This window comes from Puma concolor, chromosome E4 (assembly GCF_028749965.1).
Source record: "Puma concolor isolate L17-30 chromosome E4, mPumCon1.1.hap2, whole genome shotgun sequence".
Taxonomy (NCBI): domain Eukaryota; kingdom Metazoa; phylum Chordata; class Mammalia; order Carnivora; family Felidae; genus Puma; species Puma concolor.
Genome location: NC_141683.1, coordinates 25,850,185 through 25,919,706, shown reverse-complemented (window position 1 = coordinate 25,919,706; position 69,522 = coordinate 25,850,185). Strand labels below are relative to the sequence as shown.

The window sequence follows — 69,522 nt, the reverse complement described above, 5'->3', positions numbered from 1 at the left end:
CTTAACTAAACATGAATATTCCCATAAAGTCTTTCAAATTATGTTTAAAAAATCTTTGCTGGCTGGCCAAACTGTTCTCGCTTTTCTGCAATTTCTGTTTTCTTTCTAGCTTTTTTTGTTTGTTTGCTTGTTTGTTTTAAATTTCCAAGCCAGTCATTTTCTTGGGAGCCACACTGAAAGATTTTATGTCTAGATAATGTAATAAGATACAGTAGAGTACAGTAAACAGCACTCTATTGTACAATATTCAGTTTCTGGATTTTAGCTGAAGGAGAGAGGATTCCAGGAGACTGGCAGCTGGCAGCTCTCAGGGTTGGTGTTGTTGCCTGTAATTATGTTGCAAAAATATCATCAGGGATAGACTGGCGCCTGGGAGGCATGTTTTTAAATGTCCACTGGAAGATATGATCTATTTCAGTAGACAATTAACATGGTGCAGTAATGTGATGTGTCTCATGGGCAAAATTGAGATAACAGGCTCCATATTTCTGATCACTTCGGCAATGCTTTTGTTTCCTCTATATAGGGCACCTTGGCTAGCTGTTTCGTCTGGCCCCAAGGCAAGGTGGGAAGGCACTGGGCTGAGAGAAACCTGGGTGTGAATACATGACCTTGGGCAAGATACTTAACTTCTCTGAGACTCTACTTCTCTCTCATAATATGGTGATAATATCAATTTTGCAGAGTTATTAGAGATAATACTGGAGTTGCAAATGAGGCCATTATTTAAAGGCATACTGTATAGTATAATATACTGTATATTAAAACATTGTACAAATAATAATTCATAAGCAATTATCCTCTTATTGTTAACCCTTAATCACCTTACTAACGTATTGCTTCTTTGAAGAGTTAGTCCGAGAGCCCGGGCCTGTTATAAAACGCTGATTTTTTAAAATGTTCTCACCAAAAAAAAAAGAAGTAAATATGTGAAGTGATGAATGTATTAATTAACTCAATGGGGGGGGGGGATCCTTTCACAACATATACATATATCAAATCATCATGTTCTATAAATATTTTACAAGTTTATTTGTCAATTTTACCTCCATAAAGCTGAAACAAACAAACAAACAAACAAGGCTGATTACTGGGGTGAGTAATGCTCGGCATTTAGTATATGCTCTGTAAGATTGTCCCACGTCCTGTGGGGCAAGTGTCCCGGGTGGACAGCGGTTCCCAGCGGAGGCTTTGGAGTCAGACAGACCTAGGAGGAGCCGCACTGGGGCTCTGCTCTTCCCTATCTGCCATCTCAGAAACGTTGCTTTGTCACAAACGTGTGTGTCTGTGTGCGTCTGCTAAGGCTGTGTCACGCTCTGCCCTCCAAACTCTGGTCACATGGAACTCTCTGTAGTTCTCCAAAGCTTCAGGCTCACTTCCCTGCTTAGCATATTGCTCCCTCTGCGAGATGGCTTTCCCTTCCCACTTTCTGCTAACTCCTATTCCCCCTGACTTCCTCCAAGACTTCCCTGACCCTCGAGACTGGGTTAAGTGTCTTCCCCATCTGCCTGCTCCCGTAGCCACCCTCCATTTACCCCTATGGTCACTGTATTGACATTGCTTTGTCATTGGCCGCCCCCCCCCCCCCCGCCCTTTAAACAATGACTAGTATTTTGGGGGTTTAGTGTGCTAGGCACAGGGCTTGGTGCTTTATATGTATTACCTCGCCGAAATCTCCTAGCAATTGTGGGAAATAGGTGTTAGTACAGATGAGAAAACTGAGGCTCAGAGAGGATAAATGATTTGCTAACGTCACACAAGTGCAAGCTGAAGATCGAGGATCTGAACCAAGGCCTGTCTGGCTCCAAACACTTCGAAGGCCATTGTAAATTTCTAAGGGCTTACAGGGCGGAGCATAGTGAAAGCACGTAGTAAGTCCTCAACAAATCCTAGCTGCTATTAATTTGACGCAACCAGACCGTCAGCTCTGCAGGGAAGGAATCTTAACCCATAGACACTTGTGCCCCTTAGCATGATACCCCACCTGAGGCCGACTCAGTGCGTGGAAGGCAAGGACACTGCATGGACTTCTGGAATAAGTCCCAGGGCACTGCTGATCGTTTCGCAATAAATGACTGATGTGTGCGTTTTAGCACACAGCTCTGTATGTAAGAGATGTTTCATTTCTTGTCATACTCTGGCCTCTTGCCACTTCTGGGGTAGGAGGGGGTGGGACTACCGAGGGGAGGCTAAACAGCTGGAGCTGCTTCAGGGTGAGACACACAGGAACCGCCAACCACCTAAATAAACGTCCTCTTTATTTTACCAAATATAATTTATCAGTTACGTTGACATTTGTCAATTCAGTTATAGTAACTATAAATAATCCTCTTAAGACACAGTTCTGTAACTCTTTAAGGATACAAGAGTAAACCAATGTTGCTCCTCTCAGCCAGGCCAAAATGACATGCAGTTTGTGCAATCAGGGGAAAAGAAACGAGTCTTCCGGGAAAGTCCGCTTCATTTTCTTTCCCTTTCATCCCACAGTCCTCCCTCTGCTCACACACTGAGGGCTTGGGGCACGCCTACCTTCCTGCTTTTTCAGCAAAGGAGGATGCTCCCGAGTCTCCAGGGCGGCCTGGCTGAACTCCAGGGACGAGGAAGGGGTGAGTGACTGGGGGCAGGGGTGACCGGGGAACACAGGGGCACAGCCTCGGGGGCAGAGGACTTGGTTTTGGTGCCTGTACAAGAAGAGTCTGTGTGCAAATGTGTCTGGAGGTGGAGGGCAGGATAAAAGAGGGCCTGAGGGGAGAGCAGAAACAAGGCTGGTGTTAATGAACTCTGCCAGACCTGGCCCCAGCTAGATAACCCCCCCACGGTTCCTTCCATTTCTAAGACTCCAGAAAGTGGCCTGGGCGGAAATGGAGGGACAGAAAAGATAGTCTCTGGAGGTACAGGCTGAGTTCCTGGGATGAGACCTGGTGTTGGGAAGACACAGGGTCAGTGCCTAGCCTGCTGCTGGAGGCGGGCCCTTCCGGCTAGTGAGAGGAGGGTTTATGGGGGCGGGGGAGAGAGAGGCTAGAAGAAACCTGCATCCAAACGCTCGGCTATGCACACATGTGAGTGTGGACAGATTTCCGATCTGGTCAGAGTAATGGGCGGGGGCGGATGGGGAGGCTCCCGTGTTCCCCAGGTCTTGCACTAGGCAGAGCAGAGGAGCAGCAGCTGGTGACGTCCAGCCTACCAGGTCGGAATCCTCTTTTGGGTGGCTGGCAGGGGGAAGAAAAAGTGAGGAAGGCTGGTTTAGGGAAGTGACCTGCTGGCTGAGCAGTGGGGCTGGGGGCTTTAGCTGGGGTCAGCACTGCACGGAGGCGGGACCTAGAGGCAGCGCCTGGCCTGATGACACAGATGGAAACACCCTGTCACCCTGGAAGGGGCACACGGCCTTTGTGTCCGGGGAAGCAGGGGAGCTTAGAGCCGTTTCCCTGACCACCGGCACGGTTCCTAACACGTGGTCGGCCCTCCATCAGTGTAGCTCAGTGAATGCTTCAGACCAGGCCTGCACATGAGCTCCTCTTGGGGAGGCTGTGTATTTGTTGAATGAGTGAATGAATGAATGAATGGATGGATGATGAATGAGGGCAGAAGCCAAGAGAGAAGACCCTCCACAGCAGGACGGCATGAGTGATGTCAGGAAGGGGCAGAGTCGAAGGCGACGATGTGAAATGCCCTCGGGAGAAACAGCGACGGTGAGCCACCCTCCACATACTCATTCCCTGTCCCTAATCTTGGAACCCAACCTGGAAAGCTCTGGAAAAGGTGGTGTTGAGAGACAATTAGACACAAAGATTAAACAGAGATAAACAATGGGTCCTCTGGGCCCAGGGAGGATGTAGATCTTGGTAAACCTGTTGGTGGACATGGGTCAACAGGAAGACCAGGCCCCTACTCATTTCTTCCCGGATGTGACAATCGATTGGAAAAAGATCAAAGGGAGGGGTCGGTGGTGTTTATCAGACAGCTGGGTAAGGGGCGTGTGTACAGTCTGAATAGTCAGTCTGCCTCACTCCTTTTGGGACCTAGAGAGAACAGGGCTAGGATTACACGGGGCCAGGAGCAGCTATCTCCTTCCTAGTGCTTTGAAGTTGGTCCGTTTATAGAAGAAAATATGTGTGTGTTTTGGAGGAACGGGGGTGGGGGTGGGGGGAATGATATTTATCTCTCTGTTCAATCAAAAAGAAAAAAAAAAGAAGGAAAAGAAACCCAAAAAACCAGAACCCACTTACAAAGGGTTTCTCATTAGGGCCATGACCGAGTTTGCTAAAGCTAAACCAGATGCCCCCAGATCCCAGACAGAAACCCCTGCCCCAATCCACATCGCCTGGAGGCACCCACCAGGAAATTGCACTTGGTGATTGTCTCAAAAATCTACTTGTACTGCTCATCTCAGTCCATCTGTCCTGTCTGAATTCTTGCTATACAAACTTGGCTCAATGTATAAAAATTCCCATTGAAAATAATGAGAATTCAGTATCAAAGTGAAGTCCCTAGAAAGAGGTGGGGGTGTGGAGTGGGGCTGGGGGAAGGGGAACAAAAGAAAAAACTCAAACAGAAAGTGCAGGAGGGGTGGGGGAAAAGGTTGAGTGACCAGGCTAGTCCCCAACATCTGTGTCTCGGTCCCCAATGAGCCAGAGGACATGGAAGCTGAGTGCTAGGAGCCCAGTGCCGAGCAGGTCCCCCAGAGCTGTCAAGTACGGGATGGAGAAGTTGTCTGGGTCCAGGCCCCGGCCCCACATCCAGTGCACCATCCAGTCCGCGATGTACAGGAGAATCAGCACCTGGGGAGACAGAAGGGCCCGGCCTATAGCCATCCCCTCTCTCCAGGGGGAGCCAGAGGCCACGCGATGGAACGCACCCATTGCCTCACAAGGCTCGGCTATCCACAGTGGGACAGCTCATCTTTCCACCCCTGCATTGTTTCCAGTCCCAAACAAGAGACTTCGTAATCTAAATCCTACTTATTGCAGAGATTCAGCGCTCTTGCCTCTAATTCTGGGTCATCCTATTCTCGGGTCCCTCCAGCACCTGCCCTGTCAGCCTCTCTGGGAGCCTGGCAAGGGGCTGGGGACTGGAGCTGGCCTTCCACACAGGGGCTTCTCCGCGGAGCAGAGCAGAGCAGAATAAGGACAGCATTTGAGGCTGCTGCCAGCACACTTGTACCGTTGTCTAAATAACAGTCGATTATCCCAAGCTAGCTTCCTCCTGCCCCTTTCGGTTCTGCTGCCGTGGGCTCCTGGAAAGCAGGTCTAGCTTAACATTAGCCCTAGCAAAACAGAATTACGAGTCTGTCAGCTGGATGTAAACCAGAGCGCGTATCAATTCAAAACACATTTTGGATCATCTGCTGCTTTGATTTATCTGTGCCCTTCCTTCCCTCCCACTTCTACAGATCAAGAATGATCTAGATTAGAACTTTGCTAGGGGGCCCCAGGACCAGTAGTGTCAACAGCTGGGAGCTGGTTACAGAGGCAGAATCTCAGGTCCCCCTCTTGATCTCCTAAATCGGAATCTGCATTTTAGCCAGATTCACGTACACTTTTAAGTTGGCAAAGCGCTTGATGTAGAACACTAGAGGGGAGTGACGCAGGACCATGTCTTCTATATCCTCAGCACCATTTGGGCTCCCTAAATGCCCGCATCTGCGTGCGAATGAAGAGGTTTCTACCCGTAAATCTCCAACACAGTCATTTGGGAGGTTTTGCTTTTAACCATATTTTGCAAAAACTGGTATGTAAATTCTGCCCTGAGGGGCTCAGTTGCAGGAACCGGAGGCCCTTGGGGGATCCTGAAGCCAGAACCGATACCTAATTTTAGGCAAAGTTGGTTGTTCTCTCGAAGGCAGCCAGAGGTTACGGTTCCAGCACCCTGCACGTTCCCCCTTGCCTTGCACACAGCAGCCTTGTACGTGGCCTGCCCCTGGCCCTGGGTGAGGGCCGCCCCCCCCCTTCCCGCCCCCTAACTTTGCACCCTTCCCAGCAGCTGCAGAAGAGTCCCAAATAAAGAGTGTGGCCAGGAGGACTTCAGGACAAGCTTCAGGAAGGGCACGGCAGCAGCTGACCCCTCATTCCAGCCTCCTGAGCCAGCTCTAGGACACATGGCTGAGAGGAGGGGGCAAAGTACGCAGGAAGAACCTTTACAGCGGACTAAGTGCCCAGCTCTGGCCCTCCACAGGCCTAGAGAAGAGAGCAGAGGTGAGGGTGCCTCCAGCCGGCCCCAAATGGGGAACAGAGCCAAGGCGTATCCTTCCTGATGGAGGCCGAGGGCTAACCTCCAGCCACAGACCCTTGGCGTACCCACCCCCGCTTTCCCAGCAAGGGCACTTAACCCAACTTGCAGGGGAACGTGCTGCGTAGGTAACTGCCGCGGGGCAAGAACGGATGGTTGATTCCCAGCCCAGCCCTTGGTAAGATGTCCCAACACGCAGCCTCTTCAAGGTGTGGGGTGAGGGGCTGGAGGGATAAGAGGTTCCCAATGGCGGACTGGTTAAATGAAATCATGTCCATCTATCTATACGATAGAAGACCACAGCCATCAAAGAATCAGGGTGCTCTTCTCTTTATGTGTTGACGTGGACTGACCTCTAGGATAAACTGTCAGGTGAAAAAACAAGGTGTGGACAGTGTGGAGAGTGTGCTACATGTGTGTACAAAAAAAGGGGGGGGGAGGAAAAGAAGAAAAATCATGTTTGTATAAATACAGAAAAGGTTGAAGGATCTACAAGAAACAGATGACACGGGTGGCCAGAAGGAAGGGACTGGGTGGCAGGGAGACGGCAGAAAGGAAGAGCTCTCATTACGAACCTTTAAAATGTTTAAGCTGGGCACAGTGGCAGTATCGTAGCCAATGAGGTTTATCCGAGGCGCGATTAGTGCTAATTAAAATGTTTTGAACTACGGGGCTGTTATTACCGGTCGACAGTCAGGTCTATAGAAATTGAAACTATAATACTAGGGTGAGCGTGGCTCCAAAGCGATAGCGTAAGGTGGGGCCTGTGACGGAGGAACGGTTCTGTGGTGACGATACACAAATCTACGGCACGGAGACAGAACGGCATGGAATTAAACACACGCGTGCACATGAGTGTATATAAAACTGATGCAGTCCGTGGACCGTTCCGACCCTCACTGCCTGGTCTTGTTACTGTGCTGAGTTACGTGAGATGTTACCGCTGCGGGAAACTGGGTGAACAGTACACGGGATCTCTTGGTACGTGTTTTTTGCAACTTCCCGTGAATATATAATTATTTCAAAATAAGAGGTTGCAAAAAAATGGAATATTACTAGCAGGGAGAGAGTGTATTGTGTTCCAGGATGGCAAGGCTGGACAGGATCCTAGTGTGGTGGTGCTGACATTTTTTTTTTCAAGCCGTGAAACCCTCCGTTCGAATGACATCTCCTGAGGAAGCCCAGCACGCAAAACAGCCGAGTGGAGCTCCGTGGCCAGGCCGGTGGGGGTGGCGCCCAGGCCCACCTGCTCGGCACCCTACAACCACCACCTCGGGTCCATTCCTCTCAATTTACAAGTGGATCACTGAGGCTCAGAGACGTAAAGCAACTGGGCCAAAGTCACACAGCATGTTCGTGACTCTGCTGAAACTGCAGCCTGTTCTCTGAGCCCCTGAGTCCAGTGTTTCCTGGCCACCCAGTCCCAGAAGAAGTGGTGGCAGAGGGTGTGGCAGGCCCTCCCACGCCCCTGCCGTCCGTACCTGGAGCAGGGCAGCTGTCATGTAGAAGATGATGAAGATGAGCGTAAGAGTGGTGTGCCCGCCCTGCATACAGCTGATGGTGTAGAGGAACACCAGGTGTCCTGGAACCACAAGGAGGAAGAGGACCCGGGCCGAGCGAGAATTCACATCTGGGACCAGGGGAGAGAGGGGGTGAGGAGGTGAGAAGGAGGAGCCCTGGCCCCGGAAGGCCTTTCAGTCAGGGGACACCACACTACGCTCCAGGACAGCGGGGCTGTCTCTGCTCTCCACGCCGTGGTCCCCAGCCCCTGTGGCGTCCCAGGAAAGGACCGTCTTCCCGCCTGGGATCTGCTCTCCAGAGAGAAGGAGAAGCTGCATATCTAGGCCCTAGCTGGTTCTCAAGGGAAGCTCACTGAGTGCCGCCCCCTCCAGAGCCGGAAGGGACTGGGAGGCTGGGACTCTGCCATTACCAGGACTGAAGAAGGTGGTGCAAGGACTGGGGCAGCGGCGGGGGGCTTGCTCCGAGTTCTCCCCTGGCATCCCGTTCATGTGCAGAAAAGTGGAGATGCGGCTGGCCTGCACGGCCACCAGATTGCCCCCGACACCTGCAGAGAGACAGAAGGGGAGTGAGGAGTGGGGAGGGCAGGACACATTCACCGGTCCCACGGGGAAAAGGGACACACTGAGGAGGAAGACCAAGATGCCCCCATTTCCAGGGAGTCTTCCAGGCTCCTTCCGTCCTCCCCGCTATGGACACGTGGCAGTCCCATGTGCCCCTCGGGTGGCCGAGAGTGCGGGAAGGGGTGCAGGCCGATCTGTAGACTCAGGGAACCTGAGCCCCTGCTGTCCCACCCACACGGCCGAGGCGACAAGGCCTTGCCTTGCCTCAGCCCCTCTCCTCAGCTCTGAGCAGACCCAGGTACCCCCTGCCCCTGTGCTGGTTCCAGGAACTGATTTCAGGTCTCAGGTTTGAGCTCTGGACTCTGGAATCTGGTACCTCTCCTAGGAACCGTGCTGGTTTATTGTTGCCCCTCCCACCGCTGACCTACCCCCTGCTCTTCTCAGCCTTGCTTGGAGCTCCGAGAGGCTGACTTCTACAGACTACATCACCCAGGCTCCCCTGCTGGCTGCTTCTAATCGGGTTAGTTCAACAGGAGGCACCAGTACCCCAGTCAGAGACGAGGGGGTGGGGGGAAGGAGAGAGGGGTCATGTATGTCTTTCCTTATCCCAATCTGCTTTTAAATTTTTTTTTTTTTTTTTTTTTTTTAACGTTTATTTATTTTTTTGGGACAGAGAGAGACAGAGCATGAACGGGGGAGGGTCAGAGAGAGAGGGAGACACAGAATCAGAAACAGGCTCCAGGCTCTGAGCCATCAGCCCAGAGCCCGACGCGGGGCTCGAACTCACGGACCGCGAGATCGTGACCTGGCTGAAGTCGGACGCTTAACCGACTGCGCCACCCAGGCGCCCCCCCAATCTGCTTTTAGGTAGAGGCTTACCCCTGCTGGGGGCAGAGGTGTGTTCCCTCTGGGCTCCTATAACACTGTTTCTTCCCCTTGACCCTTGAGGACTAGGGCTTCCTGTGGTTGCTAATCTGTGTGTCCTTCCCCTGCTCCCTGCTCTGTGAGCAGCCCCTTCATTAAAGTCTTGAACTCTCTGAGCGGGATACTCTTGCCCGCCGGAATCCCGACGCAGAGCCCCCCACACCCTCCTCTCCTGCCCCCCTCCGTTCCCCCGGCGCTGATGCCAAGACCTCACCATTAATCACAGGCGTGAAGACGGCCATCCCTGCAAAGTTGGGGTCCGAGACAGTCTTGTCCAAGATGAGACCTCCCACACTACACAGACGAAGACAAAGTGACACAAAGATCACCGAAGGGTTGTGCTTCAGTTGCGGGGATGACAGGCACAGGCCCATCTGGCCTCGGGGAGGAAGAGGAGGTGCTCCCAGGCTCCCCGGTCTCCCAGGCCTTGCCCCCTTTGCCAGAACCAGGTGCTGCTTATGATATTCAGAGCTGGCAGAGCGGCCCCAGAGCTAACTGGTGGCACTGGGTCAGGCAGCCGCCTCCTGTACCTGCCCCGCAGGTTGGCTGCAGGAGCCAAGGGCGACCTGCCCGGGAGGGCTGCCTGGTTGTGCCTGCTCGGTGTTCGTTTCCCCTTGTGGAAACAGCGCGGGGCTCTTCCTCGGGAATCGCCTCTCTCAAACTCAGTCACTGTGGTTCGGGTGACACTGCTCCAACGACGGCCAGGCCCCGGGCCCAGCCAATCACGGCATCGCTTTCCCGCAGCCAGAGTGATGGGCTCAGGCAGAGCCGTGTGACTGGCTGAGAGCCGGTGAAATTCTGTCGTGGGACTTTGTGGAACTATGGAGAGGCTTCCTCCCACGGGAGTTAGTAAGAGTAAGGAAAGTATGAACCTGGAGTTACAGGCCATCACAGGGAGAAGCGGAACCGAGAGGCGGACAGTAGCGGAGCCCTGATGCTATCGCTGATGCGCCTGAGCCCAGCCGGGCCTTTTTAGTTCCCTGAGCCAGTGCGTTCTGCTTCTCAGTGCAACCCATTTCAGATGGCTTCTGTCACATGCAACAGAAGGCCATGGAGCCGATACACTCTTGAAGGCATCTCTAGAGTCGGCACCAGACCGCTCCCCTTTTCCCAGGGCTCCCCAGGGACTCTCTGGCACGGTGGGAGGAGGGTGAGGGTGCGTACGAGGGCCCGAGCCTACCTGCTGATGGCCATGGCAATGATGACGGGCTCCCAGCCAGAGTACAACACCTCCCTTGTGGCTGGGCTCCGTCGGGCGAGCACCACCCAGACAGGCAGCAGGGCCACGAAGAAGGCACACACCAGGGGGTAGATGTATTGCCAGTCATCTGAGAGAGGCAGAGATCAGAGGGAGGTGAGCACCGCAGCTCCCTGCTCAGGCCTCCCCCGGCTCGGCCTGCCAGTGTGCCGGCAGATCCACGGGAACGTCACCCTAGGTGCCTGTAAACACATGACCTCATTGATCCTCCCTGGAAGGCCAGGACAGAGGAGGGGCCAGCCTTTTCCATTCTGTCGATGAGGAACACCAAGCTGAGAGCTCCCCAGGCATGGGGCTCATTAGGGGCAGAGACCAGATTCCAGCTTCCTTTGCTTTGATCCCCAGAAATCACTAATTCCCCTCCCCTTCTTCACTCTGCAAGCAGATTCCAGACTTCAGTTCCTTTCCCTCACCCCTTCCACCTTTACGCCTCCAAGGCAAGTAGGAATCCACCGGATCAGGCAAGAATAGATTTCTCAGACCCTTTTCCCCGTGCCCCGGCTGCCTGCATGCATTGGAGAGTACTTAGTCTCCGTGCTCGGGAGTTATTACAAAACTGTGTTCCAACCAGATAGTTAAGAACTTAGAGGAAATCCTTACACGCCGGTAAACCCACTGCCATCTCTCCCAATCCCCCCTACCCTGGTCACACCCTCAGTGGCCTCAGCCTCACCCCGCTCCAGGTAGAGTCCCCAGCTGATGCCTGAGAGCAGTGCCAAGGTGATGAGGTCACCCAGGCTGGCGGCAATGGGCGTGGCCACATTGTCTGGGTTGATTCCAATCTTTCGGGAGCCAATGATGACTCCAATCATGATCATACCTGGGGAGGAAGGGGATGGGCCGGGCGGGGCGAGAAGAGATAAAGGGGTATCAACAAACAAAAGGAGAGATTGGAGGTGCCAGGCTGACATCCTGCCCTTCTCTTCCTTCCTTACCCAGTACCAGGGAGGCGATGAAGGCCGTGGCCACGCTGCTGGCACACAGTAGGAAGGCGTGCGGGATGCTGAAGTGGCCGTCAGGGATCCAGCCAAAGACAACGGCTGCGATGGATGCCAGGAAGCCCACCACCGTGGCCTGCACCTGACGAGGGAGGGGTAACTCAGACAGTGGGGGGAGGGGGTGGTGGGGGCACCAAGAGATTCCTAGCACCGGTCACTGAGCACTTAGCCAGACCTCTTCTTGGCTCTCGGCAGCCCCAGGAGGCAGGCTGGGCTGGACTGTGCAGCAGTCCTCCCAGGCTGGAATGATGTCTTTATTTATTTAGTTTCACACCAGACACTAGTACTGGGCAGTGCACCCTGCAGGCGCCCGGGACGTGTTACTGGCTGGATGACTGTCCCTCTGGGGATTGGGGTGAGGCTCAGCAGAGCCTGAGCCTTCAGTCCACAGACAAGGCCTGGGACTCCAGGGGTAAGACTCCCAGTCTGGAAGCTGTGTAGCCTCACGTGGTCGATGGCACTCCAGCACTCCTGAGTCTGATCTGTGGGGACTCACACCCAGTGGACCCCTGCGGGTCGAGAACTGACATGGGGCCCGCTGGGACCCTCCCCATCTTGGCCGTTTTCCTGGGAAACTTGGTTACCTCCTAGAGCTGCTTCAGGAGACGCCAGCTCGGCAGGATGCTGGAGTGTCGCTCCCAAGCAGGCTGGGGCTGACCTCAGTCGTTCAGATTCCTGACTAAGGGGGAAGCTTAGCCCACCCTCGCTGGTCTCTGCTTTCTTACCTGGATGAGGGCCATGTTCCCCGTGATCATCCGCCAGAGCTCCTTGGGTGTGTCCATGTGCCCAATGTTGGCCTGGGAGAGGGAGGGCGAGGGGCTGGAGCTCCAGGCTGGAAAAGGCCTGCAGCTCCGTCTGTTAGGAACCTGCCTGGATTAGGAGCCAGTGCATGTGGCCTAAGACTCTGGGACCAGGGCGTAACCCCCAGGGAAAGTGAAGCAGCATCAAGGGGGCCAGGAGAGGGAAGGAGCTAAAGAGCCTGAGCTGCTGCAGCTGGGGGCGGGGGGCCGGAAGGGGGCTCCCAAGGCAGCCCGCTCTTCTCCTTCTTGCCTCCTCTCAGGACAGCCGCTGAACAGAGGCAGAGTCCATCCCACCGGCTGCTCATCTGGGCGGCCCATTCCCGTGTGGGTCAGAATGACCCAATCCCTGGCTCTGAGGCCCGCTTGCCATCCTCGGGCAGGAAAGGTCAGCTGCCGGTACAGGACTGGGGCTGCAAGAGGGTCTGGGAAGAAGCGGGGTGGCGTGGGAGTAGGCCAGAAGTAAGGCAAGATGGGGTGGGCTTGACCGGCTGCCACTCTCTCTGCTGCCCTCTCTGCACTTGGAGCAGTGCGGGACATCCCTGCCAGCTGGCTGCCCAGCCTCCTGAGTTTTATTGCTTCCCACCTCCCACCCTGTGGCCCTGAATCTGGTTCCTTCTCTGAACCACCACGGCTGATCTCTGGGGCTGTGGGGAGGGGGAGTGATAAGCAGCCCCCTCCCCGTCTATTCACTTGATGAAGAGTAAGCGGCAATGGGGGAAAGGGAATGGGATGCGAGGGGGGCTGGGAAGGCCTGGCTCTGCTCCTGCCCAGCTGTGGAGTAGGGCTGGAGATCAGAGGAGGCCCCCATCTGTGCAGGTCGAGGGACCAGCATGACGCTTGCCTGTCAAAGCTGCACAAACAGTCACGAGGCGGGTTGCAAAGCAGGGGGTGGGGCAAGAGTCCAGGGACAGCTGGGACATCCAGAAACCAAGCCTGGGAACCACTCTGGGCGGGGAGCCCCTGCCCAGAAGCAGGACGCCCAGGCTGGGATCTCCCTACCCCTTCCCGCCCCAGCCCCGCACTCCAGGCCTGGGCACTCGAGAAAGGCCTGTAGTGATCTCTCAGTCTGGCTCTGTGCCGCCCGGAGTCCTCTGTGTGTCCCATGCCTCCCAGCCAGGACACTCACTGCAGTGGACAGCCTCGATGCCAGGGTCATTTCCAGGTTCCCCTTAAGCCCCAGCAGCGCAGGCACCAGGATGAAGACCTCTGTCACCTTCTGGAAGACTTCCCAGTGCTACAAGGTGAAAAGAGAACCCAGGAATCTCAGTGCCCCAAACGGTTGGCATCAGGTCGAGCAGATAGTCTGGGATCAGGGGCTCGAGGAGGAAATGGAATCAGCAGGGCATGAGCACACCAAGCGCCTTTTCTCCAAGAACCCTGGAACCAAACCAAGAGCATGGTGCTGCAAACAACACGGCCCCCGCTTCCTGGCACCCAGAAATGGGGAGACGTGGAGGGTCGCTTCCAGTCAGGAACTCCGGCCTGGTTCCACTTCCTCTGCCTGCTCTCTGGAGCCGGGGGGAGAGGAGGTGAGGACCCACACAGCTGTCACCCCAGGCTGGTTTACACCCCAGAACTCCTTCCCAGGCCCCCCTCAAATAGCAGTCCCCAACCTCTTCGCCTTCAGCCCAGTTTCTCTGTGGCTGCAGCCTTGGGTGGTGTTGTCTCAGCTGTCGAGAGCCAGGCTCCACAGGGCTGGGGCTGAGATTAGAGTTTGTTTGGTTTCTGTGTCCAAGGGCTTTGGGCCTCAGCCACAGCAAGTCTCCTTAAGAGGCTCTGAATCAAGACCGGGGCCCCCAAATCTCTGCGTGCTGGTTTGCAGGAGGCTTTTTATGCCTCCCCTGCATTCCCGCACCTCACATCCCTTCCCCAGTCTCTCAGCTAGGCAAGGCAGGTGTGGCCCTGTAGGAAGAGCACTGGACTAGGAGTCAGGAGACAGAGGTTCTAGTCTGGGGACTATCAGGCCTGGCTCTCCACCCAGTTTCTTCAGCCAACAGCTGTTAAGTGCCGACGGTGTGCCAGGCTAAGTGCTCTACATATGTTTTCTCATCTCTTCCTATCAACAATCCATTTCGGTGGGGGCTATTTTTGTCCCCATTTTGTGAATGAGGAAAGAGAGGTTCAGGGGGCGCAATACTTGTTCGTGCCAAGAGGGGAAAGAGAAAGAGCCAGGATTGGCTATTTGAAAGCTACTTTAATTGCAAGTGAGACTGAAGATGTGCAAAAAAGGCTGGGATTCGTCTCCCTCCCTGGTGCTGGCTGCCGCGTGGGCTCCAGTATTTGTACCCTTATTTGTTTAGGAATGGGTCACCACCTTTGGAGAGGGAGGAGGGGGTGGGCGGCCAGGCGAGCGTATGCAGGCTGATGAGGGAGTTGTGGGCAGGAAGCAGAGCGCTGTGTGTGCGAGGGCACTGGACTGAGAGCCTTGGGTCTCCTACAGAGACCACAGGGGTGGGCCTTATGCTCTCCCCCCTAGCGGCCTCCCACACGGACCAGGACAACCTGTACGGGGGCCTCAGACACATTACAAGGGCCTCAAGCTCCTGACTGTAAACTGTACAATTCAGGGGCCAACTCAGATGGTCTCTAAAGGCAATTCCAGCATTGACACTCCACAGTTAAGAACGAGGACAGCTGTAAATCAAACCCCCAGGGAGATGTATCACCTACACCCATTAGATTGGCTACTATGCAAAATCGCCAGAAAAAAACAAGTGTTGGCTGGCAAGGAAGTGGAGAGACTGGAGCCCTCGTGCGCTGTTGGTTGGGGTGTAAAATACCGTAACCACTGTGGAAAATAGTATGCAGGGTCCCCCCCAAATTAAAAATAGAACCACCCTAGGGGCACACGAGTGGCTCGGTCGGTTATGCGTCCGACTTCGGCTCAGGTCGTGATCTCACGGTTCATGGGTTCGAGCCCCATGTCCGGCTGGGTGCTGACAGCTCAGACCCTGCAGCCTGCCTCGGATTCTGTGTCTCTCTCTCTGTCCTTCTCCCACTTGTGCTCTCTCTCTCTCAAAAAAACCCCCCAAAAACAAAAAAACTTAAAAAAATGTAGAGAATAATAAAACTACCCTATAATCCTGCAATCTCCCTGCTGGGTGTATATCCGAAAGAAGTGAAAGCAGAGTCTTGAAGAGATATTTGCTCACCCATGTTCACAGCACCATTATTCACAATGGCCAAGAGGTACAAGCAGCCCTGGTGCCCACTGATGGACAGACACATGAGGTGGTATATACAGACAGGGGACCAGTGTTCACCCTTAAAAAGAGGACATTCTGGGGCTCCTGGGTGGCTGAGTCGGTTACGCATCCAGCTGTTGATTTTAGCGCATGGCATGATCTCATGGTTCGTGAGTTCGAGCCCCCCATTGGGCTCTGCACTGACAGCACGGAGCCTGCTTGGGATTCTCTCTCTGCCCCTCTCTCTGCCCTTCCTCCGCTTGTTCTCTCTCTCTCTCTCAGAATAAATGAGCAGACTTTAAAAACTAACTAAATGAATACACTAAAAAAAAAACAAAAAGGAAGAGCATTCTGACACATGCTATATAACATGGATGAACCGTAAGGACATTATACAAAAGTGAAATAAGCCCGAGTCACAAAAAGACAAATACTCTACAATTCCACTTCTATAAGGCACCCAAAGTAGTCAAATTCATAGAAATAAAAAGGAGAATACTTGGTTGTCAGGGGCTGGAAGGGGATTTAGTGTTTAATGGTTATAGACGTTCGGTTTCTCGAGATGAAAAAGTTCTAGAGATCTGTTTCACAACCATGTGAATATACTTAACACTCCTAAATTATCCATTTAAAAATGGTTGAGATGATGAACTTTGTTGTGTGTTTTTTACCACAATAATAAATAATAACAATAATAATCATAAAAGATGAGCAAGGATTATCAGAGGGGGCTGGGCCAGGGCCAGAGACTTGAGCAGGCTGGATACCTACCGGGAGGGCCTAGAAGGTAAGGATTTCTCTCTTCTTGTCAGAGTTCTTTTCGCGGGTGTGTGCGCATGTCGCTGGGGTGTATGCTCACCCGAGCTCCTGGTCTGGCCCCTCACAGGTGGAGGGCCTAGGACTCTCTTTAGGGGAGCCCCTCCCCAAGACTAAGGATGGGAGAGCAGCCCCCGCCCCCTGCCTGCCCCCTCTCCCCCAGCGCCACTGGCTGAGCTTTGAGGTGCCCCCAGGAGGAGAGAGCCAGCCCCTTGCAGACACTGGAGGACCGTGAACCCTGTCTCACTCCCGGGGTCCCCAGCGAGAAGGCAGCCCCAGCGAGCCCCGGCCACCCCGGAGGAACTTGGGGACCGTTACTCTGGGACACAGCTAGGGCACACCACTGGGGTTCCAGCTCCCTGCGGACCCGGCCTGCTCTGCTTCACCTCATCCTCTCTCCCTAAACTGGACAAACAGCTCCAGGGAGGGGAAGACTTCCCCTCCCCCCACGAGGGTGGCTGACTGGGGACACCGGAAGCTTCTCTCAGAGCACAGCCTCGTATCCCCTCCTCACTGCAAACCATCCGCCCCTCCCAGCTACCACGCCGCCTGCTCCGTGCAGAGCCTGGCTCTCCTGGTGGGCGCGGGGAACGTGCACGTGCGGGCCGAGTGAAAGACCTGGAAAGAAATATTTAAGTGTCTGCATATAATGTCGGCTACGCTGTTTGTGAGGCGTGTTGTTTGTCTTTGCGATTATTTAAGAAAAAAATGTAGGAAGCCGAGCTAAGCCCCTCTGGCTGCCATGATAAGCACTCCCAAAGCCCTCCACCTCCCAGCACACACGTTAGAAGGACCTAGAAGGTACGGGGGTTTCAGTAGTGGCAAGATGAGAGACGGAGAGGCAAGGGGAACACGCAGTCACTATAACAGCCCCTGTGCAAAAGTTTTCCCAGCCCACACACAATTCGGCCTGGAATCTCGCACTGCCTGACCCTCGGCCCAGCAAAGCCCTGAACTGGCACTTGGGTCAGGGTAGCCAATTCCCACACACATACTTGCCTCACCCACCGAGCCTGCTCAAAGAGGCAGCTCAGGCGGGGGCAGGAGGGAGCCTCTGAGACACACACACATGCACACACACTCTGTGTCTCTGGGAAGAGAGGCGGGTGATGTGGAACCAGCCTGGGAGGCAGGGCGGCCCTCAGGTTGAGCGGCTAGAATGTGGCAGGGGCAGACAGTGAGTGTCTCTCTTCCTTCCGCTGGCCTAATTCAGGCCCATCCTGTTCATCCTGGTGAGGAGTGCCTGCCCCTGAAGTCAATCAAACCTGCCAGCCAAGCCTTCACCCACGCCTTCCTGCTCTGCTGGGGACAGAAAAGGGCACGGTCCAGGAAGCACGGCCCCACTCAGTAGGGGAGGGCATCTACAGATCTCACTGCTTTTCAGAATGTAGCTCCTCTTCCCTTTCTCTGTCCTTGCCTGGGGCTGGGGGCTCACTGGTTCCTGATATCCGGGGGTGAGAAATGAGACTGCTCCCCCCACACTCCAAAATAATCCTGATCCAAAGCTATCACCCTAAATTTCATACCTCAGTGGGTCCTGCCGGGACCTCTTCCCCCTCCTTCCAACTTGCCTCTCCCGTCCCTTACCTCCTCTGGCTTCATATACTGACTTCCGTCCGCTTTCGAGCATTCTGCCCTGTGCTCTCTCCCCCTCCAGGAGGGTAGCAGCAGGGCGGAGAGTCACAGCCAGGAACAGGTGGAATCAAGACATTAAGAAGACCAAAATCCTGGGGTGCCTGGGTGGCTCAGTCAGTTAAGCGTCGGACTTTGGCTCACGTCATGATCTCGCGATTCGTGAGTTCAAGCCCCGTGTCGGGCTCTGTGCTGATAGCTCAGAGCCTGGAACCTGTTTCAGACTCTGAGTCTCCCTCTCTCTTTCTGCCCCTCCCCTGCTCATGCTCTGTCTCTCTCTCTCTCTCTCAAAGATAAATAAACATTAAAAAAAAAAAAAAAAAAAAGACTAAAATCCCTAGAGATAAGCTCTGACCAGGCTGTGGGAGGACCCTGGAAGCTGGGCTGGAGTTGAGGACTAAGTCAGAGTCACCTGCCTGAGGCTTTCCCCCTCTGCAGTCATCCCAGGTGCCCAAGCAGGCAAGCCCCAGGCCAGCCTGGGTATCCGGGGCTGTACAAAGGGCGAGAAAGAGTGGTCAACGGAGATGGGATCCGAGCATCCTGCCCGCGAGCGCCAGCGGCCCTGGGAGCAGGCCAGGCTGGCAGGAACGCTTCTTTCCCTCCACTTCCCCAAGCCCACATTCGCCATCCGCCTTCATCTCCGTGGACTCTTCCACATGAGCAGCTGGAGGAGGCGGTGTTTGGGGGAGGAGGTTGTCGCCTTTCCTTGGGATTCTCAGTACGTGAGTAGGGAGCTAAAATAAGGACCTAGGGGTCTCACCTGTCTTAACACAGCTGGGAATTCCAGGAAAGGTTGGTACACACCACCTCCTGCCACCCCATCCCTCAAAAGGCTGACGGAAAAGGGGAGTGAGATGCCCTGCAAAGGCCTAGGAGCAGACTGGGGGGTGGGGCACAGAGCACCTTCGGCAGATCCCTATCCAACCACATTCAACCAACCGCCTCCACTCCCACAATGGGCCCAACCCTGCTTTCCTTCCTAAATGTCACAGGAACTTTCAGCCTCGGTCTGGACGCTGGAGCAGATGGCAGTCCATTTTTCTTTTTTTTGACTTTTGGACAGTATACCAGTCCCTTATCTCACTGCAGAGGCTGGCCGTGCACATTGGAGGGGAGGGCAGATAAGAGGCAACAGAAAGGAGCCTCCTAGGAAGAGACTAAGTCTTCTGCAGTCGTGTGGAAAGATGGGGGGCCCTGGACCAAGGAGCCATCAGCACCGGACTTTGGTTCATTTGCTCTGAGATGCTGGGGACACTCTATAGCCAACCCCTCCAGATGGCCCCAGTCTTTTAGGCACTCCCAAATTCTGTCCCACTGAAGGCCATCTTAGCTTGTGAAGGGGGAATACAAGTGTGAATCCCTAGAAATCGTCCTGCTTTTCCTGAATCTGAGATTGTCAGTCACCCCTCTCCCCCTGCCCTTTGCTCTCCTGGATGTGGAATAAGAAACTCCCTGTGGTCCCATGTCCTGGTCTTTCTGCACCCTCCTCCTGCCCTGATATCACTGTAGCCATCTGCAAGGCCTGCTCCAACCCAGCTGTGACAGGAAGGCTGGGGGAGGGGGACAAGGACAAACCAGCCATTGTCATCTATACCAAATGGATCCTAGCGCTGGGGTGAGAGCCTAAGTGCCACACTGAGGGCAATTGCTGGCCCTCTGTGGGTACGCTGGGCAGGCTCCAAAAGTCCCTACCGCTGTCTCAGGCTCATGGGTGTGGGGTGGGGGTGGGGCAAGATGTGAGAAGCCTTTTCCATCTCTAGAGTTCTGAGTGTGTGGGAATGGGGTGGGGGTGGGGGACCGCTAAGAACCTTTGTTCTTGTTCACTTTATAACTCCAGTTGTTCAGGATTCTGATCCACTCTGTCCCTTGAGGGAAGACGTGGAGAGCAGATTCCTCCCTGAGTCTTTAACCAACTGGCAAATCACGGGCATGGTGAAGGCTGCAGGGCTTAACGGCCCAGGAGGCTCTGAGTCAGGATGACCAGGGACAAGTTCCCTAATTCCTCTCAGCCATAGGTTCCCTATCTACAAAATGGAGATGATCATGGTGCCTACCTCACGGGCCTACAGAAGGCCATTACCATTACTGTCATGATTATGCAGAAAATAAAACAGCTGGACCCTGGTTGTATACCCCTTTGTAAGCACCAAACCAGAACTCAAAAACTCTTAAGAATGAGAACCAAGGCCACAGGAAAGGGACGGAAGAGGTGCGGACATTGCTACCCCAGGCTCATTTCTCCTCCGGCTCCTGCCCCCACTCCCTGCCCCAGGAGGAGAAGCAGCCACTGGGGGAGGAATCCGAAGCCTGCCTTCCCAGCTCCAGACTGGCTTCCCAACCTCCATGAGGAACAACCCTGAGGACGACAAGTCAGGGCAGAGGGAAGGTCCTGTCCAGATGACAGGACAGGCCGAGGCGCTCTGGCATGACATTAACACCATCCTCATCAGCAACAGGAAGTGCAGGGTTCTTCTCGTAAGGGCTCAAGTCAAAGTGGTCCAGGGGGACGCTGTCGACAGAGCCACTTAGAAACCACCACCCTCAGTTCCCTGGGACACTGGCAAAGTGACACCCGTCCACCAGCAGGACTCTCTGCATCACCACATGCATTGTGTGTAGGGCTGGCCTGGCCCAGGGAGGGGATGTTGAGCTCCACGTCCTCATGGACATGGGGGATTTCACGGTTAGGGACAAACTGGTGGTGGTGGTGGTGGGGTGGGGGGGGAACGTGTGGATCCCAAGGGCAAAGGCCAGATTTTTCCCTGGTCTTTGTATTTCTCTAAGTACCTAGGACAGAGCTCAGCACTCAGCAGGAATTTGATACCTGCTAATGATTAACTTTGATAAACCCAGCACCTTGAGGCAGGGGAACTCTGTGTGCCTTACTACACTTCAAAAACTTTTACCTGGAAACAAGACTTGAATTCTCTCTTGGACCTGAAGGTTCTGGGTGCGTCCTAACCTGCTACACAGCATACCCCTGGCTCTCAGCTTCCAGGGCCTGCCAGTTGTTATTCTCACCTCTACCCAGTAGCCTCACAAGAAGCCTTTTTTGCTCAGGGCAGATTCATGAACGGCAGGTAAGAAGCAAAGAGGAGAGATGGTTCTGCCCAGGCCTGGTTACCTTTTGTCCCCATTTACATCACAGAATTGGCACTTCTAGGTCTTACCCCCCAGCCCCCTCACCTTCCCCCCCAAATCATGCATCAGATCGCATGTGCTTACCCCTGTTCTCCAAGGAGATCGTACCAAGGTTACAGGCAGATAAGCAACACAAAATGCCTTTAAGAACCTTCCCACTTAATTTGAGACCCTCTTGGCAGCTGAACAAATTCCTGCCCAGCAGGGGGAAGGAGGGGAGACTTGAAACTGAGCTTTCTACTGTGGGTATCCTTGAAACCCCAAGTGAAGGAAAAAGACAGCACAAAGAGGAGTCCCATCTAAGTGTCTCCTACTGAGCTGGGCTCAGGAGGAATGCCCAGGAGGCACGGTAGGCAACAACCTTGTTCCATCTCCCCTCGTCCAAGCCTGAGCTCTGGAACAAATTCTGCTTCTGTTAAGCAATGCTGCCCTGAACACCTCCTCAGGGCTACTGGGCTTCCTCGAGGCTTCTGTAGAAAGTAAACTAGACCAAGAAGAAACTGAGGACGTGATCCAAAGGGAAACAGTATTCTAGGAAGCAGCAGCCGCTTCTGACAGGGAGGTGGGGAGAAAACTCCAAGAGTCAGTTTCCCAGGAGGAAAAGGTGGCCCTGGGTTCATGGTCAAGAGCTGCCCTACCCAGGTCCTACCTGCACGATGTCCAGCACCATGCCAGCAGCCACAGTCCCAAAGCCGGCCAGGAGGAAGGGAAACAGCACTTGCAGCCCGATGGAAAAGGAGGTCTCCTTGAGAGGGGAGGGTGGTGCGGGGCCACGGTCTGTGCTGACATCGTCGCTTTCATTGCTCTGGCTCCCGTTCTCCAGAAGGGCGTCCTCCTCCCGAACCCCCTTGGCGTTGGCCCGGGACTCAATCACCACCACCTCCACCCCAGCCCCATCAGGCCCCAGGAACTCTGAGGTCCCAGCCAAGGGCTCTCGCCCGGGGCCATCAGAAGAGCAAGGTGAGGGAGTAGGGCCGGTCCCGTTCAGCTGGTGGGCGTCCTTCGGCTCTGGCTTAGAGGACATGACGGGAAGGGAGGAGGGGAAGGGAGAACTTCTCTCTCTCTTTTTGTTTGCTTTCTCTCTCCCTTTCTAAGTTGGGAAAGAACTTAGTCTTGGGGCGAACCCAGGCTTGGGCGCCGCGGGACCTCTTCCCGCGGCTCTCCGCTCCTACCGGGCGCTGCAAAAACTGCTCCACCGACAGGCAGCCCCATCAAGCACTGAAGCGGCGAGCTGGAAGGAAACAAGAAACTCCTCACCAGGCTCCGCGGCCAGCCGCTAGGGGTGCAGGTGCCTGACTCCGGCCGGCCAGCGCTGTGCTCGGGGGCAACTTATCTGGCCTCTTATCTTCTTTGGTTCTGAGCGGCAGGTTCCTCAGGGCAGGGGGCATCCAGAGTAGAAGAGCCCAGCCAAGTCTGGGGCGGCCTCTTAGGTGGCCCTTCTTTCATGAAAAGTAGCTTGAGTTCAAATCCTTGAGAAGGCAGCCGCGGCCGCGGCTCCCTCAGCTTCCCACAGCTCCTAGGGCTCTGTGGTCCCAGGGCAGCGTCTGCCGCCCTTCCCCTCTCCTCCAGAGATTTCCTTCCTTCCTGGGAAGACCTTGTCCCGCGTCGAATCCCTGGTCCTTAAAGTCGCGAGAATCTGTGCGGAACACCTGATGTGGGAAGGAAGAAGACGAGAAAAAGAGAATGTTACCATATGGCAAAGGAGTGCTCCTACTGGGACAGTTTTCCCACAAAGGCAGGCACTGAGTTTTCACTAAAACTACCCGTTCCCACACTGTGGCATCTGGAGGGCCAGCAGGGACTGACCCTGCCATTGTCCCAACTGGCAGCCCACCGTCCCCCAGGGGTCACCGCAGTGGTCAACAGCAGCGAGATGTGGCCAGCCTGGGAGTGGGAAGATGTGGTTCAGGAGACCTTGGCATTGTCTTCTTGGCAACCAGGGGTGGACAGGGACGTCCTGGGGGAGATCCCTTCTTGAATGCTTATTAAGAACCTGGGATTATTTAAGTGTAGTCTCCCAGTGGGGTCAGTCACAAATTTAGTCACAAGCTCCCGGCCACACAGCAGAGGCACTGTACTGCAAAAGTGATTGTTTACAGTCACGAGACAGCTGTGCAAGGCAAATAAACAGGGAGAATCTGGTCACTAAATGAAAGTCTCCAGACCCCCAAACAGCCATAGCCCCTGAGGGAGAAAAAAAAAAAAAAAAAACAACACAAAAACCAAACCTAGGAGGACTCCCTGGGCAATGGGGCAAGGCTGCCAGACCAAGGCCAAGAGCCAGAGGCCTACCCACTCCTGCCCTTGAGAGTCAGCAGTGTTACAAAAAGCTCAGACGCTGACTGGGATCCAGGCTTCTGTCTCTACTTCTCTCCTCCTGTTCTTGGCCTTGTGGGTTTGTCAGATAGGACAAGAGAGTTATCTCAGTTTGAAGGGGGAGAGCGCAAAACTATTGGTTATTATGCACACATTTCAGTTCCCTAGGTTCGTCCTGTTCCCCAGGGTTACTAAGAGTTGGATATAGTGGAATTCTTAAAAAACAAAAGACAAAAGCAGCAAAACTAAAAAGAAAAAAAAAAAAAAGTAAAACAAAGCAAAGCAAAATATAAGCAGCAGCATAAGCCAAAATGCACTTGTTCCCAAATGCATGTGTCTAGGTGTAACGGTCCCGTTTTTCCTGTTTACGACCCCCACAGACCCTGATCCCACCCTAGCCCATTTCACCGAAATAGTTCTTACAGGCAAAAAATAAATTTAAAGAGAATTTCCCTAGGTAGGATGAACAAGTACTTAAGTATTCCAAACACAATTAGTCAACTCCAGTTTGGGAACGGGTGATTCAAACTCCGGTAACTGACCCATGGGAATTGTTTTCTCTTTCTATGGACTCAAGTCACACATCCAGATTCCCTTTTCAGACCTCTTTAAACACAGTCCTGTGGTTCTTGACCCTCACTAGAAATCCAGAACGAGACCTCCGAGCAGGAGAGTCCACTGCTCCTATCCCAGCAGCGCCTGCTAGAACCTGACCCTCCCTCCTCCTCCTGTCTTCCTGGCAGGCCACCTAAACTGAAAGGGGGCTCTCAGGAAGAGAAGCCAGTCCCTCACCACACTCCTTCCAGTAAAGAGACTTCAGACGGGCCTAAGGCCCTGGGATGAAAGAAGCAAAAGTAAACCAGGATGCCCTGAGGAGGGGACAAAAAAAGACCCGTTTTAGTATCTCCAAACCCAGGGCGGGGGAGAAGTAACTGGGTGGCCTACCCCGCCTCTCCCGCATTCGGACTCAGCAAATGCGCTGCTCGCCAGGGCTCCCGCCCTCCGCCACCCACCGCCCCAGACCCAACAGGACTGACCTGCCTCTCGCTTGGGAGGAAGGGGGGTGCCTGGCGAGTGGCAGCAGGGACCCGTGGTCTCGGGGGGTGCAGGGTTCCCCCTCTTCTCATCACTCCTCCTCGGCAGTCCTCCTCGGCCCCAGGCGTGCGCGCCCCCCACCCCCCCGCACCCCCGGCCAAGGCGAGCGTCCAGCCGCGACACCCGGCTCGCTACATTTCGCCTCTGCGTTACAGCGAGGCCGCCGCTCCGCTTCCCCGAGGGGTAGGTGGCCGGGGAGGGCAGGATATACCGCCTCGGGCCCGGGCGGGGGGGACCCGGACGGGGGACCGTGGGGCTGAACTCACTCGCCCCCAATCGCTTCTTGCCCGCGGACTTGGGCCCGACTGGTTGGCTGCTAGTGGCAAACGTGATCTGGGGCAGACTGGGTGGCACCCCCCCCCATCAAAAATAGGTTCAGGATGGACAACTGCGGCAGCCAATCGGAGGCAGGGGAGGGGGCGGGCTCAGCCTCGGTCCGGCCCCTTTCCTTCGCTTTGTGCCGGGGAGGCGGGGCGCCGGGGAAACGCAGTGCGAGGAGTGACGGCGGCTGCGGGCCGGCGGCGTGTGCCGGGAGCTCGCGGGTCCCCTCGCCCGGCGGCCGGCGACCCGAGGTTTCCGTTGCCCGGCGCTCGCCGCTCGGGGCCGCCTCCCCCGAGCCGGCCCCGCCCTGCCGCGAGCCCCCTCCCCCCCCCCCCCCCCGCCGCCGCCGCCGCCGCCGCCGCCGCCGCCGCTGCCGCCGCCTCGCCCTTTAAAGGCTTGTGCGCCTGTGCGCGTTTCCTCGCGCATCTTGAGTGTTTCCTCCAGCCCGTGGCCTTCGTAGAGTCGGTGTGGAGCCAGCCAGCTCTGACCCCGCGGGCTCAAGCAACCATCCCCGCGCTCCTTCCCGTGCTCGGCACCGGGAGAGAACCGTCCCCACCTCGTTCTTGGACACAGCCCCTCTGCTGCTGCCTCCAGATCCCCTCGCGCTGCCTCCAGATCCCGCGTTCCTCTAAGCAAATGGCTCGGCCCTGACGGAACCGGCCTTAATAACGTCCCAGTTTTGGAAGGGGTGGGGATGGGCGGGCGGGAGCGAAAACAGGTCAGACTCGCGGCTGGGGTCCCACAGGCCCCACCTGAGGGAGGGGCGGAGGGGAGCTTCCTCTGACCCACCGTTCCCGGTGGCAACATAGGGGAGAGATGTCTGCATCCCGGGCGAAACGAAATCCAACTTTCCCTGACGCACCTTGTGGGATCAAAGAGGGGTGTTCCCATCTCGCCTTTTGCCACTTCCTCCCTGGGGTATCTCCACCTCTCCAACGCAAACTCAGTACCAGCTCTCTTTGGGATGTTTTTGTGCAGGCGATGTGACCTCCCCCAGAAAGGAACTGCCACCCCCAGGTTTTCCCCTCTTGTCAGTGGAACCTGTGACCAGTGGTTCCTTCCTGCCCTTTTCCACTGGGAAAGTGGCTCGGGGGGCGTTCTAGCATGACTCCAGACCCCTGGATGGGTTTTGGAGTAGGGATGTGCCCGGGGAGAGGAGAACGCAGTGCTGGCTTTGAAGCTGTTGGCTGCCCTTTCCTCTTTCGGATACGCATGAACACCCACAGCAACCTGAGCATCTAATACCTTTGGACAAGGACGACAGACATGTGCAACCTGGCGCCCCCACCCGCCTTCCCATGCTAGTACTTAGGATTATTTCAGTTTAGCTGCTAAAACATTTGCATCAAGGGCCTGCAGTCTCTAGAGGAAATGTCAGTGTCTTAGAACCCCAATTTTGGCCTCAAACACTGGGTCTCTTCCTGGAGGGAGAAGTAGCTGCTAGACTAGGAAACAGTGGGCCCCACCAAAAAGGAGCCGTTTTTGAAGAGGGGGTGTAGGATTAGGCAGAAAATTAAGGCTGATGTATCTGGAGACTTTTCAGTCAGGGGCTGGAGACAATTCCCGTCCTGCTCCATTCAACAGTCTTTCCTGCTGCTTTAACCCTTCCTACAGCTCAGCCACCTGTACGTAAAATCTTGCTCTCTCCCCTATTCCCTTCCCACCTTGCATTTCTTACCCACCTGAAAACAGTCCTCTCCTGTGGGTTTTTTTTTTTTTAATCAAAGTGTACCAGCCATGTGTGAAAATGCACAAAACCAGAGTTTACAGGTCAACAAATTATGACACAATGAACATACCCACATAACCGCCACCTAAATCCAGAACGAAATCATTACTGGCATCCCAGAAGCCCTCATTTTCTCTCCCAGTCACTACCCCACCCTCCTTACCAAAGGCAACCTCTAACACCACAGAATAGTTTTGCCTGGTTTGGAACTTTGTATAAATGAAACCATTCAGTAGGTATCATTTGGCGTCTGGTTTCTCTCACTCAATATTATGTTCGCGAAATTCATGAATATCACATTGTGGTAGCAGTCCTCACTCATGTTCGTTGCTTTACTGTATGCCATTAAATGAATATAGTATAATTTAGCTTTTATTCTGTTGATGGACATTTGAGCTGTTCCCAGTATGGGGTTATTATGAGTAATGCTGTTGTAACAGTTTTGTTTGTGTCCTTTGATACACTTAAGTTCATATTTCTGTTGGGTATGTCCCTAGGAACAGAATTACTGGGTCCTAGAGTAATCATATGTTTAGTGTTAGTAAAGGCTCCTAAATAATTTTTTGAAGTGTTCCTGTTAATTACACTCCTGCCAGCAGTGCCTTAGAGTTCCGGTTACTTCCCATTTTCATCAACACTCTGCATGGTCAGTCCAAAAATATTGAAAAATTTTAGCCATTCAGGGGGCGGCTGAGTTGGTTGAGCATCCGACTCCTGATTTTGGCTCAGGTCGTAGTCTCACTATTCGTGAGCTTGAGCCCTGCGTTGTCAGCGCAGAGCCTGCGTGGGATTCTCTCTGTCCCTCTCTCTCTGCCCCTCCCCTGCTCTCTCTCTCTCTGAAAATAAATAAATATTAAAAAAAAATTACTGGGGCGCCTGGGTGGCGCAGTCGGTTAAGCGTCCGACTTCAGCCAGGTCACGATCTCGCGGTCCGTGAGTTCGAGCCCCGCGTCGGGCTCTGGGCTGATGGCTCAGAGCCTGGAGCCTGTTTCCGATTCTGTGTCTCCCTCTCTCTCTGCCCCTCCCCCGTTCATGCTCTGTCTCTCTCTGTCCCAAAAATAAATAAACGTTGAAAAAAAAAATTGAAAAAAAAAAATTACCCATTCGGGTGAGTATGTAGAAGTATCTCATTGTGGTTTAAATTTACATTTCCCTGACAGTCAATGAGGTTAAGTGCCTTTTCATACCTTTATTTGTCATTTGGATATCTGTTCGAGCATTTTGTCCATTTTGGGCATCCATTTTGTATTTGACTTTCTGTCTTCCTGCTTTGTAGGAGTTCTTAAATATTTCAAAGATGAGTCCTTTGTAGGTTATAGGGATTGTCAAATATTTCTATGAGCATATGAATAGAGGACTTCGGTTTTGGGGTCTTCGGAAGCCCCAGGGCCACTCGAACAAGACTGGGAGCTCTGTGTCCACTTTGATCACTAGTGTAGTCTCAGCTCTTGGCACTTAGTAGGACTCAGCAAGTATGTTGAATGAATAACGGATGGGATAGGTAAGACTCATCCAGGTAGCTTGCCCTGTGTCGGGCTGATCCCTAAGGTCAAACATCAAGAGGGGCTGGCGGGGGCAGATTTCCTTCCAGCCCAGCCAGCTGTGACCTTGGGAAGGGGAAGACACCCAGCCCTTCCCTACTGAAAGAACAGAAATAGCTACAATCTGTGAAGAGAGAAGCACGGAAGTAGGGAGCGGAGGTCACAGATGAAAAGACAGGAACTAGCAGCAGGTAGCAAGCCAGCCAGATGCTTCAGGAGAGACTCCATTGGGGGTGGATGCTCAGACACCCTCAAGGAGACAGCGAGCATCACAGCCGACTTTTATGTGACAAGGACTTCCAAAGTCCACATGGGTCTTCTCCTCCCTCGAGACATGCTCACTCTGAAAGCTCGTTAGTCTAAAGAGCTCTTCTATACTTAGAAACACTATTCCCTCTCTGAAGGAGGTGCCTTGACTCTTTGGTTGCAGGGTCTCATTCCCACCTCCCCGAGGGGAACTCTTTTTTTCAGGTCTAGGTGTGACTTCCTTGTGGCCTGTAATGTCCATCCTGCAGATGGAAAATGATCCAGTCACTGGCAGTCCCTCTCCAGGAAGTCTTTCCCCAGGCCTATAGCACTTCTCTGTTACCGTCCTTCTCCTTCTCTTCCTTCGGACACAGCAGATACCTGGTCAGGTCAGGGGTCTCTACAGGGGAGGGCTTTCTCCCTTGCAACACCGTGACAAACTCACAGCACTCCTTTCCCAGGTTCCCTAGAAGACAACGAGGCTGGTGGTGACTTCAGAATTTTCTATATAGGATGGGTTTGGGGTAGAAGACTGGTTGGAGAGGAGCTAGATGATGCGTCATGAAATGGCATTTGTATCGCAACCACAGCATTTTCACTTAGAATGTGGGCTTTTTGGTAGAGGTGAAGGACTTGGGGAGGGGTGGTCCTCATTGTGGAGGAGCCTGTGAGGAAGCGTCTCTGTGGGGCAGGCTTCTTCAGTCTTGCTTGGCATGTTTCCTAACACGGGGTTCATTTAGCCTCAGTCCTGAGGTCTCCAGGTCCCATGGCCTTCCATCGGGGACAGCTGAAGTCTACCAATGGCTTCTCCATGGGCTACCTGGGTACTCATCCTGAAACATCATAAAATTCCAGAGCCCTGTAAATCTTGGCTCCTCTAACCAGTGTGGTTAAGTCACAAGACTAGCCTGACACGGCTGGAAACTTTTCTGTCTTTTGTCTCTGCTGGGCAAGGGGTGCCCCCTCCCATTTTTCCCTTGCTATCACCCCTCCCCTCCTATCTCCCTTCCAGAGGTCAACTTCTTTCCTGCTGCCCAGAGCTGAGGTGATATCCCCTTCCGGCTTCATTCAGTTCTAGGAGGATGTAGTTATGGGGGCGGGATAGGGAAGTGTGGCCATCTGTGCTCAGGGCTAGTTGCTCTCACCATCTCCTTCGCTTGTCTGTAACTCAGCTCCCCTTTCCCGAAGTCCCCTGGATACCCTCTCTGGATTCCTCTGGGCAGGAAGTTTCCAACTATTTGGAAGCTGCGGTTCTGAAATTACTGGGTGTTACTGGGAAGCCCCAGCAGCAAGCAAAATAGCCTGGCGAAGCATCCACTGGGGACAGAGCGGTCACCTTTGAGAGGAAGTGCCACAGAGAGGCACGTGCCCCAGTTCTGTGCTCACATGGGTTTGAATCCACACTCAGCCACACATTAGGTGTGTGACCTTGGGTCAGCTCCTTGATGTCTCTGAGCCATGTCTATAAAACGGAGACACTACTCTTTCAGAGATGCTGTGAGCATTAGCGATAATAAGAGATTCGGGACATTCCTGTGCATAGTAGGGATATTATGTCTTCACCAAAGAGGGAGAGGCCCCATCAAGGATCAGGCATATGCAAGGGCCGCTCAGGCTCTCCCTGGGGTGCACGCTGAAGTCTAGCCTTCCCAGACCGTGAAGGGCACGCCTACCTGGAAAGGGGTAAAGACGGGCAGTCTTCAGCTCCGTGGATGCGGGTGGGGAGCTAGTCTCAGGGCAGCATCCCTGCGGTGGGTCATCAGCCAGATACGAGTAATCTTTATCTTTCCAGAGCAAGATCACAATTTGCAAACCAGATTATTGTTTCACCCCGCCCTCCGTGTTTACTGCTCTTTGATTAGCCAACGGCCCAGGGGTTCCCAAACTGGCCCTGTCAAAGGAATCACCTGTGGGCATGTCTTTTAAAATATAGATTTCCAGGCCTCTCTCCTGGAAATTCTGTTTCCAAAATCTGGTGCCAGGCCAGGAAATCCGCCCTGTTAATTGGTGCCCCAGATGACTCCTGTGATCTGACCAGTTTGGGGAACGGTGCCCCAGCCTGGTAGTTTCTAACCATGGCTGCATATTAGAACTCCTGGGGGAGGTTTAACAAAAATATACCTTTGTTATAGGAGGAAACATTGAACTTTGTCTGGGAAGGCTCCAGAAGTCTTCAAAGACATGGAGATGCTTCAGTTGACTCTTCCTGTGTGGATTTATCTATTAACTCATTTAATCCTAATAATTACCCTATGAAGTAGACTGTTGGAATATAATAGGTAAAAAACAAGTCTGTGGATTGGGGAAACCTAGGTATATTTAAAAGTTATTTAGGTCTGGGGCGCCTGGGTGGCTCAGTCGATTGAGCGTCGGACTTCGGCTCAGGTCATGATTTCGTGGTCTGTGAGTTCGGGCCCCGCATGGGGCTCTGTGCTGACAGCTCAGAGCCTGGAGCCTGCTTCGGATTCTGTGCCTCCCTCTCTCTCTGCCCCTCCCCTGCTCACAGTCTGTCTGTCTGTCTCTCTCTCAAAAGTAAATAAACATTAAAAAAATTTTTTTTAAGTTATTTAGGTTAATCATTAGGGAAATGCAGATCAAAATCACAATGCAATATCATTTCATACTCATAGGTTGGCCATTAAAAAAAAAAAAAAAAAAAAAAAAAAGCAAAGCCCAGAAAATAAGCCTACATTGGCGAGAGTGTGGAGAAATCCAAACCCTCGTACATTTGCTGGTGAGAATGTAAAATGGTGTAACCACTGTAGAAATAGTTCGCTGTTTCCTCAAAAAGTTAAACATATAATTACCATATCCCCAGCAATTCCACTCCCAAGTAAATGCCCAAAAGAATCGGGAATAGAGAATAGCATTCTAGTCGGAGGAAGCAGTGAAATGGCAGGCAGGCCAGGGAGAACGTGGCAGTTTTGGAGAACAGCACGTTTTTTAATACATGGCTGGGTGGGGAGTGGGAGAGAAAGATGACAGTGCTCTCTGATGATATCAGGTACGCAGCTTGGGACTTACTTTACAGGGACTTTTTGTTTGACGGGCTGGTTTTGTTTTGCTAAGTGGATTACAAGGTCCTCAAGCATAGATACTTTATATTTTAAAATTTACACTAATTTTTAATGCCTTATAGTACGTTTAAAATTTCTGTTTGTGGACATATTCTAATTTTTTAAAAAGACAGTTTTTTTTTAGGAGTAGCTTTAGCTTTACAATAACATGAAAGAAAGGTACAGAGCCTTCCCATAAATCCCCTGCCCCCATACATACATAGCTTCCCCCTTCATCAATACCATTGACCAGAGTGGTACATTTTTTTAAAAAATTTTTCTTTGTTTTAATGTTTATTTATTTTGGAAGGAAAGAGAGAGACTGAGCATGAGTGGGGGAGGGGCAGAGAGAGAGGGAGACACAGAATCCGAAATGAGCTCCAGGCTCTGAGCTGTCAGCGCAGAGCCCGACATGGGGCTCGAACTCACAAACCGTGAGATCATGACCTGAGCTGAAATCGGTCGCTTAACTGAGCCACCCAGGTGCCCCACCAGGGTGGTGCATTTTTTACCAAGGATGAACCGATATTGACACGTTGTCATCACCCATAGTTTACCTTGAGGTTCACTCCTGGTGTTGCACACTCTATGGGTTTAGACAAATGTTTAATGGTATGTTTTTTTTAATGTTTATTTTGGAGGGGGGCCGAGAGAGGAGGGGACAGAGGATCTGAAGCAGGCTCTGCACTGACAGCAAGCCTGACTCGGTGCTCAACGCGGGGTTCGAACTCATGAACCATGAGATCATGACCGGAGCCAAAGTCTGACACTCAACCAACTGAGCCCCTAATGATATATTTATCATTAGAATATCATGTAGCGTATTTTCACTGCCCTACCGATCCTCTGAGTTCTGCCTGCCCATAACACCCCCTCCCCACTACCAGTGATCTTTCTATTGTCTCTCTAGTTTTGCCTTTTCCAGAATGTCATGTAGTTAGAATCATAGAGTATGTAGACTTTTCAGATTGGCTTCTTTCACTGGGTGATACGCATTTAAGCTTCCTCCGGGTCTTTTTATGGCTTGATAGCTCATTTCTTTTTAGTGCTGAATGATATTCCATCGTGTGGCTAGGCCACGGTTTGTCCGTTCTCCTGCTAAAGGACATCTTCTTTGCTTCCGAGTTTCGCCAATTACGAAACGGGTTTTTGTGTAGATAAACGTTTTCGGGTAAATACCAAGGAGTGCACTTGGTGGATCATACGGTAAGAGTTTTGTGAGAAACTGCCGGACTGTTTTCCAGAGTTGCTGTAGTTCTGTTTTCCCACCAACGATGGAAGAGAGTCGCTGTTGGCCCACATCCTCTTCAGCACCTGTGTTGTCAGTGTTCTGCGTTTTGACTGTCCTAATAGGTATGTACTGGTTTCTCGTTCTTTTAATGTTTAAAAAAAATTTTAATGCTATTTATATTTGAGAGAGAGAGAGAGAGAGAGAGAGAGAGAGAGAGAGAGAGAGACTGTGAGCAGGGGAGGGGCAGAAAGATGGGAGACAGAATCCGAAGCAGGCTCCAGGCTCTGAGCTGTGAGCTGTCAGCACAGAGCCTAATATGGGGCTCGAACTCAAGAACAGTGAGATCATGAACTGAGGGGAAGTCAGACGCCCGACCCACCAACCCGACAGAGCCACCCAGGTGCCCTGGTATCTTCTTCTTTTAATTTGCGTTTCCTCGATGACATATAGGGAGCATCTTTTCACATGCTTATTTTCCATCCACATGTCTTCTTTGGCGAGGTGTCTGTTAAGGTCTTTGGCCCAATTTTTATTCAGGTTGTTTATTTTCTTACTGTTCAGGTTTATTTTCTTCTGAGTTCCAGGCTTGGATCTCTTGGCACGTCCAGCTTGTTACATCCCAAATGGAGCTTGTCATCTCCTGGATATCTGCTCCTTTTGCAGTCTTCCCCGGTTGGGTAAATGAAGCCGCCCTCCCATTTGCTCATGTCAGCCACCTGGGAGTCGTCTGGACCCCTTGCTCTACCTTGCCTCCCCCCTACCCATCAACCACCAAGGGCCATGCATGGACTCCACCTCCTAAATACCTCAAACATTTTTTGTTGATGTAAAATTTACATGCAAAAATTAAGCACGCAATCCATTGGCATTTAGTACCCTCACAATGCTGTGCAACCACCAACTTTATTTAGTTCCAGGGCACTTTCCTCACCCCTTCCTCCCCCCACCCCCGGAGGAAACCTTTTACCCATGAAGTTACTCCCCTCTCCCCCGCTCTACTAGTCTGCTTTCTGTCTCTGTGGATTTCCCTATTCTGGACATTTCATATAAATGGGTCCATGCAATATGTGACCCTTTTGTGTCTGACCTCTTTCGTTCAGTGTAACGTTTTCAAGGTTTATCCATGTTATAGCATGTATCAGTATTTCATCCCTTTTTATGGTTGAATAATCGTTCGTAGCATGGATATAACAGATTTTGTTTATCCACTCATCTGTTCATGGACATTTGGGTGGTTTCTATCTTTTGACTATTATGAAGAGTGAAGCTACGAGTACTCAAACTTTTGAGTACTTGTTTTCAGTTCTTTCGGGTATATAAATAGGAGTGGAATTGCTGGGTCCTATGGTAACTCTATGTTTGACTTTTTGAGGACACAACGAAATAATGAAAGCTGCGAAAAACCCCAGAAACCCAGTGTTTCGGTCACTCGGGTTTCAGCACTCAGTGCTGGCACAGGGCAACTTGTCACCGTACACACATGGTCCTGAGACTAACACAGTTCAGTTCAGGCCCCAGAGTGACACTTCTCTACAGAGCTTACCCTATGTCTTCAGAAAGAAAAAAAAAAAAGAACACCCTGAGGATGTATAGGTTTTGTCACTGTGAACTTTATTTATTTATTTATTAAAAAAAAATTTTTTTTTCAACGTTTATTTATTTTTGGGACAGAGAGAGACAGAGCATGAACGGGGGAGGGGCAGAGAGAGAGGGAGACACAGAATCGGAAACAGGCTCCAGGCTCCGAGCCATCAGCCCAGAGCCTGACGCGGGGCTCGAACTCCCGGACCTCGAGATCGTGACCTGGCTGAAGTCGGACGCTCAACCGACTGCGCCACCCAGGCGCCCCTGTCACTGTGAACTTTAGAGACAGACATGGCTTTGGCGTGCAGGGAGGAACTGAGTTGTCAAAGTGCTTAGCTAAGAGAAAGGAAAATTGACTTGTCAAATCCTTCCTCTCAGCACGACTGCGATGGATCCCTGTACAACATGCTATTTCTCAGCAGGGCTGACTGTCCATTTTCTCGCTCCTCTTTGAGTTCTAGTTTCTGGTTCTGGGGGTCGTCACGAATTAGTGTAGTATTTACAGCATTGAACATGGTGGCTGAGGAATATTTTTGGGTATTAAACGCTTTCTATTATTCTTACATCTTTATATTTGTAGGTCTAGACGTCACATATATGAAGCATGATGCTTTTCCTTTTTATTGGCAGCTGCATGGACACTGAACCCTGAAATTGCAGGTAGTTTCATTTTTATAAAATTATGTAGATTTAAATTTTCAAAAAAAACCCAAACAGACTAATGAAGTGTTCAGTTCTCCAGTAGGAACTTTGTCTTTTTCTACTATCTCCTCCAGAAGGAGAGAATATTGGATCCAGAATGGCCACATTTTTTAGCAACCTGGGGCAACATCAAGGGACTCCCATCCCATCCTCTTTGCTTGGGAAGATTTTGCCTTCTTTCCAACCTGAGGTATGAGTAAGAAGCTTGAGTGAAGTCTTGGATGGGGATGTAGGGTATTCCTGTGACTATCGCCGAGGTTCCTTCCAGGAGGATTTCGGGAGTGGTAGATGGATGTGGGGAGGGGTGGGGGAAAGTTTCAGATTCATTGCTCCTTCCTGCCCAGAGTCTTAGAGCTCACGTTGTCCTGGTCTGGCCAGCATTTTCATTCTTTCCAGAGCCTTTGGAGGCCATAGGGCTGGAAGGTTTGCGTTCCCAGAACCAGGATTTGGAGCAGTTCCCTCTCAACGGTCTTCCTTCCCACTCCAGACGCTGGAAAAGACTATCCTTTCTGACACTAGAAGAGAGTGGTGCGATCCAATGGGGACCAGGTCCCCTGCTCATTCTCCTTCCAATTATCCCATGGGTTATTAGAGACCTAGCTGTCCCTAAACTCAAAGAAGGGAGAGGAGCCCAACTCAGAAGCTGGGGTGGGGGTGGTAAGGAGTGTTGGCAGACAGAGGGAAGAGGTGTGAATAGAGTGAGGTCGGCCAGGGGAACACAGAGAGCTTGAGCTACGAATCAAAGCCGATGGTAAAACAGCCTTTGTCCTTGAGATCTCCCTGGATCGGAATGAATGAGCCACACACCACAGGTTCTTGGGACGGGCAATGTGGTGCGATTGAAAAGGCACTGGACTTGGGGATTTTAGACTGGCATTTGAATTCCATGGCTGCCCCTTAAGAACTGTGTGATCTTGGGCAGATGACTTCTCTGAGTCTCAGTTTCCCCTTCAGTACTACTAGCACAGGCTTTGGACTCAGAGAGACTCTGCTCCCAACACCTGCATCACCTTGGGCAAAGTGCTTAACCTCTGAGTCTCAGTTGCCTCATCTGTAAAACAGGGGCAATAGCCCCTTGGAGCTGTTGTCGGGATTGAGTCAGATAACGGATGGGAAGTAGATTCCATCATTAATTTAGGATCATGGAAAAATGGTGCATCTGGGGCCAGGTGACACGGGTTTGAATCTGCCCCTAGCTGGCTGTGTAACCAGTCTGAGAACCAATTCCTGCTCTGTAAGAAGGGGCAGTAATATTTTCCTCATGGGGCTCTGCCGAAATCAGGTGGACGAGAGCACTTTGTACAGCTCTGTACGAATGTGAAGGATTATTTCTGTTCTCCAGCTCACCCTCCAACAAAGGCTGAATAAGTACTGAATTGGCAACAAAAAGGGAGGGTGAGGGAAGGAATGTGAATCTTAGGGGGAGTAGCAAAAAAGCTCAAATAATCCTCACACTGTGTTTCTAACACTTTCCATTAAGCCTAAACTTCAAGGGAGAGCTCACAGCCATGGCTGTCAAACCCCAGGAAGGCGGGAAAGGTCTGTGTCTGGTGAGGAAAAATGGAGTCTCTCAAGTCCCTGCTCCCTCTGCGTCTCGCTCTCTGACCCCAACTCCCTAGTGACCCACAAAACTCAGCTCCCAGCTTGGAGCCAAGAAATGCTGCCTTCCAATGCCCCCTACCTGGCAGCTACTAAGCAGATTCAAATATGCTCAGGGTCGGACTCCGCAGAGAGACGACAGGAGCCCTGCTGTTCCCTAAGGGAGTGCAGCTTGCTCCTTCTCTGCCCGCCGCCTGGGGCAGAGACCCTCAAGTCAGGCTCCTCCTGGCTCCCCCCCACCCCATGCCCTTCACCTTCCCTTTGACAGGTCAGAACCAGGACCAGATGCCAGGGCCGGAGCCCTGCTGGTCCTGGGCTCCACTGAGAGGCGGGATCACGAGTGCCCTTCTCTTGGGAGCTCAGCCCATAGGAAGTGCCAGGGAAATGTTTCCACAGATTAGTGCCTCCTGGGGTGAGGCAGAAGCAGGTGGTGGGAACAGGGCAAGGGAGGGAGCAAAGCCCAGGGAGCCCTTGGGAGGAGCCCAAGGACAGAGGCTTTTTTCTCTAGGCTCCAGCCTCCAGAACCGGGAGGCTGGTGGTTCCTCCAAAGCCCCCCTGCCTCAGTGCCACCCCTCGGCGACCGCTTCATGCCGCATAGCTCACGTTATTTGACTAGTTGTTGTAGTGATTACAGTGGTATCACAGTTTGACTAAGTTCTGCTCCAGATGTAGGATAAATTGGAGGGCAGGAGAGGGGATGCAGGGGCAGGAGAGGAGAGATGAAAAGCCAGCTAAAAAATCCAAGGGAGGTGCGGGGAGAGAAAGGAAGTTACAGCAAAAAGAAATAGATAAGCAACGGAGAAGGCAGCCTGGCAAGCATGCCCTAAATTAAACATCTCTAGAAGGTAAAACCTGCTTGAGATTTTCCCAAATCTGCATTTGTTAAGTCTGGCCTTAATAAGGGGTGGTTAAATAACCAGCGCAAGACAAACAAGCCGGGTAACCTCTAAGACGGGGACAAGAAGGCAGTAAGCACTGGTCAGCCTAGGGATGCAGATGTTCAGAGGAAGGGAGAAGCCAGATTTCTGCTGGCCCTTCCCTACTCCTTGGCCTGTTCTTTGGTGAGTCCGGAGTGATCAAAGCAAGAGGGTGATGTATCATAATGTGGTTTTGACCCAAAGTTTCATCGACATTAGCTTTGCCTTTGAGTTAGCCTCGGCTGGGGTCGGGCAACCCTAATCCAGCTGGCTCCTTGACCTCACAGTTCGTGCAGGTGAGGAACTGGCTCCTGGTCTGTGTCAGCATTCTGGATAAACTCAAAGATGAATTTCACCTGGGTCTCGTAGGCGCGGACTGAGATTTTCTCATTGATGCCGTGGATGCTGTGGGAGAGATTTAGGGGAAGGTTGGAGAAAGCCAACCGCTTTAGCACAAGCCTTAGTGCAGAGTACCCCCACCTCACATGCCCTGAAGCCACTGGCCTTTGACCCTCCAGGGGTAGGAAGTGGGCACGTGGGAGAGGCTATTTGTAAGACGTGAGGTTTCATGTGACACGTAGGTCATCTTTCCTGGATCCATGACCGTGGCAAAGAATGGTGGGGGGAAGAAAATACTAAAATCCTGGGGAGTTCAGAATCATTTCCTGCCCTGGAATCGATTTGATAATTTGTCCCCTGAGGGGAAATTATCTTTTTAATTCTCTTTCTCTCAGGCTAGAGTCCCCTGGCCCCCACATTGCTAGGGGCACAAAAGGAGACAGAGGGAGACTGCCCAGGGCACCTCTACTGCACCTAGGAAATTTCCATCTGATCCTGTGCCCACAACCAGCCTCCACACCACCCAACACACAACCACACCACACATGTAACCTCAAAGATAAAAGGAAATAAAGAGCAGCAGCCTGCGGCTCCAGTTAAAAAACAAACAAAAACCATGAAAGCTGTTCTTGAGCTCGTATTCAAAAACAGTATTTTCATTCCACTGGCAACTGACTTAGAGTGGGGAAATCAGGTCTGGATATGGTAAGGAACAGAAAGGTAGATGGAAGTCAACCCCCCACGCCCAAGGACTAAGATTTTGCTGAAGAACCCACAAAGTAGTAATTCACATACAATAGTTAAAATTGATGATCATGTCTTAGATCCCTATAGTGTTTTCTTCTTCTTTTTTTTAATGTTTTATTTACTTACTTTGAGAGAAAGGGGGAGAGGGGAGGGGCAGAGAGAGGAAGAAAGAGAATCCCAAGCAGTCCCTGGATTGTCAGCGCACAGCCCAATGCGGGTCTCGATCTCACGAATCTGAGATCGTGACCTGGGCTGAAACCACGAGTCAGAGGCTTAACCGATGGAGCCACTCAGGCTCCCCTATAGAGTCTTTTCTTCTGAGAATTCAAAGCATGTGTCCACCTTTGACCACAAGCGGGTCTGTTTCACTGAATGGTAACTGAGAAGTCTGGAGTCTCCCCTTCTGGGGAGAAAATGACGTCCAGAGGGTAAGCATGCTCCCAAAGGGAAGAGGTGGAGGGATTAAGACCCAAGGGTCCTACTTCCACCAGAGACTTTCCAATCATCTGATTATCTCCATCCCAGAAAACCAGTGGCCAATTTCCATGCACTCTGGGGAGTGGCAAGGCTCTGGCCATGAGGAAGTTTGGCCAGTTGGGTTCTAGAAGTCTTCATTTTAGCCTGTGCAAACCCCAGCTTTCTCCTGTTCTGTGGGCTGGCAGGAGACAGGCAGGAGACAGGTCAGATGTACCTCCTCTTTGCCCCTTGCTCTCCAGACCTATTCCACTCACTCACCTCCGGAAGCTCTGAGGATTCAGGTAGAGGGGGTTGAACCGGTAGATGCCGGTGGTGAGGTTTGTATAGTGTCTGCTGTCTGTGTTGCCGATACAAACACCTGGACAGAGAAAATGAAGGACGGTGAGGCTTGATGTGGATCATCAAGCCAAGATACTGGTGGGAGGTGGACTGGCTGGAAAATTAGGGCCCCTGGGCCAATAAGAACATCACCTGGGCCCTCCTGGGAGCCTGTCGCTCTGAATTTTTAACCTTCGGGTTACCCGTTCTCAACACCTTCTAAAACACCGTTCGGCCAGAAGCATGGGGTCTCCTCCCAAGGGCGTTAGTGAGCCATCCCCGAGTGATCCAGAGCCAAGTGTCCTCACTCCATGATGACCAGGGAAGCCAGTACCTTCGTTTTATACCCTTCCCCGGGCTATTTCGGAAATCTAGATATCAGCTCTTTACTGCCTCAGCTCTCTTTACACCACCCTAGGTCAGAAATAAACATGCCCCCCCCCACGCCCCCGGGGAGTTTTACTGTTATAAAATGCAGTCCCCTTAAAGTAGAACATAATTTCCTGTTATTTTCTGTTTTCCAAGAGTCAAACCTGAGGTTAGGAAAGTCCCAGGATGTTTATTCTCCAGTGTCTTGCTCTCCTGAAGGTAGGAACAGCTCACCCCCTCTCCAGTGAGGGCTGGGCCTTGTCCCCGGGGGGAGCATTCTCTGAGAAAAGACCCCCTGAAGCACCCAGTGAAGAGTGGTGGGATGATCTGAGATGTTAGTCTGTGTTTTGTTTCATTTTCCACTTCCAGTTTCAAATGGGTAACTAGGCCCTTCAAACTCCTTGCTTTAGGGATTTCTATCAGTTGATGCCTGCTTATCTTTTTTCCCCATAAAAGCCTAACCCTGTTAGGATTATGGCGGTTGCCCCACAGGGGAGAGGGTAGCGTAGGGAGCTTTGAGAGCCAAGAGAGAAGAATCGGGGACTGTGAGGGCCAGGGTCCCTGGATGGTGGAGACCCAGCCCTGCTCTGTGGCAGGAGTTCGAGTAGGGGGCAGACCTCAGAGGGGATGGTTGCCTGGTATGTTCAGGGAGATGGGGTCTTATGTCTAGAGTCAAAGATCCTACTCTCCGGAATTCAGAGGGAATCTCTAACCTGAAGTGACTTTCTAGCTAGGTAATGGATGTCTCAGAGGGAGCCCCAAGGACCTATGACCACCCGCCAAGGGACTCCCATGTCAGGTTGCTACGTAAGACCTCGGGGCCTGATTCAAAACGAGGGTGGTGGTGGGGAGCCTGGAGGTCTCAGTAATACCTGAGGTTGGATTTCCTGAGGAGTGGGGCTTATAGCTAGATTTTGGTTGATTAAAAAACAAGGCTGCCCTTTTCACAGCTGATCTTGTGGATGCAGAGTTTCACCGGACGCTCTTTATGGGCCCATGCCTAGCACAGAGGCAGGTCCTAAGTATGTGCTTAGAAAATGAGGGAATCCGTGATAAACCTAGATTTAAAAGACAAAACTGGACACAGGTCTTAGCATTATGGGCCATCCTCACATCGTGGACCAGAGATCCTCAAACTGTGGTCAGCCATCATCTGGTCTCAGAATCTCCTGAGGGATGTTAAAAAGGCAGACTCCAGTGTCCTCTCCAGATTTGGTTAGGCTGAATCGTTGGGAGCCCTAACCCTTCACTGTAATAAGTGGCCTAGGTAACCCTCTTCCACTGTTAAATTGGAGAGCCACCATCTACCCAGTATAGGTATGGAAGGTATGCTGGAAGACCAGGGAAAGGGCATAGAGGCACTGCTGTCTGGGCTGGGAGAGGTGAAGGGGGTTAATGCAAATGGTAGAGGTGGGGAGGCATTTCTGGGCTGCAGATTCTGAGCTCTGTTGCTGAGCTATTATCCTTGCATAGATCAGAACCAGCCTGGGGGAAACTTGGCCTTTTCTGTGGCTCCTCAAGGAGTAAGGTGGGGGTGGGGGTGGGGGTGGGGGTGGGGGTGGGGGTGGGGGTGGGGTCTGGGCTGATCCTCTCCTCCATGCCAGAGTGGCTGGCCTAGGTGAAGCCAGGACCCAGGCATGACTGATCTAATTTATTGTTTCTGCTCTTTTCCTGTTTGCTTTCTGACTTCCACTCCAAGAGGAAAATACAGTTCCAGTCCCATCACGAGGGGAAGCAGCCAGATGTTTCCAGGCTGAACAGCTGGGGTGGAGGTGGGGCAGTAGACATTAGATAGGAAACAGTTCCAGCCCCTGCCTCCCTGTAGTCACAGATGATGAAGTCATTACCTGGGGCAACAATGTTGACTTCCGGGAAGACAGACCGTATGGTCTGGCACAGCAGCTGGTAGCCCAAGGCCTGATGGTCAGAGGGGCTGACAGGTAGGGGGTCAATGGCACTCAACACGTGGAACTGGACCCTGTTGTCAGCCACAATGTTCTTGACGAGTTCTAGGACCTTGAGGGAGCAAACAAATGGGAGTTTGAGTTCTTACTATCTGCTGTGCAAGTACCATATGAATCGAAATAGTCCTGCTTTGTCTCCAGCAAGGCAGGACTTTGGAGCTTACAGAGGAGCTCATTTTAGCACCGGGACCTCAATTTCAGCTGATTGGCAGTAGGAGATAGAAGAATTGGGTCTTCTTGGAAAGAAATCTACAGCACGGTAGATTTAGGTTAAATGTTCAGGAGGCTTGCCTTACAGCCATGAGGCAGGCAGAGAATTGGAAATCAGGAAATTGTGTGTCCTTCCTCTTGGGCCGTGAGTCATGGGCCGGGTGGAATGTAGAAGAGACAGCAGAAAGGGGAACTCAACCATCTTGAGGCAAGGGTGATAGATGTGATGACCTCATTCAACCTGGGAGCCACAGACAGTTGAGGAAAAGGTCACACACTTTTCTTTCTCCTCTTTGGGCATCCCTGCTTCCTGTTTGTAACTAACTGCACTGGAGCCAGGAAGATGAGCTCAACACAGACAAAAAGTCAGGAGTTGGGGGACTGGTATTCAAGCTCTCTCTTTGCTTCCTTTCCTCAGGAAGGAACCTGAGGAAGCTCCTAGAGAATTCAGTCTGAAACAACTAGAGCTGAATCCAGCACAGGTCCTGGTCTCAGGCAGGACGTAGACCAGACCCTGAGGCTCAGGTCACATGGAGCCTTGTGGGAATGGACCAGGAGGCTGGTTTAGGGTGGTCCCCAAGCCCACCCCACCACACAGGGAAAGCCCCAGCACTAGCCTCAACTCATTTATCAGCAATTGCTTTAGAACTGCTTCTGTCCTAGAAAGGGGGGTGTCCCATAGCTGAGGATCACCTGCATGGGGGACATTATCTCAAGGGTACTCCTTTTTAGGTCAGTGTCCCCTAGAAGTATGCTAGGAGCTGAGTCTGGAAAGGAAATGAAGGTTCCTATTTCTGGCTTAGAAACCACCATTGAGCCAACCCCAATTCCCCGCTGTTGGATTAGTTGGAAGGAGGATGGACAACTCATTTATGTGAGCTTATTTTCGCTCTACACTTCTGTGTGAAATTCTCTAATATAAGAATTAATGCATAGTTTTGATATATCCTCAACCAACTGGGAGGCTCCCAGTCATCCCCTGTAAGGTGGGTTGGGACTGTGCCTGCTGCCCCCTGTCCCAAATTACTTAAAGATTCCTGCCCCCAGAAATGGAAGAGGGCACACATGGGAGGCCCCCTCAGTGAGAGGCCACAAGAGACCAAGTTTCCTACTAAGTGCTAGGCCAGGCCCTGACATAAGAGGAGGGGCTATGTCTACCTCATTTCTGTGTTTCTGTGTTTCTGGTCAGGAGCATAAAAGCATGTGATGAATGCTGGATACCAGAAATTTAAAAGATATGAGCCAAAAAAAAAAAAAAAGTTGGAGTTGTCTCATGAAGTAACTTGTTCAGGGTTATACAGTGAGTATCACTGGGCTGGGTATCTGAATCTGGTCTCTGACTTCACAAGGGTGATGATTTACTGTCTCCAAAGCACATAGAGGTCGAGGTGATCGGAAGGAGGGCCAGAAACAGGATGGTGTTCTTTCTTTCTTTAAAGTTTGTTTATTTTTTTAAGTAATCTCTATACCCAATGTGGGACTCTAACCTACGACCCTGAGATCAATGGTTGCACGGTCTTCTGACTGAGCCAGCCGGGCGGCCCAGGAGGATGGATTCCTTAGTGGTATGGATTTTAAGAATCCAGAATTTGAGGAGAGGATATGAAACTGATGGAGAAGAAGCAGGGACAGTCTGAGCCTGGAGAGGGGCATGCACAAAAATTGAGCAGTGACACCAAACTTCGTGCCACGGACAGCCACTTATAGTCGTGTGACCTGGGGCTAACTGCTTAACCTCTGTGCCATCTGCACGCTCACCTGTTAACGTCAGGATAACAGGAACACCTACCTGGTAAGGTGGTTGTGACCACCACTGGAATTAACCTACGTGATGTGCTTGGGCCTGTTTCTGGCACACAGTAAACACTCTATATATGCTAGCTGCTATTTGTTTAGAATAGAGGGGCCAGCCTGGGCAGTAATCAGGGGCACAAGGATGGGACTAAGAGGAGGGACCCGCCGGTGGTAAGAGGGACCTCGAAGTTTACTTTAAGGCACATTGGTCTCTCATTTCTTTGAGCTCCTACAGCCCTTACCGCACATTCCCACGCCATCACGTGTTCCCTCTGTTTTATGTGTAGATATGTTTTCCCCTCAAGGGAATGATAAGTTTGTTGAAGGCAAGGACAAGGGATATCAACACCTTGGTAAGGTCTCTAGAGATAGAGTTAGCAAGTCCAGCCTCCATCTTGCTGTAAGGCGAGGCCTCTCATAGACACTCACGAGATTACCATCCAGCCTGTGCTTGAATTCTTCCATGGCAGAAAGTGCACCATCACGAGTTACAATCCATTCTGCCTTTGAGCAACTTGGTTATGAATGTCTTCTTTTTTTTTCATGTTTATTTATTTTTGAGAGACAGAGGGAGAGAGAGAGAGCTGGAGTGAGGGAGGGGCAGAGAGAGAGGTGGATGGGGGACCTGAAGAGGGTTCTGCACTGACAGCAGAGAGCCGGATGGGGAGCTTGGACTCACCAGCTGTGAGATCATGACCTGAGCCAAAGTTGGTTGCCTAATGACTGAGTCACCCAGGCGCCTCTCTTTTTTGTGTGTGTGTATTTACTTTGAGAGAGAGAGCATGTGTGCATGTGAGTGCATAGTAGGGGAGGGGAAAGGGGGGGGCAGGCTATGGAGCCCCATGCAGAGCCTGACACAGGGCTCAATTCCAAGAACTGTGAGATCATGACTTGAACCGAAATCAAGAATTGGATGCTTTACCCACTGAGCCACCCAGGCGCCCCTGAATGTCTTCTGTGCCCCTGCTGCCTGGTTACCATTCCCAGGTTTTTGCTCTATCTCAGGTCTCAGGGTAAATGTCGCCTTGGAGGACTGACTCTCTGTTCCACCCCCACTTCACAATCGCTTTGGGACCCATCATCACATGATTTTCTTTATGGTACTTAACCTCTTAAAGTATTTGATCACTTGCTTATTGCTGTCCCTTCCCCACTAGAGCGTAGTGCTCCCAGAATGGGAATCTTGGCCGTCTTGCTCACCATTTCCCCAGGTGTTTAGACCATAGCAGCCACTCAATAAACACTCGGTGAAGAAATGAAGAAAGCAAAGAATCTTCTCTACCACACTCTAGATAGGTAGACATCCACCCTCTGAGAAACTCATTATCATCCAAGGTACCATATTCCCAAACTCTCCTTTAAGTGGGGGCTTCCTGAAACATCTCCCAGTAGCCTTATTTTTCTCCTTGAGGCCCATTCAGCACAAACCTTCTACAGGGTAGCCTGGCACATTTCTGAAGACTGCTCTTCATAGACAGGTGCCAGGGACCTATTTACAGCCACAACATGGGAGAACCCAGTTAGAGGTGGAGGAAGAAGGTTCTGGGAACTGTTTATGCTCCTGCCAGATCCAGTCCTAGGTCCTGTACCCTTGGCCCTCGGACCAGCACGATATCTGAGGACAGATCCCGATGCATGGAACCAGGGCATGAGGGAGAGAAAGGACCAGAACAAAAGGGTGCTGTGTGCTTTCAGGATGATGGGAGACTTTCCATTCATTCCTCACTGGGGCAGGTGGGCAGGCTGGGTCCAGGGATTTCATGAGATAGATTGGGAAGGGCACTATGGTGCGGGAATAGAGAGGAGGGAAGAGTGCCAGAATCTGGGGAGACGCAAACCCCAGCTGGTGGAAAACAGCCCTTGGAAAGGGCATGGAGTTGGAACGAGGCTGGAAAAAAACTGGTTGAAAGAAGTTCAATAGGGGGAATTCAGTGATTTCCTGGCCCCGTGATCCTCCAGGGAGAGGACAAAGGTTGGCACTTGATGAAAAGCAGCAGAGCCCAGGGCTCACACCGGTCCCAGCTTCCCCCGAATGCTGGGTGACTCTGGGCAGGCCATCAGTCCATTGCCCCCACCCCCCTGCACTGAGGGGGTGTGCCTCCCACCCTGCGTGAGGACAAACAAAACCCTCAGGGTGAAGAACTCAGGGAGAAAGGACCATGAAGTCTAAGGGGGGCTGCGCCTCGAGGATCCGCATCAGAGACTCAGGGAACACCACCTGCCCCTACCCCTGCTGAATTCTGGAACATATCATTCATTTGAGAGTTGTTGGGTTGCCTCTTAAGGTCATTTTTTGAAGGATTAGATTTACCTTTTGAACTCTTTTTTTTTTTTTTTTTTTAGCTTAACCTGCCTTTTAAATAAGCTAGCCTCTCCTGAAGATGACAAACATTCCGAATAATGTCTACTCACCCTTTATCTTTCAGCTCAAATGCCACTTCCCCGGGGAAGGCTTGCCCACCCCCATGCCAGGTCTGGTTCTCCGTTTGGTTCTCCACTAGCACCTGGGCCCTCTGCGTCAGGGCACAGCTCGCAATTACACACTGATTTTAATAGTTTTTAATTTGGTGTTTGTAGCAGGCCATTGCGAGGCTCTGTCCTCAATCCTCTTTACTTCTAATTTTGCACATCCTTCCTGTGGGATTTTATTGACTCCAGAGGTTTCATTTATGTTAATAACACTCCAGCCTGTATCTCTTGTTCATTCGCTGTCCAAACCCGAGGTATTTATAATTGCCTATTTATAATTTATAAGCTTCTCAAACTTCTCGAACATTACGTTTCTCTGTGAACTTGCTCTGCTTCCTACACTCTTGATCTTGGTTAAAGGCATCGGCACCTGGCCAGCCACCCAGGTCACAAACCTTGGAGCCATCCTGCCTTTCTGTCTCCCCGTGCCTCGGACGCACCGCATTCTGCTGACCCCATCTCCCACGTCCCTGGCAGGTGCCCTTCTCCGCCCCATCACCCGGGCCCAGTCCACTGCCTGAGAGGCTGTAACAGCTTCCCAAACACCTCTTCCTATTCTGACACTTCCTCTGCATTGCCACCAGCACCAGCTTCCTTAAAGCACAGCTGGGGACATCACGGCCCTGTTGGAAGACCTCTAACGGTTCCCTCTGTCCGCCAATCAGAGCCCCAAATCCTCAGCAAGGTACGCAAGGCCCTGACCCCCACGCTACAACTCCGTTTTCACCACCTGCCACTTTTGCCCGGTCGGTCCTCCTCTTTAGCCTTATGTTATTTTAGCCTGACTCTGAACGCCTGGCTTCTACAAGGTGCTGTTTGTCCTTTCCATTGCAGCTCAAGTTTCTCCGTCAGAAAAGCCTCTCTTGACCCTCAGAGGCAGTGACAGTTCCCTTCCTTGCACTGGTCCTTCGGCCGTTCACCCCTAATTGTTTTAATCGTCATCCGGTGTGGCGGTTCTGGAACTAGCCTGCTAGATGTGCAATCCTGGGCAAGTCACTCACCTGCTGTTGTTTGTTTGTCTTGTTTTGTTTTTGAGAGAGAGAGAGGGTGCAAGTGAGTGAGGGGCAGAGAGAGAGAGAGAAAGAGAAATGGGGCTCATGCTCACCCCAAGCGGGGCTGGAGCTCACCCGACGTGGAGTCAAACTCACAAACCGTGAGATCACGACCTGAGCCGAAGTCAGATGCTTCACTCACTAAGCCACCTAGGTGCCCACTTACCTGTCTTTTTGATCTGTGCCTCAGTTTCCCTGTTAAAGTAGGATGATACAATTCCTACCTCATAGTGGGCGGTGGGCATTCAATGAGCACGTGTACCCTTAGGACAGTGCCACACGCAGTTGTCACCATTTATCAGGAGTCATCTCCCGCCCCCAGGCTCCCTGTACCAGAGGTCTCCTATTCCTAGCCAGCTACCCAGAAACCTTCGAAAATTGTCGATGTTATTGAACAAGTCAACAAAAGCAGGTTGGCCGGCCCTGGGATTGCAGCTAAACCCAAATCCAGAGGACCACACCTCCCTGACACTGAGCCAGTTGTTGGAAACACAGGTTACGTACCTCCTGGACTGTCTGTGCAGGGTCAACCCGGAAGTTGATTATGGCCTGGGCCACCGGGGGGATGACATTCACCTGGAGAGGGAACCACAAACCCTGGGCTGAGCCACCCGTGCTCCCCGCCCAGGAAGGGCCAACCATCCCCAGTAAAGAAAAAGGAAGCTGACTTGATTGAAAGGTCCAGGGCTTACGTTTTGGCCAGCCCCTTGTCTTCTCTGGGCCCTTGACAAGTGGTAATGTTCAGAGCTAGAGATGTGTTTCTGTGTTAGGTCAAATCTCCATGCTTCTTGGGCCTGGAGGGGGGGGGGGGGGGTCTTGGGCCTGGAGAGCTGCTCAGAGCAAGACTGTTTTCTCTGTGACCACCCGGACATGTCTCTTTTGGCCCCGTGCAGCGCCACTGGCAGTCTTGTGCCTACGCTGTCTTTCCCAGGGCACCCAGGACATTCCCGCAGCGGTTACAGCTTACTCAGGACAGGGCGCCCAGAGCCTCTGCAGGCCAGTCATGGTGTGTTTGCTCCCTGAAGGGGACGATGAGGGTGGTTTCCCATGTCTAATTGCAAAATTTGACTCCGTTCTCTGCCTGACCAGGAAGAACACAGGCCTAATTGGAGAAGAGAGTTAGGCTCTGAGTGGATTTTTTCCTCAGGGGCCATGAGAGAACAGATGCCTCGACTCTGAATCTTTCTTTGCACTGTTTTGGTGCAAAACAGCACCAGACTAGGGACAGAAGAACTGGGCTGTTATAAAGCACCTGTATGATTTTGAATAATTATAACCTGTTGGTGCCTCTGTTTCCCAAATGGCGATTGGGACAATAGTACTAGGAGAGCTGTGAAAAGGATCAAATAGAGTAACAAATATGAAAGGATTCTGGACAGATAAAGTGGGATTCAAATGCAAGGACACAGTACTGTTATTCCGGTGAACACTTTAAGGCAGCTGAAGACAGCTCGGGTCTGGCCGACGCACTGGACACTTCAGTCAGTCATGCCAGGAATTCACTGGGGTGCCAGGCTCAGCCTGGGCCCCGGATTACCAGAGCTCCGCAAGGCCACACTGTGTGCAAGGTGAATGGCACTCCTTAACGTTGTGCTGGTGGTACTGGTAGTAACTGGAAGGGTGTCACTTCTCTCAAGTTCTCAGAAAGGCCTAGGCCCAGGCTAACCAGTGTGGCTGTGACTTCCTTCATCCCTCCTTCCTTCTGTCTCTCCCTCCCTCCCTTTCCTTCTTTCACAGGCTTCATACCCAGCACAGAGCCCAATGTGGACCTTGAACTCACGACCCTGAGATCAAGACCTGAGCTGAGATCAAGAGTTGGACACTCGACTGACTGAGCCACCCAGGCACTCCATGGCTTCTTCCTTTAAACAGAGATGCCCCTTAGTGGCTAATCTAAATGGAAGTAGACCAGTTTGCCAAAAAGTAGTTCCTGGAAAAAAACAATCACTCAAAACTTATTACTGTGAGAGTAAACTTTATAGAATTTATGTTTGCTAAGGTTACCCATTATTTAGTGTATTTTGGGAGATGACAATGTATACATATTATGTGTTGTATATATCACGAATGTTATCATAGATTTTATAAATGGCAGGTGAGTTTCTCTCTTTCAACACAGGGTAACACTAGGGGAAAAGACATTAGTCATTCATTAAATTTGTTAGGTGGATAAATCTTCCAAAGTATGATGAAGAACAATCAAAAGAGCCTTGATGGTATACATGTTAGAATATTTAGTCTACATGACCAACATGCTAGGTAAATATATATCACGTTGAATGAGTATAGTTCACAAAAATTAACTCCCAAACAACCCTCCTTCATACTAGTGTAATGGTTGCTTTTGAAGGGGTACGGACCCAAGGAACCTGAGAGGGGCCATGGACACCCCTCGAAATACACATATATAAAACCTGGCAATTTCAGAGGGTTTATGGACCGCAGCTAGAACACCTGCTCTTGTGGCTTACCCAACTGATATCATTGGGCCTTCCTATTATTCAAACTGTAATCCGAGAAGGAAGAAGGAGACAGGAGATAAAGCCAAAGGGTAGAGGGCTGGGTGGGCATTGAAGAAAAGGTATAGGGGAGGATCCAGGAGATGTTACCTTGACTCCTGCATTGAACATGGTGAGTGCCGTGGTGGTCCTGACCAGTGCATTGGTTATGTAATTCCTCTCTATTAACCTAAAGCAAAAGGACAAAGATCAGACAATAGGAAAACCATCTAATGTGAAGAAAGAACAGGTTGAAGAGCACCCAGTTTCCTGAATCTTGGAGATCTTTAAGACTAAGAGGGACATCCTGTATATGAACTAGATGTAGCATCTGGTGGCTAAGGGATGATTAGTCAAGCCCAGTTAAGCCAAGGAGTGGGGACTGGCTAGGTCTGGTGGGAGGGGAGGATGAGCGAGAAGGAAAGAGAAAACTTTACCTGCTTACAAGGGGCCCAAATAGCCACAGGTTGCTCAAGATTATATTGGTAGGGAAGGGAAACTGCAAGGGAAAGAACCAGGTCAGCGGGATCTCAGAGGCGTCAGCCTACCAGGGTCACTGTACCTGAGGCCTGGGTCTCTCCCTGCTTTATATCTGCCTTGAGGGCCCTCAGTGGTAGCCTCCAGGATGGGTGGGAACCAGTTCCCAAAGGGTGCCTGGTTGTGTCAGGTCTCAGGGTCTCAGAGAAGCACTAAAGCCCTGGACCAAGCCAGATCTTTAAGCCTTGGCTCAGCCTCTGGCTGAAAACAGGTGAGCATGTGCAGAGCCCTGGTCAGCAGTGGGCCCTTCTCTTACTCTAGAAGCTACTCCTCTGCCACCCTTTCTTCCCCTTCCACAGCTGACCAGGAGCGTGTGAGACTCCTTCTCCCACCTCATGTGCCAGTTCCTGCAATGTCATTTTCAGTAGTCCGCTTCCAAACATGTTCGGCATTGGTGTCTGCTCCAGTCTAGAAGAGAATGGGGTTCTCAAGACTTCCCCAACCCCAGTCAAAGGTCAGGGGTCTGAAGAGAAGGAGGGAGACAGGATTTTTCAACAGGCCTGGTGAGGATGTCTCTCATTCACCTTCCTATCACCTCCACCGACCCACCCGTTTGGAGATCTCCAAGCACAGATGGAACCACCTCTAGTCCATCGGAAGAAGCTGTCCCTGTCTACCAAGTCCAGGGAGGCACCCCCACTGTCATGTCACCTACCACACTGTAGCACAATTATCAGTCTCTGCTGCGAACTGTGAGTTCCTTCTGGAAAGGGACTGTCTGTTTTTTCCACCATTGTATGCCCATCACTGGGCACAAAGCCTTAAACACTGCTAGATACTCGGTTACATATTTCACTGACTTAATACAGATCTTCCCACTTTGCTAAGAAAACCCAGCCAGAGGTGAGACCCTGAAATGCTCACCTGCGGCCTGCAGCCCTCGTGTCCTGACCTAGCTTTTATTGGCCAGCTCTCGCTTGCAATATGGATAAACCCTCTTCTGATCTCTAGCCCCCGCCTGGGTACTGGTGGCTCTGTCCTCTCTGTGGCCCCCGTCGCGGCTTCTCAGCCCAGCTTCAGGCCAGGCAGCTTAGCCCCTTCAAACTCAAAGTGGGAGAGCGCCAAGTCTCCCAACCCGAGTCTGGCAAGGGGGCAGAGGCAGGTGTTGCTTACCGGCTGACGGCGGCTGCGAGGATACCAATGCTCGTCTCCTTTGGAGGAGCTGAAGAGTGGCCTGGAGTCATGTTTACTTGCAGCATGAGATTAATTGCACCCTTCTCTGTGACTGCAATGCTGTAGGAGAGGATCAGAGAGGGCCCTCCCGACTTCCTCCCCCCTTGAATTATCCCATGGGACCAGTGGTTTAGAGGGCTAGGAGGTTGGCTTCATGCTGCTGTAAACAATCTACAATAGAGGAGAAAGCGAAGGGGGAGCCCAGAACTGGTTGAAGATCAGGGCAAGAGGGGTAAAAGAAAGAGTTGTCTTAGTATGGCCCACAGACACCAGGCTGGGGTCATCTGAAATGGGATGAGAACACCTTCCAAGGTGGGGGCGGGGGGGATGGGGTACTTTACTCACATGGCAAAGGGCTTCTTGAGGTTGGGAATGAAACCATCCAAGATGAAGTTACCCTCGTCCACAATGAAGGCCAGCTGGACACCCCTTGCCTGTAGCAGGGCTGAAATCTTCTGAGCCCCATTGTGGCCTGAGATCTGTAGACATCGAACCCACAACCACAGTGCTCCTCAGCCAGACCTCCAACAGCTAATGAAGACCCATTCAGCATTGCTAGGCACTACAGAACCTCCCTTCCCAGTCTCCTTCTTGGGGTGGGGGAGAGGGAAGGCAAGGGCCTTACACAACCCTGCTTCACAGAATCTTGGAATGTCACAGCTGAAAGGGCCAAATTGCCCTCATTTCACAAATGAGGAGACTGGGACCCACAGAAGGAGGTGACTGGCCCAAGGTCAAAGTAACTGACATCACTGGAAATAAAACATTGATTCCTTGCTCCCTGTTGGTTCTCTTTCTAGCACACCAGTGTTTCTCAGGTGTCACTGATGGAACACCTGCCCGCCTCAGATATTACCAGGGAGTCTGTTAGAAATTCAGATCTATGAGTATCACTAAATGAAAGGAGGCAACCTTAAAAGTCTACATACTGTATGAGTCCAACTATATGACATTCTGGAAAAGGCAAAACTATGGAGACACTAAAAAGTTCAGCGGTTTCCATGGGTTGGGGGAGGGAGAGAGGGATGGAGAGGTGGAGCACAGAGGATTTTTAGGGCAGTGAAACTACTCTGTAAGAGACTATAAATGGTGGATACGTGTCATTATACAATTGTCCAAACCAACAGAATGTACACCAAGAGTAAACCTTAGTGTAAACTAGGCCTTTGGGTCATTACGAGTTGTCAATGTAGGTTCATCAACTGTCACAAATGCCACTCTGGTGGGAATGTTGATTATGGCGGGGGCTGTGCATGTGTGTGGGTAGGCGGTGTAAGGGAAATCTGTCAACCTTCTCATTTTTGCTGTGAACCTAAAACTGCTCTAAAAAATATAAAGTCTTGTAACAACAAATTCCAATCTATGTCACAGGGCCCGGGAATCTGCATCTTGGTCAGGGGATTTAGACAGTTTTGGCACACAGATACCTAGAGAAGGTGGCAAACCACCACACCATATTCTGGAGGCCCTGCAGCTGGGAAGCAAGCTGGACTAGAGTTAAACACCCTCCCCCCCACTCCAAATAGGGGTCCTAGAGATAGTTTATGGGGTAAGGAGGCTCTACCTCCTCATCATGGCCCAGAGCAATGAAGAAAGATCTTCGGGGGATGTAGTTTCTGAGCAGCAGGAGCTCCAGGGCCTGCAGGATTGCCTGGGGGATAGAAGCACAATGGAAGAAGGAGTATCAGGGCATTGGGGACAGTCAGCTGCCTGCATCAGGACCGGTGCAATCAGACAGACTGTCTTGAAAGAGAACAAGCTCAAGTGGTCCTGGGGGATGCGATGTGAGGAAGCGTGGCTCTGCGTAAAACATTTACCACCTGGAGAAAAGGATAAATGTGTCGCTGTCAGAGCTACAAGGATCCCTGGAGATCACCTACTCTAGCCCTTATTTCCCAGTTGAGAAATCAAGACCGAGAGAAGTGATGGCTAGAACCCAAGTCTCCTGGAGCTAAGGTTTTTTCTACCATAACCTTCTGCCTCCCGGGGGTCAGGCGAGAGCTTCACCATCCTGGGCAAATCCTTAGGGCCCCAAGGCGAAGGGAACAAAGTGCTTCACCATTACAGAGTTCTTGTTGTCCAGTGTGCCTCGGCCATGGATAAAGCCATCACGCTCCAACCCAGAAAAGGGGGGCACCTCCCATCCTTCGTCAGGGGCAGGCACCACATCACTGTGAGCCAGAAGCATGTAGGGCTGCAGGCTGGGATCTGAGCCTTGGACGGTGAACAGGTGACTGTACTCTCCTATGACTTCATGCTGGACAAAGCTGGTTTTGAAAACTGTAGGAAAGACTAGAGGGAAAGGGATGAAAAGCAGCGAGAGAGAAAGCCAGATATAACAATTGCCTTTGGTTTTTCTACCATTTGATACAAAATGCGCACCCCTGCCCCTTTAAAAAACATTCTTTTTTAAAATGTTTACTTATTTTTGAGAGACACAGTGACAGAGTGAGAGCAGGGGAGGAGCAGAGAGAGAGGGAGACACAGAATCCAAAGTAGGCTACAGGCTCTGAGCTGTCAGCACAGAGCCCAACATGGGGCTTGAACCATGAACTGTGAGATCGTGACCTGAGCCGAACTCGGACGTTTAACCAACTGAGCCACCCAAGTGCCCCTCCCTTTTTAAAAAAACATAAGCGTCCTGTAGGAAGCCTTCTGGAACAAAGTCAGTCTGATTTCTGATTTGCCGAGACAATCTCTAAAATTCCTCTTCCTCATCTTTTAATGTGCCACTACTATGTAATAATGTGCACATCAAGATTCCATCATTATGACAGCTAAAAGATCAAGATCTGACTTGGTCTGATCTCTAACATGTTATGTCAAGTATATGCTACAGGGTTATACAGATGCTAGGGGTGTGTAATTTTCTTTTCTTTTCTTTCTTTATTTATTTTTAATGTTTATTTATTTTTGAGAGAGAGACAGAGAGCAAGCAAGGAAAGGACAGAGAGAGAGGGAGACACAGAATCCGAAGCAGGTGCCAGGCTCTGAGCTGTTAGCACAGAGCCCGACGTGGGGCTTGAACTCACGAAGTATGAGACCGTGACCTGATCCAAAGTCGGACGGACGCCTAACCGACTAAGCCACCCAGGCGCCCCAGTTAAATTTTAAATATAGTAGTCTCCGATATCCAAATTACTTGGGACCAAACACGACCCTTATATCAAAAAAAAAAAAAGAAGAAAGACCTTTTTTTAAAAATAATATTCTTACTGTACATGGCAAATATGGAGAGATTGTTCTGCCTGGCATAAAGCCATGCTTCTGCCTGAGGGTGTGGTTGTTCTCAAGGTCAATTACTCAGGTCACAGGTAGTGGTAGAGAAGGGACTACTGGGTGCAGCCAAGTACCTAGGCCAGCCTCTTCCACCCCCAACAACTTTGGAGAAGCTGGTTTTTTATTTGATTTAGGAAGAGGGTCTCGCTACTCTCCATGAGCTTTTCACACAGGGAGTGGGGAGTTCCAAGTCTCCTTCTTCTTCTTGACCCATCCTTTCTTCAGCTCACAAAGTTGCTGACTGACTCAAAGTTCAGAAACAGGGCAGTAAAGAATCCAAGAAAGGGCCTGGGTGGGTGGGGTGTGTACATAGGTGTATATGGAGGTAGGGGTGGGAGGCACATGGGGTATAGTTCTGGAAACTTGCACAGAAGAAGGAATTCCTGGTCCTACTTATTCTTATGCTGTGCCTTTTATTTCTTTTCCTAGCCCTGCCATTTGATTGCATCATATTTATTGACTGATGCATATTTAGGGCAAAGATAGGGAGAGTTCAAACTCCAACCCAACTAGCTACATGTCTTAGTTTTTCAAAGGCCAAATAAATTTTTTTCTTTTTTTTAATGTTTACTTATTTCTTTATTTATTTTTTAATGTTTATTTATTTTTGAGAGAGAGAGAGACAGAGTGTGAGTGGGAGACGGATAGATAGAGAGGGAGACACAGAATCCAAAGCAGGCTCCAGGTTCTGAGCTGTCAGCACAGAGCCAGACGTGGGGCTCAAACCCACAAACTGTGAGATCACGACCTGAGCCAAAATCGGACGCTTAACTGACTAAGCCACTCAGGCGCCCCTAATGTTTATTTATTTTTGAGAGAGAGAGAGAGAAGGGAGAAGTAGAGGGAGAGGGAGACATAGAATCTGAAGCAGGCTCTAGGCTCTGAACTGTTAGTACAGAGACCCATGTGGGGCTTGAACTCATGAACCACAAGATCGTGACCTGAGCCAAAGTCAGATGCTTAACCGACTGAGCCATCCAGATGCTCCAATAAAGTTAAAACAATTTTTTTTAATGTTTATTCATTTTTGAGAGACACAGAGTGATAGAGTGTGAGCGGGAGAGGGGCAGAGAGAGGGGGAAACACAGAATCTGAAACAGGCTCCAGGCTCTGAGCTGTCAGCACAGAGCCCCACACGGGGCTCAAACTCATGAACCGTGAGATCATGACCTGAGCTGAAGTTGGACTCTCAACCGACTGAGCCACCCAGGTGCCCTAATAAGGTTTTTAAAAAATATTTATTTATTTTGAGAAATAGAGAGAGCACTAGCAAGCGAGGGGCAGAGGCAAAAGGAGAGAAAGAAAGAATCCCAAGCAGGCCCCACGCTGCCAGCACAGAGCCCGACACGGGCTTGAACTCATGAACTGTGAGATCATGACCTGAGCCTAAATCAAGAGTCAGACATTTAACCGACTGAGCCACCCAGGGACCCCTTCAAAGGCCAAATAAATCTACGGTCTGTACTCTGCCACTGTTCTGACTCCTGGAGACCTTCTATTCCTCCCCATGGTGTATAAACTCAAAATAGGCCCACAGAATTTGGCTGTCCTCTGGTCAGTAACAAAAGAAGCTCTTTATCACCTTGTAAAAGAATCATGTCTCCAGGGCTACTGCCCCCTCCCCGCGCCCCCCCCCCCGCCCGGCTTCCACAGCTTGTGGCTGACCTGAACGAATGTATTCTCCAAACTCGGCCAGGGCTGTTGTGTTTAACTCCTTGGGGCCAAAAGACACTGTTGGAATGTGGATGGCACCTGTCAGGGTCAGGGAGTCAAGAGATGGAAGGTTACAGATGATAACAACCATTCGTTTTCCCATATCCCTCTGTGCATAGAAAGTTCTTTTGCATTCACAAACTTATTATGGAGGGCAGAACAATCCTATAAGGGGGGCACTGCTATTTTCCCTAATTCTACAGTGAGAAAATAAGCTTAGAGGCATTAGGTGAGCTGCTCAGGACTGTCCTGAGACAAGCAGCAGAACTGGGATTTCAACCCAGGTGGTTTGTGTTTGGTTAGGCTAATACAATTATTTTTAAATATTTTTTTAACGTTTATTTATTTTTTGAGACAGAGAGAGACAGAGCATGAACGGGGGAGGGTCAGAGAGAGGGAGGCACAGAATCCGAAACAGGCTCCAGGCTCCGAGCCGTCGGCACGGAGCCCGACGCGGGGCTCGAACTCACAGACCGCGAGATCATGACCTGAGCCGAAGTCGGCCGCTTAACCGACGGAGCCACCCAGGCGCCCCAAATTCTTAAAAGAAAATAAAGTTCGAGATAGGGGTAGGGGAGATGGACTGGAGTAGATTTTGGATCCTAACCTTAAGTAGGAAGCTGCTATAAATTGCTTCTAAGTCTCACTCTGCCTCTGAAACCATCATCCCTTTGATGAACCAGAGGAGCCCGCTATCCTGGGTTCCTACATGAATGAGGAAGCTTGTTCCTCATGAACTGGCTCATCCGGAGTCTAACTGATCGCTCAGCCAAGGCCAGCTTTTTTGGGCACACGATGCCTGGGAAGTGGTAGATTTAGAAGTTCCCAAACAAACTCCTTAGTCCTGAATAGTCTCATCCATGTTACCCAAATATTTACCTAATTGTCATTAGGCTTATCCTTTTGAGCCATGAAGGCTTTACACTGTAGAGTTCCATTATTATACGTAAACACCAATGGGAGGGGAAACACAATAAATTATGAGAATGTTTTATTAGATATCCCAACACACGGTGGGAAGAGCAAAAGCACCTAGGCAGTGTATTTGTCAAGGGAAGGCCTATGAAAGACAAACTCATCTCTTGTGAGAAGTGAAATGATTCGTTTTCAGAAGTACCAAATAAAAGCTGTGCTGTCCAGTTAACAATAGGTCTACAACCTATTGGAAACTTGAATGACCCGCCCCCCCGCCCCCCCAACAATGGAGTCCCAAACCCTTAGACACTTCACTTCCTGGTTCTGCTTCCCTTCTCCATTTCACGGGCTTTGCAATGAGCATGTGCCAAAAGAACTGAAGTCTCTGCGTCACCTCGAGGAATGTACATTTGTTCCAATCAGACTCCTTTTCGCCTTACGTGGGCATAGGCGACTTCCGGGTAAGACTGTAACTTCTGTAGTACTCAGCCAATGAGGAATCAGGGGAGGGAGTTGCACGCTAGGAGATAAATTGCCTGCTGTAACTGCCCCAAGCGTGCGGGCCCATCAGACACCCACTCTTACACGAACATTGATTAAAGTCTCACTTCATTCTGTTCCGAGTCCCTCTCTGTGTCCCTCCTTTGACTGAGTGAGTAGGCCCATTTCTCATATTTGGGGGCTGTCTGGGATTCACCTGGACCCACGGGGTCCAGGTCCTCCTGTGACAGGGGAGACGTGCCCCAACCCGGTTTGGGTAGCCTTTCTGTGGGAGGGCCCTGACCTCTGGCAGGATCCATGGAGCCCGAAAATCTTTACCTTTGGAGGCAGAAGAAGTGGTGCTGGGAAAAGGGTAAAAGACATTGTGGTGACCTGGTGACTCCGTGCATGCACCAAGGTAGGAAAATTGGAATATAAGTGATGAGGGAGCGTGGGGCCAGCTGAGGGCAAAGTACAGGCTAACAGTACGGCCCGCCCCCCACCGTCCCGTGGAGTATGTGTGATATTCCTTGGACACTCCTGGTGGCCCAAGAACAGGGGAAAGGAAAGGAAGCAAATGATTAATAGAGATCACAGTTATGCAAGATAGGAGTCTCCTTCAGTTTACAGATAACTTAGTAAACTGCAAGAAAAAGGCTATCTGATCCATAGCCTAATCTCCAGAAACCTATAGACTCCGATTCCTGGAGCCCTAATTTCACCCTCATCAAGCTGTAAGGGGGTATAAGTGCTTGCCATGGTGATGTGGGAAACAGAGGCAAGTGAAAAATTAAATTCCCTTACTGCCTACAGTCCACTGACAAGTCCTTGAAATAGGCAGTGACGTCCTTCTAGGAGCTCAGCTGCCTTGCTGATGACACTTCGTTAGAAGCAAAAGACAATCTTGGCCCAACATTATCCTGACCTCCCAGGGTCCTGTAAGTCTAATACATAAAAATTCCTTTGGAAACTTCCTTTATCTCAACTCCCCCCAAGATATATGCTGGGAATCATACTCCAAGCTTATGGCCCCCTGATAGACACCTGAAGGGTCTCATGACTGAGGTTTTACTAAATGGTAATAAATGGTGATTTTTCTAACAGTAGCTAGCCCCTCAAGGTCCTGGAAACCTTGCTTCCAAAATTCCTTAGAGACTTATTACACTGTCCCTAACCCCTTCCCAACCTGAGAGTATACAATCAGTTACCTGTCACAACCCAGTGCAGCTCTTCCTGCCCATGGGTCCTATCCCTGTGCTTTAATAAAATTACTTTTGTGCACCAAAGACGTCTTCAAGAATTCTTCCTTGGTCATTGGCTCCAGGCCACCCCACTATCACCCCAAAACCCCATCAGTAAGTACTGCTTTGGGGGTTGGGAAATCCTCAGAGACTGAGTGTGTGGTGACTGAGACATATCCCAGATACGAAGGGAATGAGGAGTCTCTATCCATGGTTCCATTCTCCCGCAATGGAAACGGCTGGCGACAGATGCAGTCGGTTCTGGAAAGTGCAAGAAACCTCCATTAAGGGGGATTGAGCACCCCAGGGAAACTCAGGGGCAGGAACTAGCCTGGTGGAGGATGAGGAACAAAAACTCCAGGCTTAGGGGTAAGGGAAGAGACACCCAGAAAGAGGCGGGTCTCTTCGGATTCCCCCAGATAGTCTGCTGGGGTGAACGTTACGGTACTGGGAGGACACTCCTTGTATAAGGAATAAGGACAAACATAAAATGATCAAATTCTGCTGTTTCGTTTGGACTAAAGACCCAATTAAAGGGCCATCTGTTTTTTGGCTTAGAGGAAGACTGATCTACAGGGCCTTTTATGTGAATGACAAGTTCTAGTACACTGGAGGAAAGGGATTATAGTCTCTGAAACTGAGGAAACAAGGGATCTTCTTCAGTCACCAAGGACTCTCCCTTGGGATGCCTTTTAACCCACTGGAATCAGTTCAGATTGCAAGATCTAAAAAACAAAACAAAAAACAAAAAACTGATCTTTTGTAATACTGGGGTCAGTCAACACTCCTTAGGAGATGAAGTAAATTAACGGGACACTGATTTTAATACAGACCTCTTCTGTAAGAAACAGGGCAAATGGACTGAGGTACCCCGTGTCCAGGCTTTCTGGCCCTACATGAGGATCCAGAACTGAGGGCCTTTTGCAGAACGTGTTTGCCCAAATGTGTTTGGCTAGTAAACTCCCTCTTGATATACTGGATGATTGTCTAAACAGGCCTCCAAAAAAACCGAGGTTGCTGGAGGAGCTGTATGTGGGGGTGTCTCTCTCATTCATTTCCCGGGTTAATGACTATGACAATTAGAGCCAGTTGTCTGTGGTTAGTCTACACTAGGAGGGAGTCTTTAAGCGGTACTTTCAAGCAGCTGCCGAAATTCCTTCCTTTTGTTTTAGGGAAATTCCCTGTCTTCTCCGGTCTTTCCACTTCAGTTGGAAAAACAAATAAACAAAAACCAACCAAACAAAAAAACCCAGGACGTCTGCTCCTCCCTCTGAGCTGACAAGGTTTAGAACCGGGAATCTTCTTTCTCTGCCTTCTGCTAGCACCTCACCTCTTCTGCCTTCCCCTCCCTCTCCTCCTGTTCTTGCACCACCTGAGGGTGCGGCCTGCATAACTGATTCCGAACCCTCCTTGGTGCCTCCCACACCATTGGCTCCTCCCACCCTCCATGTCAAGGAGCAAAGAGCACCCACTTGGGTGGCCCACTTCAGATTTCCCCCACTGGTGTCCCAGGTAAAAACTGATAATGGGGAACAAGTGATTGACTTTTAAGCGGATGCAGGTGGAACATAGTCAATGTTTAAAAACTAATTTGCAAGTTTGTTGTTTAACTAAGATAGACATATGTTTAGAGTTATCAGCATTAAATATGAAACTTATTCTCCTGGCCAGGGTGTTCAGCCAGCTGAACAAAAGCTTCCCAATATAGACCCTGATTAGGACAGTAATGATCCTTGGGACAGGGTTAGGATGTAGGATTTAAGAGAGCTAATAATCAAAGGAATCAGGGAATCAGCTCCAAGATGGCAGAATGTTGGTAAGGCTTTTGGGATACAGTAAGAGGAGGAAACCCCAACTGATTTCTTACAGAGGCTTAGGGATCCAATGAGGAAATATTCAGGCCTAGATCCGGAGGACCCCATGGGGCAAGGTCTCCTGAAGGTTAATTTTGTCACTAGAAGTTGGCCTGATATTTCCAGAAAGTTATAGAAGATGGATGGATGGATGGAATGAGAGGTGGACAGAATTGCTCAGGGAGGTACAAAAGATTCGTAAAGAGGGATGAGGAGAGACAAAACCAGAAAGTAAAGATTATGGTGACTACTGTGGAGAAGATGATGGAAAGGAAAGGGAGAAATAGAGGACCCCCTCGGGGTGGAAAATGATTAAGAAAACAAAGGCAAGAGAAATGTAGCTGAAATAAATCTCCCTGCAGCTCCCTGACACCTGAAATATTCAGAGCGTGACCTTCCTCAAGGAACTCATGGCAGCCTTGATGTTTTTGTTTTATTAACCAGGTTTACTTAAGGGTAATGAGTTCCTGTTGTCTCTGTTGCAGTTTGTTAGCAACAAGATGACTTAAAATGATGGCTTATTCTAGCTCAAGTTTTCATGGGTAATTGTTAAGATAGCTTTCAAAGTCTTTGATAGCCTGAAACTTTTGCTTGCACAATACAAGGGATTAAATCCATTGGATACCTAATGAGATAAAATGCTAAAACACTGATTGCTAAACATAGGTTTGTGCTTTTAAGTTCTTATTGTAGAGGAACTGAGGCTATTTGGGTCTGTTGGTAAACATGCTTTGTGCTTGATAGATTCATAAATTTGCCATAAATCACAGTTCACAAATGGCAACTACTTATTTTTCACTGGAGACTAAGGTTTCTAAAAGTTAAAATTCTGCTAGATGCAGTTAAGACTGATGGAATTAAGGAAAGCAACTTTGTACGTAAAAGTAGCTATGTAAAAAAAATTACCAAAAAAAATGGAAATACATTTTTGTTGGAGGTAAAAGAAAATAATTTTGTCCTAAGTGAGACTGGTCGTTTGGAGAGGAATGGCTTGGGACAAAATCTAAATGCAAAGTTGTAGAAGGTTTGTGAAAGGAAATCTTTGGAAAGGAATCTTATGTGTGGTCAGGATGGACAAAGGTTAAAATGCTTTTAGGAAAAAAAAGGGTAAAGTTTTTTTCTTTTTTTTCTCCTTTGTCTGCACAAAAAGATGGAAAGGACTATGATTTGAACCAAAAGGGCAGGGCAGCTCTCTCTTTTGACTTGTTTTGCTCAAGCCTTTGTTGAAATTGCCCCTCTTTTGATCCAAAGGCTGGGCAGATGGAAGCAGTGTCCTCACTGGCGGCCTCCAAATGCTCCGCATGTGTGTTGTTTCTGCAGGGCGGAGGAATGGGTGCCTGTGTCATGTGAGGGGTGACACATGAAGGGCTTTTACCGGGATACATGGGAGTCATTTGGCTACACTTAGCCCAGTGTGTGCCGACTTGTACCCATCTAGTGACTTTAAATGGACACCCACATGGCTGGAACATATTTGTGTGGGCGTTGCTGGAAAAAAAAAAAAGGCAAGGGAATAGACCTTGGCTTTGGGCCTTTGAGCCCCCCTCAATGCCCGATTTTATCCTTAGGAAAAGGTTTTTGCCAGCCTTTTAAAATATATCGTAAAGAGGAACAGCTTTATTATGATTGATATGTAAATTTCTGTAGGGCCAAAATAAAATTAATGCATCCCTCGACAACCAAGGGAATCTTGCTTGGTCATAGTCAATACCCCCAAAGTCCCACAGGGAGGAAACTGGAGGGGTAGGAGAAACCGGGGAAGACGGGTCAACTCTCGGTGGTAGGGTCAAGGCTGGGTAAGAGCAAGTACTCCCAGCACCTCGCAAGACTGACAGGACTTTCGACTTCCAGTTGGATAGCCAGCCAAAACATGGAGCCTACGGATGAGGCTTCTGCTGGCCAGCAGTCAGAGTCAAGATGAGGTTTCTCCCAGCTAGCTATAGGAAATTGAGATAAGGGATGCCTTTTCCTTCTTTTTCCTATAGATGGGCAAATCCCTAACCAAGGCCAATGTTCCTTTGGGATGTATTCGGAAAAACTGGGATGATTTTGATCCACAAACCCTAAAGAAAAAGTGATTCATTTTCTTTTGCACCAAGGCTTGGCCCCAATACAAACTGGAGGAGGAAATCTGCCGGCCATAGGGAAATATCAATTGTAATGCTATGCTACAGTTTGACCTGTTTTGCAAACGTGAGGGAGAACGGGGGGAAATCTCCTATGTTCAGTGTTCTGGGGACCTTAAGAGAAAATCGAGATATGTGTAAGGTCGATCCTGGCCTTATGGGCAACTCTTTCCGAGGGTTCACAATGATGAAGCGAGGGAACTAATGTCCCCTTGCCCGTACCCAAAGCAGACCTAGAAAAGGAGGAAGGGAAGTCTTCTACCCCAACCTTCTTCTCCTCGGGACCTCGATCCAGACTTAAAAACGTGCACTTCTGCTCCCTACTGCCCACCTTAGCCAGGCCCTCCCTGTAAGGTAGCAGGTGTGTTGCCACCACAAGAAGCTAGAGTGCTGGAAGGAGAAACACGGGAAGGCACCACCAAGATAAGATTTACAAGAAACCTTTTCATTGCATGACTTAAGACAGGTAAAAGAATAGGTAAATTTTCTGATGATCCAGATAAGTATATAGAGGCTTTCCAGAATATTAGGTATGTTTTTGAGTTGACTCGGAAAGATACAATGCTTTTATTGATTTAGACTCTTCACGAGACAGAAAAGCGTGATGTTTTGGCAGCAGCCGAGAGATATGGGGATGAGCAACTCCTTAATTCTCACGGGACTGGAGGTCCTATAGGGACTCCCAGTTCCCTACTGGGGTTCAGGCAGTTCTGTCCCAAGACCCTAACTGGGACTATGATAGTCCCATTGGAGAAGGGTATTGCTGCCACTTCCAAGCTTTGTGGGTAAGGAAATCTAAGGTTAAACCCTTAAATTATGCTAAGTTAGCCACCATTTTACAGACACAGGATGACAGCCTGGTGGCCTTCCTGGAAAGGTTAAAGTTAAATATACGGCTATCTCCCTGATACCCCCCGAAGCTGAGACGATTCTAAAGGACAAATTTGTCACTCAATCGGCCCCAGGTATTTGAAGGAAGCTGCAAAAATTGGCTGTTGGCCCAGAAGGGACCCTGGAGAAGCTCTTACGAGCTACCAATTGGGCATATTACAACTGAGATAGAGAGGAGAATAAGGAACAAGAAAGGAGGCTTAAAAAAAATCTAAGGCCATAGTCGTGGCCTTATGCACTAGGTCAGATTAGACATCCCTAGGTTCTGGCACCAAGTGCCATTTATGTGGCCGATCACGGCACCGGAAACAAGAATGTCAGAGGGGACAACAGAAGTCGAAACCCCATAAGCCATGCCCCTTGTGTGGAGACATTCACTGGAAAATCTGAATGCCCTTGGGGACCTCAGTCTGCAAGGGCTCAGATAACCAGTGTCCCTGAAAGAGACTGATGGGCCTGGGGTTCTTCACGGTGGCTCCTTTTGAACCAACTGTTGGAAATCCAGAGCCTTGGGTAACTGTGGAAGCAGAAGGAAAACCGGTTGATTTCCTTCTTGACACCGGAATCACCTTTTGTGTCCCTCCTTTCCACTCCCGGCCACAGCCGTCCAAACACGGCATATTACAGTGTCTCCAGAAAACTTCTGTCGAAACGTTTCTCTCAGCCACCGGGGTGCATATGGGGAGACTTTTTTTTTCACATTTTTTTTGATAATGCCAGAGAGCCCCACTCCCTTGCTAGAAAGAGACAATTATGACTGAATTAGGGACTATAGTGTCACTAGCTCCAGGACAGATAAACAGTTGTCTAAACGTACAGTAATCTGGATATAGAAGATCAATTTTTCCTTGAGATAAAATTGAATACACCTCATGGAGTTGTTCCTTGGAAATTGGATGGCCAAAGGAAGATTTGAGGGTTGAGAACCAAAAACTAGTTCAAATGCTTAACTATTCTAAGTAACAATATCACAAGATCCAAATAAATATGGAAGAGGGAAGAAAAGCTATACTTAAATTAAAAAAATAAAAAGACCAGACAGGTCAGGGACTTTGTGGATGGCTACAATGCATCTTCCCATAGTGTGACCTCCTCCCTAGGAGACATTGCATTTGGAATATTAATGCTTGTTAGTCTAATAATCTTTTTGTATGTCATTTGTAGAAGCTGTTGCATGTATCAGAAAAATAAGAAAATTTTGCTAGCCCAGACATTCCAAATACTTTTCCATTATTTTGGACCTCTGGATGGACTTCTGAACCTGCCCTCACTGCCATACCCCTGTCATCCCCCCCTTTCAGCAGGAAGCAGTTAAGATCGGTTGTCGTCCCAATCCCTAATGGCAGTTAGGAGTCACGTTTTCGAAGGGCGGGGGGGGGGGGGGGGGGTGGGGAATATGATAGAAAAGATAGGATTCAGTAGGCAGAGAGGGAAAAGATTAGGACTTGAGGTCCCTGGGTGGAAAACAAACAAACAAACAAACAAACAAACAAAGAAACACATTTTGGAACAATCCTGGGAGCAATCTTAAGATTCCTCTTAAGAAACAAACATCTGTGGGAATGCAAGCTGGTGCAGTCACTCTGGAAAACAGTATGGAGTTTCCTCAAAAAAACTAAAAATAGAACTACCTCACGACCCAGTAATTGCAGTACTAGGTATTTTTCCAAGGGATACAGGTGTCCTGTTTCGAAGGGACCCATGCACCCCCATGTTTATAGCAGCACTATCGACAATAGCTAAAGTATGGAAAGAGCCCAAATGCCCATCGATAGATGAATGGATAAAGAAGATGTGGTATATATATGCAGTGGAGTATTACTTGGCAATCAGAAAGAATGAAATCTTGCCATTTGCAACTACGTGGATGGACCTGCAGGGTTAGTGAAATTAGTCAGTCAGAGAAAGACAAAAATCATATGACTTCACTCATATGAGGGCTTTAAGGGACAAAACAGATGAACATAAGGAAAGGGAAACAAAAATCATATAAAAACAGGGAGGGGGACAAAACAGGAGAGACTCGTAAATATGGAGAACAAACAGAGGGTTACAGGAGGGGTTGTGGGAGGGGAGATGGTCTAAATGGGTAAGGGGCACTAAGGAATCTACTCCTGAAATCATTGTTTCACTATATGCTAACTAATTTGGGTGCAAATTTAAAAAAAGAAAAGAAAAAAAAAAAAAAAGAAACAAACATGTGTGCCTTGTGCCCAAAATAACCTATAAATGAAAATGGAATCCACTTAGAAGAGGGATTGTGAGAAGTGAGATGATTCATTTTCAGAAATATGAAATAAAAACTGTGCTGTGAATTAACAATAGGTTTACAACCTATTAGAAATATGTACGAACCGCCCCCCCTCACCGAGTCCCAAACCCTTAGACACTTCACTTCCTGGTTCTTCTTCCCCACCCCCCCTCCATTTCACGGCTTGGCAATGAGCATGCACCAAAGAACTGAAGTCTGTGTCACCTCGAGGAATGTACATTTGTTCCAATCAGACTTTTTGTCTTATGTGGGCATAGGTGACTTCCGGGTAAGGCTATAACCTCTGTAGTACTCAGCCAATGAGGAATCAGTGGAGAGAGTTGCGCAGTAGGAGATAAAATTACCTGCATAACTGCCCCGGTCTGTCTGTCCATCAGACACCCGCTCTTGCAAGAATATTGACTAAAGCCTCACCTCACTCCCCTCTAAGCCTCCGTGTCCCTCCTTTGGGTCAGTGGGCTTATTTCTCACACCTCTGGAATCAGTTTTTCTAAGGATCAGCTCTACATCACAGCCCAACACATAGATGGAGAAGTCAAGTTTCAAAAAGATGAACCTGTATGAAGCAAACTCAAAATCTGAACTCAAGTGCTCAGAGTTGGAGCAGGAGGCATGTGGCTATATAGTTGTGTGTGTGTGCGTGTGTGTGTGTGTGTGTGTATGCCATATAAGTATACGTAGGCCATATAGCCATGTGGCTATAAGGTCTCTACTTTGGGTTCTTTATTTATTTATTTTTTTTTAATTTTTTTTTTCAACATTTATTTATTTTTGCGACAGAGAGAGACAGAGCATGAACGGGGGAGGGGCAGAGAGAGAGGGAGACACATTATCGGAAACAGGCTCCAGGCTCTGAGCCATCAGCCCAGAGCCTGACGCGGGGCTCAAACTCCCGGACCGCGAGATCGTGACCTGGCTGAAGTCGGACGCTTAACCGACTGTGCCACCCAGGCGCCCCTACTTTGGGTTCTTTAAATAAGAAAGCTTTTTGCTTTCTTCTGGGTAAAGAGACTCTGGTGAGCAGCTGTCCAGTGGCTTTCAGAGAACTAACTATTCGTGCTGTGCTTTGGGAAAGCTCTACTCTGACTCCTGGCCAATCGCTCAAGCACATGAACAATATATATTCAACCACAGGGGTTAGCTTTTGGTCCCTGAATCTGCCTGCACATGTTTATGTAGGCAGTTTCTTTTGATACACTACTTATTGAAAGGGAAAAGACTGGAGCTAAGCCCAGTGGTGAGGAAGGATGTCATTATCCCATAGGATCTAGCACTCAACAGAAACTTTCCTTTTTTTTCTCCCAGAAAATGCAGACTGAGAAAGCAAATGAGTTTTTAACCTTGGTTTGAGGTCTAGGGGAAAGACGTCTTTTAATCAGGAGAGGAAGTTTGGAACACCCTACACCCCTTTTTGGAGTCATCTGGAGCTGGGAGGATCCTACAAGCCATAGGTGTTATCATCCAGTGCTCACTCCTTGCTGTGGGGTCCCTGGGGAAGTTCATTTAATTGACCTAAGCTTCAATTTCCCTCCTCTGTAGATAAGATTAAGATACTTTAGTCTTATCTTAAGATATTGCAGAGATTTAACAGAAGTGAAAACTTTCGAAGGTTAAAAGTACAATAAAATCTATTGCAATACTGAGACAGAGAGTATTGGCCAGGGTGAAGGCCAAGGCCACAGGGACGAGGGTGGAGCTAAGAAAGGTTCCAGGCTAGGCAGGGAACACCAGAGTCCGCAGAAGCCAGGTCTGGGGCAAGAGTGTCATCGGCAAGTCTGGGGACGAGGTGCTGGGACGCGGGCTAGGGTTGGCTTGGGGCGTGTGGCGGAACTCCAGTTCCAATGGCGGACCCAGTGCCGTAGAAGTGGGGAGGCACAGGTTGGCCCAAGGAGAGAGGGACCTGTATCTGAGCATAGGTGGGCGAAGAGGCCCGGGCTCACCTTTCAGCGCTTCCTTCATCGCAACGCGCTCGCCTTGGCTGAACTGAGAAGGGATTTGCGACGCCCTCTGATGCTTCTGGCCCCCCAGGCCCTTAGATCTGGACATTGTGGAGATACCCAGCAGCAGCACAGCCGCCAGGGCCAGCACGCAAACACACTGCGGAGCCATGCCTCTCTCCAGTCTGCAGCTGGAGCTTGGACCTGAACGACTAGCCCGCGTAGGTCGTCCAGTCACCGCTCCAATTACCACAGCTGCCTTAGCCCCACCCTATTCCCAGACCTGACCAATCGCCGCTTGCCTGGGGCTACGGAACACCAATTCACGGGAAGGCTCCGCCCAGAGCCGCAGGGTCTTTTGGGAGTTGTGGTTTCTTCGCCTGGGACAGGCAAAAGTAGGGTAGAGGTGAGGGCTCCGGGTAAACGTCAGGGCTTATCTGCGCTTGATCTGCTTTGAGATACTCAGAAATCCCTGGTCACTCTATGAGAAGTCAAACTGAAGGGCGAAAAGGTAAAATAAAATGAACAAAGCGTACCAGATCTTAATCTGCTTCTCACTTCTGAAATTCAGGACTTGATTACCATCCCCCCAGACTCTGTGTTGGAGCTCTGCGGGGCCCCTGGCTTTCTTTACTTATTGGAACCAGAAGAAACCATTCCTTTCAGATCCCTTGATACAATTTGATCTGCCACCAGTCACATATTTTAGAATTTTCTGGGAAAAAAATCAATAGTAGGGCTGCATAGTTACTCATGACCAAAGCTACTAATTCACACTCCTGGTGTTTGCCAAAGCTCAGAGAGGGAGTACTTTGCCCCTTTCAGTAATCCTATTTAAACAAAACAAAACAAAACATGGCCCTCCCCAGAAAAACTACAATCATGTATTTACTTTTCAGTAACGATCTAAAAACAGTATTATGGGAGTGCCTGGGTGGCTCAGTGGTTAAGTGCTGGACTCTTGATTTGGCTCAGGTCATGATCTCACAATTTAGTGAGTTCCAGCCCTATGTCTGGCTCTGAGCTCACACCTGAGGACCTTCTTGGGATTCTCCCTCCCTCCCTCTCTCTCTGCCCCTCCCGGCTCAGCTGGCGATCTGTCTCTCTCAAAATAAATAAATAAACTTAAAAAAAAACAAACCAGTATTATGAAACATGTCACACATACAGAAAGGTGTAAAGAGTAATATAATGTAGGGCGCCTGGGTGGCTCAGTCAGTTGAGAGCCCCACTTCGGCTCAGGTCATGATCTCATTGTTCGTGGGTTCGAGCCCTGCATGGGACTCTGTGCTGACAGCTCAGAGCCTGGAGTCTGCTTCTGATTCTGTGTCTCCCTCTCTCTCTGCCCCTCCCCTGCTCCTGCTCTGTATCTCATTCTCTAAAAAATAAATAAGCATTTAAAAAAATTAAAAAAAAAGAGTAATATAATGAACATTTCTGTATTCACCACCCAGCCTAAGATAGAACATTA

The 69,522-nt window shown here is 50.4% G+C and overlaps 2 protein-coding genes and 1 non-coding gene across 5 annotated transcripts; 1 reads left to right on the top strand and 2 right to left on the bottom strand.

Annotated features, from left to right (window-relative positions):
* Nucleotides 1–2,241: 2,241 nt before the first annotated feature.
* Nucleotides 2,242–25,431, bottom strand: SLC41A1 (solute carrier family 41 member 1). Of its 2 annotated transcripts, none has more exons than XM_086693873.1 (11): nucleotides 25,349–25,431; nucleotides 21,710–22,709; nucleotides 13,413–13,520; nucleotides 12,212–12,283; nucleotides 11,424–11,568; nucleotides 11,162–11,308; nucleotides 10,411–10,558; nucleotides 9,445–9,524; nucleotides 8,156–8,290; nucleotides 7,707–7,855; nucleotides 2,242–4,778 (listed from the first exon to the last, which is right to left on the bottom strand). In XM_086693873.1, the coding sequence occupies exons 2-11, from the start codon at nucleotides 22,082–22,084 to the stop codon at nucleotides 4,593–4,595; spliced, it is 1,545 nt and encodes a 514-aa protein (XP_086549999.1). In that variant the 5' UTR covers nucleotides 22,085–22,709; nucleotides 25,349–25,431; the 3' UTR covers nucleotides 2,242–4,592. The 2 variants fall into 2 exon arrangements, with proteins under 2 accessions (XP_086549999.1, XP_086549998.1); XM_086693872.1 differs by lacking the exon at nucleotides 25,349–25,431 and adding an exon at nucleotides 24,414–24,817.
* On the top strand, nucleotides 6,815–6,951 carry LOC112857960 (U4 spliceosomal RNA). Its single transcript, XR_003223363.1, has one exon. It is a non-coding gene; the product is annotated as a U4 spliceosomal RNA (small nuclear RNA).
* An 11,648-nt stretch (nucleotides 25,432–37,079) lies between the features above and the next one.
* On the bottom strand, nucleotides 37,080–68,292 carry PM20D1 (peptidase M20 domain containing 1). Of its 2 annotated transcripts, none has more exons than XM_025921206.2 (13): nucleotides 68,055–68,292; nucleotides 56,289–56,375; nucleotides 53,404–53,636; nucleotides 52,909–52,995; nucleotides 51,690–51,823; nucleotides 51,285–51,404; nucleotides 50,504–50,579; nucleotides 50,072–50,133; nucleotides 49,746–49,824; nucleotides 47,641–47,712; nucleotides 41,495–41,663; nucleotides 39,219–39,318; nucleotides 37,080–37,802 (listed from the first exon to the last, which is right to left on the bottom strand). In XM_025921206.2, exons 1-13 carry the CDS (start codon nucleotides 68,221–68,223, stop codon nucleotides 37,679–37,681), a joined length of 1,512 nt encoding a protein of 503 aa, XP_025776991.1. In that variant the 5' UTR covers nucleotides 68,224–68,292; the 3' UTR covers nucleotides 37,080–37,678. The 2 variants fall into 2 exon arrangements, with proteins under 2 accessions (XP_025776991.1, XP_086549997.1); XM_086693871.1 differs by having other exon boundaries at nucleotides 53,410–53,636.
* Between the last annotated feature and the right edge of the window lie 1,230 nt (nucleotides 68,293–69,522).

Excerpts from the sequence above, each read along its gene's own strand:
- SLC41A1 (XM_086693873.1), bottom strand. The coding sequence starts at position 22,084 with ATGTCCTCTAAGCCAGAGCCGAAGGACGCCCACCAGCTGAACGGGACC. Across the intron at positions 11,309-11,423 it reads CATCGCCTCCCTGGTACTGG|GTATGATCATGATTGGAGTC; the intron begins GTAAGGAAGGAA and ends CTTCCTCCCCAG. Across the intron at positions 7,856-8,155 it reads CACCACCTTCTTCAGTCCTG|ATGTGAATTCTCGCTCGGCC; the intron begins GTAATGGCAGAG and ends CCCTGGTCCCAG.
- PM20D1 (XM_025921206.2), bottom strand. The coding sequence starts at position 68,223 with ATGGCTCCGCAGTGTGTTTGCGTGCTGGCCCTGGCGGCTGTGCTGCTG. Across the intron at positions 51,405-51,689 it reads CTCAAGAAGCCCTTTGCCAT|CATTGCAGTCACAGAGAAGG; the intron begins GTGAGTAAAGTA and ends CCTCTCCTACAG. Across the intron at positions 47,713-49,745 it reads TGTTCAATGCAGGAGTCAAG|GTGAATGTCATCCCCCCGGT; the intron begins GTAACATCTCCT and ends TTCCCTCTCCAG.